This window comes from Suricata suricatta, chromosome 11 (genome assembly GCF_006229205.1).
Source record: "Suricata suricatta isolate VVHF042 chromosome 11, meerkat_22Aug2017_6uvM2_HiC, whole genome shotgun sequence".
Taxonomy (NCBI): Eukaryota; Metazoa; Chordata; class Mammalia; order Carnivora; family Herpestidae; genus Suricata; species Suricata suricatta.
The window spans coordinates 12,467,785-12,539,873 of record NC_043710.1 but is presented as its reverse complement, the minus strand read 5'-3'; the positions used below and the strand labels follow the sequence as shown (position 1 = coordinate 12,539,873).

Sequence of the window (72,089 nt, the reverse complement as noted above, 5' to 3'; positions counted from 1 at the left end):
TCTTTCTACACAACTCAGCCCTACCCTTGGAGTTACCCTCCCATTTTCCAACAACCAGCACTTGGCAACTCCACAGCCACCTCCTAAAGGAAAATCGCTTGAGAATCAAAAAATTCAACAAAAGGCATTTGCCTTTCCCCAGTAAGTAACACTTAGCTCCCTTGTCTCCAGTTGCTTCAGAATTGATCGAACCCCCACACACACACAGCATTAAATTCAGCTCCCACACAGGCTATCATAACTTTTATGATCTCACATGACAAAAACCCAAAACGACATAAGTAAAAAAACAACTTTTTTTTAACAGAAGGGTCCAAAAGACCACTTACATGAAGATAGAAGACTGGTTTATATTTCTGCGAGAAAATGGTACCAAAGTTTTGGCTTCCCTCCCCAATCCATTATGACTAATCAGTGTGTGAGGGAGGGAGAGTTCTAGCATCAGATTCAGAGGGGTTGGGTTTGGGTTCTGGCCTTTGCACTCATAGCTCTGTGATCTCAGGCAAGTGGTGACCTACTGAGAGCCTTAGTGCCCTCATAAAACAGATAAAACAGGAGGAAGCGCTACTCCACATGAATGTTGAGTTAACAATAAGCACAGCTAACTGGGCTTTATTATTCCTGTGGTTCTGTTATAAGTAGAAAATGCCTGGTCCCCAAATCATTGCTCTGTGCCTGAGTGTCGTGTAACTGGAACCTCAGTGGTCCAGAGAATTAACTCGCCCAGAGAGGAAGTCCCGCTTCTGTTCCCTTGAGCCTGTTTGTCTAATTTTCATCCAGTTACTCTTCTCTCTTCATTCAAGGACTGAGACAAAGCTATGAGTACTCCCCCCACTGCTTCCTCACCAACCTCTCTGTCATTTCACAGGGGAACTAACTGATATTCCTCAGGCTGCTGCAGACATCATTCTCTGCACTGATCTGTGTTCTCCCATTTGACCCTCACATCCAAGCAAATGGGTCGAAACCCCACAACAGGGAAAGTGGTGAGGCCAGGATTTGAACCTTGTTTCTCTAGTTCTTGATACCAAAGAGATGCCATGATGCTCACTTCCCACCATACTATTTATCCACCATAGGACTTACTTCCCCCTTCACCCACAGGAAATCTGGCATCTGCCCCCACCATTTCTTCATTCACTCTTTCCTTCAGTCAACAATTATGGGGGAAGCATCTACAATGTGCCAGGCCTCCATGAAGCTTACAATTCTAGGGGGTAAGTAGTAATAAATACCAAGGAGGAAAAAAAAAAAATAAAGCAAATAAGATGGGTATGAGGTCCAGGGCAGGAAGACCAGGCTGGCGATTGGAATGTGGAGATTCAAGGGCAGCTAGTTCAGCAGCAGACCCAGAGTGCATGTGACCTGCCAAAGAGGGTGATCGGTAGGAAAGAAACCTAACTAGTAAGTCCCAACTCTGTGCCAAACACAACATGAGTGATGTAAGTTGTCTAATCCATTTTCTACCCATCTTATTTATCTAAAACTATGATATCAATTAAGAAACCAGATTTTTAAATAATTTTATTTTAGCATTATGGATACTCCTCCAAGGAACATATTGCTGTCCCCTTTCACAGATAATGAGGTGAAGATTAGGAAGGCTGCCCAACTGGCTCAAGGTTACCCAGCTGGTAAGTGCCAGAAGCAGGATTCAAATCCAGGAAGGACTTCAAAGCTGAACATCTCTCTTCCAAACTACCTTACAGTAGTCGATAAACAAGGAGGGTAGGTGACTTGAGCAATAGAAATTTAGTTCTCACTGTGCTAGAGGCTAAAAGTCTAAGATCAAGGCACCAAAATGTTTGGTGTCTCCTGAGGCCTCTCTCTATGGCTTGCAGACAGCCACCCTCTCACTGTGTCCTTACATGGCCTTTCCCTGTGTGTCCCTGGAGTCTCACTCTTCTTAGAAGGACAGGGGTCACATTGGATTAGATCTCCATCCCCGTGACCTCACAGGCCCCATCTCTAAATATAGTCACATTGGGGGTTAGGGCTCCAATGTGTGGATTCTAAGGGGACACAATCCAGTTCATAACAGCAGGTGATGGAACTCTACTCTTTGGGGAGAGGAAAGAGTTGACTGAGAAAAGCACAGTCCCTACCCCGTTGCAATGAGAGCACAAGCTCTGGCCAGAGAAAGATCAGGGAGATGGGGCTGGGGCGTGACCTGAGGGCCAGACTGTCACTGAGTCACCAGCATCTGATGCAGATCCTTGTACATGTGTTCACCCAGCAGACTTACACCCTTATTGCCTCACCCTGCAGAGCCACAGTGGGAGAGTCACGAGCAATGTGGCTGTGGGAGAGGGAGTTAGGGAATCATGTCACTCTGTCAGAACCGCTGGGCTCCAGACCCTGGTCTGTCTCTGCCAGCTCACAGCTCTCTTCACTCAGCTGTCTCTTGTCATTCATTACAAATGTGTGTGTGTGTGTGTGTGTGTGTGTGTGTGTGTGTGTGTGTGTGTGAGAGAGAGAGAGAGAGAGAGAGAGAGAGAGAGAGAGAGAGAGAGAGAGAACGAGCACGCTCGAGCTACTGTTATTGTTATTCTAACCAGAGCCTGCAATTCTTTGCACTCAACACTGGTGAATCTGACCCATCATCAACGGGCCCTATTTAATCCCTGTACACCAATATCATCCTTTTCAACTGTGTACATGTGTATTTATGTGTCTGTCTGTCTACCTGAAAGAGTTAAGCAGAAAGAAAGACTAAGATAGAAGAAAAGCAAAAGGAAGAGAAAGGAGAAAAAAATGAAGTATGAATCATGGGATGGGGAGAAGGGGGAAGCACACCCAGGGAATGAAAATCTGGAGAGCCAGGCAGGGATCCATGGCCTGTACTGTCAGACCGCTGATAATGGAGGAATCCAGGAGGCTCTATAGACAAGATGGATTGTCTTGTCTCTGGGCCTGTGGTTACTTGACTCATAGTCTGGGCCAGTTTCCCAACCACCATTCCATGCTCAGCACAACCAGGCTGCACACAGGGGCGGGGAGAGGGTAGAGCCTCTAAGAGCATCTCTGACAATGAGCAGCTTGTAGAATCCACCCAAGAAGCCAAACAATTATTATTATTTTGTATTCATGACAGGTCATGGAAAAGGTTAGCAAGCGTTGCTCCAGACGAGCATTTCCCAAAGGAGGGGGGAAAAGTGTTCTGCTGTCATTTTAGGACGTGCAGTATATTGTATTCCTTTTTGTAAATACACTCACCTCATCTTCCAGTGATGGCAGATGAAAAAAATGTCCTTTTAGTGAAAATCAATCAGAGTTTTCTGTTGTTGTAGCTGAAGGCATCCAACCACATGCACTTGCTGATCCTCTCCAACCTTCTGATGTCCCTAGCAGCCATGTTCCTAAGACTACTGGTAACAGTTAACCCCTTACAGAGAAACTTACAAACTGCAACCCTGTGAGGCAAGGACTATCTTTAATCCCAGTTAAGTAAATAACAGGGTTCAAAGAGGTTGTCTTCTGGTTAAAGTCACTCTGAGATGCAGGCAGTACGTGAGACCTGTTGGTCTGAGATCCTTCTTTACCCACTATCCATCAGAACCTCGAAAATCCAGAAATTTTCCAATCAGCCGGAGGACCCTGGGAACCAAGGGAGAAAAGTCCTTGACCACCCAGAAGGCTTCCACTTGACATATTTACCTTTTCAGAATTTCTTACACTCTTTTAAATTCTACATCACTGCAAAAGTATTAGGAAGAGCTAATAAGCAACAAATCTAGCATAGTACTTTGGATTCTTCAACTACAGTGATAAATCCCAACTAATTTCTACCACCTTTTCCTAAAAGATTGCATCATTTTCCAAACAAAACATTGATTTTTTTTTCAATAGTTCAAAGGCATATGATTTTCCCTTTGGCTAAATTTCGGGAATTGTTAAGGAATTTTTGTACAAGTTACTGGAAGGGAAAGAGAATAGAATGTACAGAGGAAATGATCTGTCATAGGACAGAAGTAATTGGCCTTGAAATGTAACAGAAAACTTTAGAATGCACCTCATGAAGGACCCCTAAGCAGAGGGGCATAAGATATTGAAACCATTAGCAAGAAAGTTCATGAGAAAATCTTTCATAGAATTTAAAAAAAAAGGAGGGAGTCTAGAAATTTTAGTTACAAATTTTCTAGATTTTGTAGGAACAAGACTAGTTGTCCAATCATTTGGTTACAAAGAATACATCTAAACTAATTTAAACAGGAGGAATTTAGGGCACCTGGGTGGCTCAGTCAGTTAGGCTTCTGACTTCAGCTCAGGTCATGATCTCACGGTTTGTGAGTTCTAGCCCCACATCGGACTCTGTGCTGACAGCTCAGAGCCTGGAGCCTGGTTCAGTATCTTCAGTTTCTGTGTCTCCCTCTCTCTCTGCCCCTCCCATGATCATGCTCTGTCTCTCTCAAAAATAAATAAACATTAAAAAATTAAAATAAACAAACAGGAGGGATTTACTGGAAGAACGTAGGAGTGTCCTATAGAAGGCAAGAGCAGGGGCATCAAAAACAAAAAGCCATTCAGAGGCCAAGTCAAGTTCTCCTTTCTCTCTCTCCTTCCCTTGCTTCTCTTTCTCTCTCTCCTTCTTTCCTTCCCTGGTCAATCCATTTGTTTCTAATCCATTCCCTCTACTGTTCGCACCTGGCCCACCATGTTCCAGGCTGGTCCTCTCAGAGTTCAGTCCCACATCACCTGACTGGGCCAAGACCTACAGTAAGCTAAACATTTTTCTCCATGACCCAATTCCAAACTTTCCTGAAGATGGTGTGACTGTACAGCCCAGCCTCTGGATTGGTTTTTCCTAAGTCAGGTGACCACCCCTTGCCCAATCAGCCGTGACTAAAGAAGTGAGAACATGCAACAAAAACATGGCTACAAGAGTCCATCCCCATACGTGTAGGACGGGAGAGCAAGGCAGAAGAACTGCTCTCAAATTAGGCTGTTGGCCTGTCCTCCAAAAGACATTCCCAACACATCTTTAGAGCCTTCCTGCATTTCTCTGTTGGGAGAGTTTAATGATGGCATGATTCTGCCCAACTCACTTCCTTCATTTGTTACCTGGAAATGCAAACGGGCAGGAGAAGAGGATGGGAGGAGGCACCCAGCCCTGCTGCTCAGTTGCAGATACTGGGCCCCAGGGTGGCGTGCCCTCCGACACGGAGTGGGGAGTGGTATCTTACCTTCCGCCTCAACAAGGAGGCGCAGTCTCAGCAGCCTCCGGGCCTCCCCTCAGCTGGTTAGCACTTTCATCCTCAGCTTCGGGCTCAGCCCAAGATTAACCCTTTCCCCCCCCCCCCCCCCATGAATTCCGGGGATGTGAGGTTCTCAAGCGCACCTCGGCAACTGTATACCAGGAGTGGGGAGTGCTCCGCTCAGACCACTGGCCTACATCCTTCACCCACACTGACCAAGGTGAAGCCTTTCTAAAATGAAAAGGGAAGCACTGCAGGATTCACAGCCCACACACCACGACCCTCACTGCACCGCTGTGGTTCCCTAACCTGCAGTATGCTGTTCCTGCCTGAGCAGGTGGGGACACACTATTCCTCCCGCCTAGAGCACGCCTCTCTTTGGCCACAAGCCGCTGAGCCCTGCCTCTGCGGTGGTGTATCAGACCTGAAGGGCGTTGTTTGAGTTCATGTCCACCTCCTCCCATTGAGTTAACTTCTTAAAGGCAGTTACTCGGGCCTTGCTCTGAGGCACATTCCCTGGGCCTCAGGTAATGCCTGTGCATCAGGGAATGTTCAAAGAAAGTGAGAAAAAACACAAGTGAGAGAGGGAAGGTGGGAAAGGCACAAGGAACGGAAAGACCCTGCTGCTCCTTAACAGTGACCCTGACCAGCTCTGCCATGGGATGTGGGGAAATGGAGGCCAGTGGTAACCAGGAAGGGCAAACTTCTTCCATCCGTCATAGCATACAGAGGCCCACCTTGATCCTCAGATTACCCATCTGAGGCTACCAGCTACAACCCCAATTTTACAGAAAGGAAGAACAGGAGCTCAAGAAGGAGAAGGGACTTGTAAGGTCACCAGTCATGCTCAGTGCCCAGAGCCAAGGGGATCTCTTTCTGCCAAGAGAACTCCCTCCTGGTCAGCAGAGATGCCAGGGGCTGGTGGGTTTTGAGGCACCCTGGGCTGGGCAGCCCCCATGGGGGGCCGGAGAGGGGACCTGGAGGAGGTCCCACTTTGAGCAGGCACCCGGGAGCCAGTCCTGCTCACTATCTAGTTCCTACCAAGCACAGATGCCGCGTTGTTCCATTAGGTCCAGCACCCTGACGCCTTCTCAACTTGCTGCCAGCCCCTGCTCTGGCCTACATCTAGGGAGACCGTGAATAAGCCTTCCTTTCTCTCCAGAGCTTGTTGCCTTCAAGGTATTTATAGCCTGTTCCCGGCCCCGCTGAGGCATCCCTTCCCTCCTGTTTAAATTTAGCTCCCTTTGTCCTCTTCCCCTGACTTATCTCCTGATCCTGCCTGGGTCCCCTCTACTGCCTTTGTTCTGCTGTGTTTGTTCCACATCTTTCATCTGCTGAGCCGAAGCCATCTCGCCAAATGGTTGCTCTGAAGCCTTTATGTAACTTTCTCCAGGCTCAGACCTCGCAGCAGGTCCCCTCTCTGCCCACTTTCCACTTTCTCTTATAAAAAAAATAAAAAGCGTCCATCTTTATCTTCCCTCAATCTAGCCTGTTTACAGAAAGGGAAAATGGGCATGACTAATTTGCAAATAGAGCCACAATCCACGGTTTCCCAATCTTGTGTGCCCAAGGCTATTTTGGCTTCTGAAAGGTCCTGGTTTCAATGCCTGTATCTTGAGTCTGTACCCGGAATCATTTTCACTTGTGCACAGAGAGATCGGTCAGTGTCTTGCACATCTTTGTTCTCTTAGGCCCTGAAACCTTCCCTGAGACCATCTTATCTTAGTGCTGGGAAGAGCAGCTGCCATCAAAACCCAGAGGCGGGGAATGCACTGCTTTGCCTCTAATAACATTTAGTAGACTTAATATAGGTTGAGACTAAGTGTCCCAAGTTCAGATGGTACAGGGGTCTCCAATTCCAATGCCTCCAGGAATCAGACAGGCAAAGAAACAAATGAAACGGCCACTGGGTACAGGCAGTAGGAACCTGCAGCTTTCATGCTGTGTCTAAGGAGGTTGCACACCACATCACCCAGATTTTCTCATTTTTCCAGAGAAGTCAAGAATCTGGACTTCTAAATAATGGCAATTATTGACATTTTTCAAAACACTGTATAAGCAGAATAAAAGATGGGCCATATGTCAGCCATAAGCCCTGCTCCTCACCACCTCCCTCGCAAAATGGCCCCTCCAGTTCCACTCAACATTGTTGTGGCTCTCAACACATATGGCCCCATGTCAACCCTTCTGCTATTTGTAAGAGTGGATTCTGAACTAATAACTGCAGAGCTTAGCCTCAATTCAAGCTTCCTGTTTCCTCTCTGTTCTCTCTTTCTGCTTGGCAAACATGATATTCATCTTCAAATGTGTCTTCCGGAAGTTCTTCTGTGGTGCGTCAGTCAGGATGAGCTAGGTTATGCTGCAAAAACAAATAGTGTTACAATCACCATAGCTTAAAATCACAAAGCTTCACTGTTCACCTGTGCTCTGACCCCCCTGTGGGTCTGCCGGGCCGCTGCTTCCAGCCACTCTCAGACTCAGGCTGGAGGAGCGACCACCATCTGAAACATTTCCGTCATCACGACCGAGAAAGAATACGATGAACGATATACTGGCTTTCTTTTCTTCACTGAAGTATAATTGACACACAATGTTATATTAGTTTCAAGTGTAGGTACACGGCTTTTAAATCCATTCCCCAGAAGTAACACTCATATCCTTTCGACTCATTCAATTTCCCAAAGCAATGACAAGGCCATATCCAGCATCACAGAAAGTGAAAGAACATCATTTATCATTTGGCTGGTAGGTGGGAAGATGGAAATATTAATGATCAGCACTTAATGACATCCACATTTGGTGTTTCCACTTTTGGAGAAGTTTCTAAGTGCTACTCAATGATTCCAAGTTAATTCATTTATTGAACAATAATGACTGAGCAAAGTCCTGAGGTTGTTGATTTGAGGACATGAGTAAGAACTTGCCTTACTTGCCTTCAATCAAGTATGACTTATAAAAGAGTATCTATAGATCTATGCCAAAAACTTGGAAACAAGGAACAACAGGAGAAGCATCACAGCCAATTGTAAACAAAATACAGAGTGCAGAAAAGGCAGTAAACATGGAAGATCAAAATGCTACCCAAGCACAACATCCTCATAACTAGTCCTACATTTGGTAATCCCTACTCCTGTCTAGCTGCCAAGCCCAAACTGGATTCAGTTTCTTAGATTGAACTTCAGCTTCTCTCATCATTTGCTAGATGACTTTGGGCAAGATATTGAACCACTGTGTCTGTTTCCTCATCTGTAAAATGGAAGCATTAATAAGACTCAAAGCATTGCCATAAGAGTCAAATCCATTAATAGAAGGATGCATAACAGACATCATGGCAGTGGCAGCTGACATTCATTGCCTTAGTCTGGTTGCCTTCTTGTCTCTTCTTTCTTCAAAACCTTGGTTACAAGACTGCTTTTCATAAACAGTGTGCTTTAGGTATTTATTAAGACTGCTCTTGAGCGGTCCTTGGAGATACAAAAAACACAAGGCAGAGGGAAGAGGTCTCTCTTCCCTGAAGGCAGGTCCCCATGAGCACATCCCATGTCTGCCTTATCACCTGTGAAAGTCTCATAAGTCTCTCTTCATATATCCCCATGCCCTAGTACTCTGTGAAATTCTAGCCAAAGTTGATTTTTCCATGGGACATACCACAGAGTACAAATCCCACTAGACAGACTCCAAAGGAAAAAGGGCTTCTGTCCTATGCTGCCCATGGGAAGGTCCCTTTAGGAGAAAAGCAAAGCACAAAGAAGAAAAAGATTTTGTTTCATTTAATTCAGCATTTTCTGGGTTGAATTCTGACCATGATAACTTTATTTTGCTTGTTCCACACATTAGGAAATTGTGTGCAGAGGCAAGAACTACTTCTTATTCATCCACTATTCCACATAAATGTAGATAATGTGAGGAGCATAATCAGCATGGGGAAAAGGCAATAAGTTGAACTAAATTTGTTACATAATCTCAAAGCGAATATTTCTACCCTGGGCTTCATTTTTTTAAATGAAAGAATTGGGCTAGGGAGCTGATAAGACCTTTTATATCCCCTGTTAGTAGCCAATCTTTCATTATTGAGCCTCATTATTTTATTCAAGATGAAAGCAAGAGCAAAACTGTCAAACTCCCACAGACAGGAAGCTGGCAGGGGAAATGCTCAAAGCTAGCATTTACTGGAGAGTTTTGCGGGGGTCACGGCTCCTCATTGCAACAGAAATAATTCCCATTTTACTTAAAAGACATCGAGGCACAAAGAGACTAAGCTATTGTTTAAACAAGTCTACCCAGCTGACAGAGATGGGATTTGGATCCAGGTCATTTGACTCCAAACTCATCCTCTATAGCATCAGGCGACACTGCCCCCAGGGTCGCAAGAGGTACAGGGGAGTCCATGTACTTCACTCTGTTTCCTGTTAAGAGAGGACAAAAAACTCTAAAGATTTGCTTCATTTCTTCAGAACGACTCAACACATTGGCTAATGTGATATTTGTTTATCCTTAGATTCTGACTTTCTTTTTGGTGTCAACTTTCAGGAAAGAATGCAAGGAAGAGCAAAATTCCATGCATTTCGTTTTATCAATTACCATTTTAATAATTATCTAGAGCATTTCCAGAAAGCACCCTCATATCCATTATCAGATATGGCTTTTTACACTGGCCTCCAGGTTGATTTCACAACTGAGAGAACAGCAGCTCCAAGAGATGGAGAGTTTTGCCTAAGACCCCACCTGAATAAATTGTGTATCCTGGATATTAACTTGGTCTTTGGGTCTCAGTGAAAAGGTCCTCAGGGGCTCTCACCATGATCCAGGGCATTTGGCTGCCAAAGTCAATTCCAGGTCGGGGGCAGGCCAAGTTAGTAAAGCTATAGGTGTGAGCTCGGGAGGACTTGGCATGGAAAGCCTGGGGCTTGTCAGGAAACCCAGCATGAGAACCAGAGGGAAAGGAGTGTCCCTTTCTCTTCCTTAGCGTTGGGAGGAAGGGGACACAAGAGGGGTTAATGTCCCCTTCATGCATCTGCTCTTTTGCTGTTTCCTCTCTAACCACCTCCCAAATCATAGGCCTGGGAACACTTTTGCCCTCACCCACAAACATTCACAGAAAGCATTCAATATCCCAGGCCACCACAGCAGGCGCTAAGGAGACTGAGATGTGATACGCACGAATCACTGGACTCCGGGGAGGTGCCTGATCTCAGGCTCAGGACATACTTGCAGAGGTGGTGTATTTGGTCCGAGTCTGGACGGAGCCCAGGATATGCAGGAGCCCTCTAGAAGGATGGCGTGGGCCGGAATAAAGATTGGGCCAGGAGAATTTCAGGCAGAGGGAACACATGCAGAGATCTGGAATGCTTCCTGATTGAAGCACATGAGCATAGAGGGGAAGTGTCAGGGTCAAAGCCAGAAAGGACAGCCAGATCTTGATGGGCCTTGAGGTCCAGCTGAACACATGTAACTTTATCTTCTGGACTGAGAGAGCCCTCCTTAGGTGCCAGGGCTGGTTTTCACCCATCTTTGTTGTCCTGTTCTGTTCATAAGAAGCCCTCCCAAAGACCCAGAATCCAATTCAGAAATTCTCATTTTAATTAGAAAGGAACGTGAAGACCAAAGAAGGGAGAAACAAGTATCACTCCCCTTGGACAAAAAGGTATCCAGAACTTAAGGTGAACCATGCCATGGAGTCCCTGAGAGGAACAGGTAGAGCTCTCTGACCCTTGCCTAAAGCCCAGGAGGCAAGTAGAGGCAGGTCCCCAGACAGACCCTCTCCTCTCCCCTCCATGTTACTCTTGGGGAAAAGAACGTGAGTGCTCATTTTATAGCTGTGCTTATGAAGGCAGCCACCCCACCTGAAAAGCTGAGAAGATGACAGTGGTGAGCCTCGGGGACAGGACTGACACCCTGAGCAATCATCCCCTGCAGCCTTAAGGAGCACCTTCTCTGAGTGCGATGCACAAACTCGGCACAGGGAGGCAGTGTGGGCCCACGGTCAGCCTCAGCCCAGCCACCTAACAGGAACCAGGGACAAATACAGGAGGGAAACACACCCAAATAACAAAAGTAGGAGGAAAGAGAGGAGTTTCTACAACAAATTTATTGAGGTTTACACTTAATATAAGAGATGTTCCTCTGGGAAGTACCTCTAATCTATGAACCCAGTCCTTTGAATCTTGGAACAGACCCGTGACAAGCACAAATCATAAGAAAGTCCTCAGTCCTGTCTCATGTCCTGGGCCTGGCTCTGACCACCATGGCCACCTGGTCTCTGCCTGCTGTGCCCGTTTCTTCTCCATGCTCTCAGTCACACACAGGGTGCTCAAGCCAGCTTCTCTTCCCCACCCAGGCCCTTGTCTGTGTCTGTCCACCCGTTCCTTCCACCTGGAACAGCCTTTTTCAAAAGACCTCTCTTCTGTTCCATTTCTGATCCAACTCAAATGTCACCAATCCCATGAAGGCTTTCCTGACCCCCCTCATGTCAGAAATCACGTCGTTTCTCTCTCTTACTATCTCTCTCCTTCCCACACTCTCTCCCTTCCTCCCTCTCTCCAGGGCTTCCCAGAGCACTCTCTGCCCCCCTCTGCCACTTGCCATGTCCACCTGGCATGACAGTCATCTGCATGTCTGCACAGAAAGCTGCCTTCATGTGTCCACAGCGTGTACTGAGTATGATCCTTGCTCACGGTAGCTACTCGGTGCATGTTCGAAAAAGGAGGTTAAGTTCTGTCTGAGGAATGGCCAGGGATGTTTGTCAAGTGAGCTTTAGTTTTCTAATCTAGAGAAGCCTTAAGGTAAAGACACAGATGAACTGGGGACTGATTCACTAAATTATGGTGTATCTATACCTCAGAAACCATACAGCTTTTTAAATGAATGAAAAAGTCTGAACATGCTGGTATAGAATGCGACCCAAGATGTTTGCTTAAAAAAGAAAAAATAGACAAAGTACTGAATCATGTACTGGTAACATCTCACTCACTTAGGAGGGGATAAAACGTAATTTTGTAGCTATCCATACAACCGCACATAAATAATCCTGGAAGAATATGTTGGCTGCTTGGCCTATAGTGCCACGTGTAGGGTGGAGAAGCGGTGCCATGGGACAATTCCATGACACATAATACGATAGGAATCCCAGGAGGGAAGGAGAGAAAGGGTCAGAAAAGATATTTGTGGAAATAATGTGCGAAACTCCCCAGTGCCTACCACAAAGGAAAGCACAAAGACACTCACACCTGAACACATCATACTCCAACGACCAAATGCCAAAGACAGAGAAAACCTTGAAAGCAACAGGAGTGATTTCCCTCATCATTTACAAAGGAAAAACAATTTGATTAATGATGGGTTTCCCATCAGGAACAATGGAAGCCAAAAGGTAGCGGAAAGACATATTCAAGATACTAAAAGAAAAAAAAAACCCTGTCGTCAAGCATTCTATAACAAAATACACAGCTTTGAACATCAAAGGGGAAAGAAAGACATACCCAGAAAAATAAAAATCAATAGGACTCATTCTTAGCAGATCCTCATTTTAAGAAACATTAACGGTAGTCCTTGGAGCTGAAAGGAAAGGAAGCCAGAATGCTCATTAGCATCTACTACTACAAATACTACTATTATGAATAATAATAATAATTTTAAAATAGAAAAAGAATGAAAAACTGTAACTATGTGGGCAAGTATAAAAACTAGCATATATCTATTTTTCTCTTTTCTTCTTTTAACTTCTTTATTATTTTTTTATTCTTACTTTTTAATTTTTTAAATATTTATTTATTTTTGAAGAAGAGAGAGACAGAGCATGAGTGGGGAAAGAGCAGAGAGAGGGAGAGACAGAATCCAAAGCAAGCTCCAGGCTCTCCAGGCTGTGAGCTGTTAGCACAGAGCCCACGTGGGGCTCAAATTCACAAACCATGAGATCATGAGCCACCCAGGTGCCCCTTCTTTTAATTTCTTTAAAAGACATAAGATTGTGTAGAACAATATTTGTGACACTGAGATGTTGGATTATACATATGAAATGTCATATACCTGACAATACTAGCATAAAGGAGAAGTATAGAGACTTATATTGGAGAAAATCTTTTACCTTTTACCAAAATTAAGTTTGTATTAATCTTGAATTAACTACTAAGAAAATAACCATTAAAAGATAGTAAAGCAGATTATTGACAACCAGTAAAATTGTAAAAATGCAACCATATGCTAACTGTAAGATGTGTACTTGAAATGCAGGCACATATTGTTTTAGAAGAGAAAGATGAAAAAGAGACACAATGGGAACACTAAACATAACAAAATCTTCTGGGACTATAATAATATCAGATGAGGGGCACCCGTGTGGCTCAGTCAGTTAAGCATCCGACTACGGCTCAGGTTATGATCTCACTGTTTGTGGATTCAAGCCCCACATCAGGCTCCATGCTGACAGTTCAGAGCCTGCAGCCTGCTTCAGGTTCTGTGTCTCCCTCTCTCTCTGCTCCTTCCCTACTTACTCACTGTCTTTCAAAAATAAATAAACATTAAAATTTTTAATAAAAAATATATCAGGTGAAATAGATCAGAGTATTACTGGTTTCCCCACAGACTAAAAAGAGTGTTAAAGGCACTGAGACCTGCCTTCCAATCCTGCTCAGTCTCAGACACTAGGCAAGAAAGTGATAATAAGAGCTACATCATACCAAATACACTACATGAATTATCTCTAACTCTAATTCTAACAAAACCCTATAAGATCAAAATTATTATCCCCTTTTTTCCCACTGTATAACAGCATGATACATAATAGATACACAATTCACTATAATAACAGTAATAATTATTTTTATTCCTATTTGTTCAAAACATTCTTACCATGTATAAAGCACTATCCTAGGCTCTAGGGATACAATGATAACTAATACAAAAATCCCTATTTCATAGAGTTATTTGTAGTGGAATAAGGGAAAAACCAAAGTAAAACATAGTTACAATTATTAATCAGATAGTGATAAGTACAATGCAGAGATTTAAAGTAGAGCAAGATGATAGAATGATTCAATGAGTAATTCAGATTGAGGAAATAATATCTAAGCTAAAAATCAAAATTATAATAAGACACATGAAGATCAGGAAGAATAGTAGTGTGGGTAGAGGCAATAGTGCAAAGATCCTGGGGCAGGAACAAGTTTCGTATGCTGGAGAGAAGGTCACTGTGGCTGGAGATGTGGTGTGGCATTGTAGCATGATATGTGATTGGAGAGACCAAGTGTGCCAGGCTCTGTAAACCAGAATAAGAGACTATGTATTATTCTACGTGATAGGAAATGTTTGAATGGTTTCATGTTAGTGATATAATGTGATGCACATTTTTAAATAACATTGTCTCAGAGAGGAGAATAGAGTGCAGGGAAGCAAGAACAGAGGCAAGGAACTAACTGCAGCAGTCCAAGAAAGAGGAGGGCAGGGTAAGTGAAGGGAAGTGGACACATTTAAACAGATTTTGGAGGTAAGGCTCATTTGGCAATGGGCTGGATTAGGATGGGGGATGGGAAGAAGAGGAATCAAGGATGAGACTCAGGTTTGGAGCTTGACCAACTGGGTGGATGAAGGTGTCATCTACCAAAAAGAGGAAGACAGGAAGAACAGAATCGCTCAGGAGTAATGACAGAGAAGTGGGTAGGTGGGGGATGGAATCAGGGGTCCTGCTTTAGCTATGGTGCATTTGAGACACCTAGCAGGCTTCTTTAACTATTTACTACATCTAGGCAACAATATAATGATGACCAAGACAGAGTCCCATCTTCCAGGGAAGTCACAAACCTAGTAGGGGAGAAGAATACGTAACAATTAAGAGAACTGCAGGCACTTTTTGAAAAAGATAATACTAAAGCATCAGGGAAAGAGAGATAGGACCTACCAGGGCAACAGGGCATGGACATGTGAGGAGGCCCCACAGAGTAATAAATTCTGAATTCAAATTGTAAGCATGGAGTAACTTGAACAAGCAACACTGGAGTGTGGATAGACTGCAGGCAGAGGAAGGAAACTTAAACTTGAGTTTTTCTAGAAGTGAGCCGCGCTCAAGGAAGGTTGAGCAAGCAGGTGCTATTAGGGTTTAGTGTGTTTTAGGGGAGGATGATGGAAGACCCAGGAAGAGTAGGTTTGAATTGAATCAGGAAAGATTTGGAAGGCAGACTGGAGCCATAGTTTTCTCCTGGGGCCTTGAGTGGATGGGGAGATATCGAGACTTTTAAGCAGAAAAGTGACCTGCTTAGAGATATGCATTAAGGTCACACTGGTGACAGTGTTTGAAAAGTGGTGATGATGGATAGGGGAGGAAGAGAGATGGGGATGGGGAGGAAGAAACAAAGCCAGAAACCAGTTCCAAGATTATCCTGTGGTCTAGGTAAGAGTAGGAAAAGCCTTAGGAAAGAGTGGGAAAGCATTAGGAATGAAAATGAAGGGAAGGATGAGACCTGATGGAGTCTGAGAGATAGGGTTTGGTGATTGGTTAGATACCGGAAAAGAAGGCCAAGATAACTGAGATTGAGCAATGAGTGTCTGGAAGAATCACGGTGCCATGAACCAAGATAAGGGACCCATGAGGAGAAACAGGATGAGGGAGAAAATGTGGAGCGAGGCAGATGGTGAGTGGTTTGGATTAGGTTTAGTTGGATATGCCAAGGTGACATTGGTTTCCAAGTAGAAATGATCAGTTGGCAGGCAGACATTTGGGCCTATGCTCAGGAGATGGGTCTAACCTCAAGGTCAAGATTTGGATGTCTTTGGAGACAGTGATAATGGTGTCTGATGCATCAGGAGCTGAGTTTTAAATCTTTTACATAACTATCCCATTTCCTCCCCCATAAAAGCCCCATAAGGTGAGTCCTATTATTATTTCCATTTTACAAATGAGGATGTTAGAAGTTCTGGGGCACCTGGGTGGCTTAGTCAGTTAAAGCGTCCCGGCTTTGGCTCAAGTTATGATCTCATGGTTCTGTGAGTTCGAGCCCCATGTCTGGCTCTGTGCTGACAGCTTGGAGCCTGGAGCCTGCTCTAGATTCCATGTCTCCCTCTCTCTGCCCCTTTCCCACTCATGATCTGACTCTCCCTCTTTGTCACTCAAAAATAAATAAGACATTAAAAATTAAAAAAAAAAAAAAAAGAAGTTCAGGGAAGTTAAGCCCCTTGCTGAAAATCACGACCTGGGTGTTTCTCTGCATGGAAAAATCAGGCGTGCAAAGAGGATCAAGGGTCTTACAGATGCTCCTTATCGACTCTGCTCAAAAGCCCATGGACCTTAGGAATCCCTGAATCTCCTCCCAGCTCACAAATGGCACCAAAGCCCAGAGATGGGGGATGGATTTCCCCAAGGTCAAGATAACCCTCCAGTAGCCTTACTCTTTATACTTGATACAAAGTCTAGACTCTGAGTTCTGCACACTTGGCCTCTCACCTCTCCAGTGTTCCAAGACAAGCACACTCCCACCTCACGGCCTATGTGACTGCTCTTCCTTCTGCCTACAAGGCTCTCTCTCAATGTTCCTGTGGCTTGTCCTTCTTATCGTAGGTCCCAGCTCCCATGCCACCTCCTCACAAACACCTTCTCTGACCAGCCAGCCCAGTACAACCACCTCAGGTCCACTCCCTGTACCCTGACATGATTTGATTTTCTTCATGACAATTAGGGCTATCTAAATGCATCTTATTTATCTGTTTGAATATCAATATTCAGTTTTTACCTCTCAGAATGCACAGCAATCTTTAGTGTTCCCCTAGAACATGGACCGGAATTTAGTGCTGGTGAGAATTTAGCACTTAATGAGTGCTAAGTGAAGGAAGTGAGAGGGAAGGAAGGAAGGAAGGAAGGAAGGAAGGAAGGAAGGAAGGAAGGAAGGAAGGAAGGGAAGAAGGAAGGGAGGGAGGGAGAAAGGAAAGAAAAGGAAGGAAGGAAGCAAGCAAGGAAGCAAGGAAAGAAAAGGAAGAAAGGGAGCAAGGAAAGAAAAGGAAGGAAGGAAGTATTGGAAGAAGAAAGGATGGGAAGAAGAAAGGAAGGATGGAAGGGGGGAGGGAGCAAGGAAAGAAAAGGAAGAAAAGGAAGGAAGGAAGGAAAGAAGGAAGAAGAAGGAAGGACGGAAGGGAAGGAGGGAGCAAGGAAAGAAAAGGAAGGAAGGAAAGAACGAACAAAGGAAGGAAGAGAGGGGAGAAGGAAAGAAGGATTTAAGAAGCGAGGGAACTCTCCCAAGGATAGAGGGGGCAAAACACAATTTATCCAATGCCTTTACTAATGAAGGATCCAACCTGGCCTCCTTGGAGCCCCACCTTCTCCACTGTGATATCTCCACCCCACTGACTAAGGAGAGAGACCTGAACTGGGAAAAGCTAGGGCTGGGCTGGAGAATGAAGAGAAAGAGACCATGCAGGATCCCCTGCAGGCCGGCCATCTGGACCAGAGCTGCATGATTGCAGGTCTCCCTCTGACTGTGTCTCCTCCACCACACTCTGGCTTCTTATCTCTTCCCCCTCCCTTTAATGCATGCCCCATTCCCCATGGGCCACCCTCACCCTGCTCCTTATCTGCTCACCCCCCATCACCGGCTCCCAGAGAGTGTCCCTTTTCCATCTCCCGCATCTCCTTATCGCACTCTTGCCACCCCCCAGCCTACTCATATCTGCTTCCTTTGCCCGCCCCCCGCCCCTTATCAAATGTCTCTTTCTCCATCACTGCCCCCTTATCTTCTCATTCCTTGCCCACATGACTGTTATTTTTTGTCTTCTTGATAGAGGCCTACAGAAAACAGCTCAGAGGTTGCCTTCCAGACTCTCAAGCACAGATAGGCTGAGGGAGGGAGTGGCCAGCCCCTCAGAGTTGGAAAGAAGGCATTTCTGAGCCTTTCCACACAAACCACAACAGGGGCTTTGGAATTGATCCAAGCTGGATTCTTCCTGTGATGCTTAAACTCTTTCTCCACCACATGCTATGAGATGTTGAACAAATGGCTCTGACCTCTCTGAGCTTCCTCTGGACAACTAGACTTAAGAATACTTCTCTCTAAGGATCATGGAGGCCAAGGCTAGTGCATGACAAAGACTGGCCTCCTTTCTGAGGGTGGGTACTCATGCTTCGCCCCTATGAGCATACAGAGGCACCGGCATTGAGGCCTGTAACAGTAACTGCTATATCCCCATGTAAACCCTAGCAGTCCTGCAGGGTAGAGGCTGTTAATGCTGACATCCCCCAGGTGATGGAGCTGAGACCCACAGTCTGAGGTCACAAGGTCTGCCCCCAGCTGGCTAACAGGGGAGCCTCTACCTTTTCCACAGAGTGAATCCACTCTCAAAAACAGGGGAAGAACCTCTCAGCACCCCTAACCTGCAATTGTCTGCCATGATTCTAAAGTCCAAAGCCAAATGGGCCCCACCATGACCTTTCCTTCACCTGGAACATCTGCCGGGCTCCCAGGACAAAAGGTGAAGGCGAGAACAGAGTTTTCTTTAAAAAAATGTGAGGGTCCACCTGTTTCCACTGGGTTCTCAGGAAGTGATGTCAGCAGCCCCACTTGGCCGTTGGTGTTAATCATGTTCTCACACCCAAGAACACATAGTCCCCACCTCCTGAGCCCCACTCTTCCTGACTATAATTAGGGTGTCACTGGGTGTTGCTGTGATAAGTGACAGCAACAGCCCTTCATGTACCTGCTCTGGGAGGCAGTTTGCCCCGTGAGGACAACAGGCTCAAAGATGTGGTGGATGTCACTGCACCAGCCCCATCATGAGGCAGCACTGGGCAGCCTGGAGCTGCTAATCACACTTCTGGGCAATCTGGGCCACTAGAGAGAAAGGGTCCTCAGGGAACACGTACTGCAAACAGCCATCCTACTTTCTGCGTAAGAACACTGATGTCCAGAAAGGGAGAATGGTTTGCCCTGAGTCACACAGCTGGTGTGAGAACCCAGGTGGCCTGACTCACCAGCCCATATTTCCCACTCCACCCCCCACCTACATATAGGATGGTAGTTCTTAACCAGGCCAATCTTGCCTCTCAGGGCACATGTGGCAATGTAGAGACAGTTTTGGCTCTCCTGACTCCAGAGGGGGGCATGTAAGAAGGCAAGGATGCTGCCCCCACTCCGACAGTGCACCCACCACCCTCTGATGCAGAGGGTCCATAGTGCCACCATGGAGAAACCCTGACTTAGAAACACTGCCACTGGGGCCTATGACTGCCAATCATGTCAAATGCCCTTTGACGAGTCTCCATTGGGTCCTTTTTGGCAATTGTTGGATTTGGACACAAAAAGGAGTGTATTAGGAGCCCCAGCTCCTATGTAACCCAGTGACCCTGGAGGAAGAACATTCCTAGCACTTCCTCCTTCTGTGCCTTTGTACAAGCTGTCCTCTGGACCTGGGAGGCTGTCCCTGGCTCTGTCTCCATGTGCCAAATCCCACTCATCCTTGTAGACTAGTCCAATGCCACTGCCTGCAAGAAGACATCCCAGGTTTCTCCTGCTGGGAGTCATCTCTCCAACTCTAAACTTGGCAGCACATCAGCAGTCCCTCTTCTGACACTAAGAGGAGCCCCACTTGTATTAGAGCTAGGAGACAAGATAATTCCATGTCACAACTGTGGGCTCTGGAGGTCAAAGCCCTGAGTCCAAATCCTGGCTCTCCTACTTCCTAGCTGTGTGACTTTGGACAAGTTACTTAACTACTATAGCCTTATATATTAAAAGGGAGAGAGGGTGGTAGCAGTGGCTGCTTATAGGATTATTGAGAATATATCATTAGCTGATCCATGTAAAGCACTTGACACAATCCCTAATACGTGGTTAGCGGGCAATGGAAGTTAGCGATCATAGTTATTATATCAGAATACCCGCCAAGCTTTGTGCGAAGCCCTGTGCATTCATTATCTCAGAGAAGCCACAAACCTGAGTCACAAAGCCAGTGTTCTGCATCTGCAGTTTACAGGTGAAAGCTCTGAGCCCCAGAAATGTCCTTCAACAGGACCTCAGCTATGAAAAGACCAAGCCAGGATGCAAAGGCAAGCCTGTCTGACCCCCTGGAGGTTGTGTTTACTGCACTGGGCCACCCCACCTGTTGTCTGTTGCACTTGGTCATGGAGCATTTTCCTGATGTCCCACACCCACTCGCTCACTTATGCCAGGCCTTGCATTGGTACCTTACTGTAGTTTTCAGACCTCATGACTGGTGATCATGGCTGGATTTCTCTGAGCTGCGTACCTGCATTAACTCATGCACTCTTCCTAGCAACCCTATAAGGTAGATGCTATTGTTGACTTTCTATGCATGAAAGAACTGAGACCCAGAGGAGATGGGTTACTTGCCAAGGTCACCCCTCTACCAAAGCAGAGCTGGGACTTGAATCCTAGTAGTGTGGATCCAGAGCCCACAGCAGGACCACTACAACCTAGCCCTCCCTCCCGTCTCCACACCTTCTACCCAGGCACCCAAGGATCCAGAGAACTTTGGAACTCCTTAAAACAATGTCAGCCCACTGTAGTTAGTCTGCTGATGGGTGGTGAGGAGCTGTGCCCTATCTGTCCATCCACACCTTCGTCAGAAAGGCTGGGAAGGCAAGAAGGTGGGACGAAACCACAGAAACAGAGGCTGGGCAGAGGGGAGGGAAAAGGAAGAACAAATGAAGGAAAAAGAGAGAAGAGAGGCAGGTAAGATGGGCCTGGAATAGAGGACCAAGAAGATAAGAGAAAGGAGGCTGGGAGAACAAGAGAAGAGGAGCAGCCTTGCTGAGCTATTTTTGTGAACTTGAGTGCTGCTGATTTGCATGTTTAGCATCTCTTTGCATATTGAGGTCAGAAGGTCCCAGCTCCTTATGTGAAAAGGAGTAGGAATTCATTAGTACAGCCTTCTGGAAGGCTCCACCACACACATACTGTGCCCAGCCTTTCCTTGATGGAGCAAAAAGAATGGAGGAAAGAGAGCTAGTCCACTGTCTTGCAAAGGTGCATGGTGTGCACACCCACACTGCTTCTACTCAATGGAACAAGTGGCTTAACTTCTAGTACCTCAGTTTCCCCACCCGCAAAAGGAAGTGAAATGAGCTGGGGGCTCTGGAAGGAGACTAATCAAATTAAGCAAATCATTCCATTAATGAATTCATTGATAGAGCTCCTACCTCAAAAGAGGACGGAGTCCAAGGCAACAGTAGGAAAACCATTGACCAGCATCTCAGATGCCTTACCCTTTGTACTGAATCTTTGGGTGCAAGGAAGGGACAGAGCGAAGGAGGAATGGAGGAGGGAAGCATGGTGGGAGTGAAGAAGGAAGGGAAGGAGGGAGAGGGGAATGAGAGAAGGAGAAGGGAAAGGAGGCAGAAAAAGAGGAAAGTATCTTTCCAAGTGAACTTATGTACTTGTCACTTGCATTGTCCTCAAGCTGCTTTATGAAGTAGATACTCAAAGAAACCCTATTTGTAGATGAGGAAATTGAAGCTTGACTTGGCTCAGCTACTTTCCCATAGTCAGTATTAGGAACAAAGCTATGGTTTGGCCTGAGAGTCTCTGAGTGCAGAGCTAACACTCCCAAGTGTTGCTCTATACTGACTGGACAGACACACAAGCACAGACAATAAAGGAGAGTCCATGCTACGGGAACAGATATGGCCCACAATGTCTCTCCCCACCTCCTCTCTTCACATCCACTCCATTAACTTGGAGAAGACCACTTAGAGGAGTTACTTAGGGCTTCTTTGTGCCCCCAAACCTTTGGCTTAATCGGAGTTTGGGTTTGTCATGGAAGGAGCTCTGATCCTAATCTTATGTAACCTCTTGTTTCAAGTCACCATCAACTGACTGACTGAGCTCCAGTGTCACTCAGTTCCAATCCTTCAGACAAGATGCTAGGTGTCCAGCCCAACCTGTGGGAGGTCCCTCAGGTAGCCATGCCTGACGTGCCTAGTTGTGGCCTGGAGAAACAAGGACAGGGAGTAAGAACAGGAAGATTAGATGCTACAGATATACCAAGAGGGGGAGGGAGGAGGGGTTGCAGCAGGGAGCTGTGGCTGGCTTCTCCCAGGGCTCACTCTTAAAGACAGTGGTCTCTGCTCAGGCTGGCCCTCACTAAAAGGGAGATTCATTATCTTTACTCAAGCTCAGATGAAAGGGAGACAGAGAAGTTCAACAGAAAGAGTGAGCACCCACATGAGAAGACAGAAAGGCCTTAGAGCTCTTGCCAGAAAATATCTCCTCTCCCTACCTACCTAATGCCTGAAGATCTACCATTAAAGGTGTTTGTGGAATCTTGGACAAGTCATTTGACCTCCTTATGCATGAAAAGCCTCAAGGCCAGCCCTAAACATTTGGCTCTCAGGAGAGGCTAAGAAGGGTTATTATGTGCTGGTGGGCAAGTAACTCAGTGCTGGAGCAGAAAGTGCTGGTTAGCTCCCAGTTTCCATTCTCCCTTCTATAAACAGATGTCTTCTCTGGGCACATGGCCACCCAGCTAAAAACCAAGTTTTCCAATCTTCCTTGCAGCTAGCTGTGGCCAACTGTTTGGATTGAGGCCAATGCCTTGTGAGCAGAAGCCATGATCAGGCCTTCAAAGAAGGATCTTTTGCCTTCTCTCCACTCTTGCTTGCTGGAAAGATCCATGTGATAGTGAAAGCTGAACAGGCTCTCTTAGCAACAAGGTGGGACGTGCATTTTAAAGGTGGCATAGCAACAAAAAAGAAGGTTCCATGTGCACCATGCTGTAAAGCCACTGAATCAGACCAGGGGTGCTGGTGCTCACCTTGTTATGAAGAAGAAACATAAACTTTCTTCTTCAGTATGCCAGCCAATGTCTGTCCTGGCCTCAGTTAAAGATGCCCCTGGTGCCCATTCCCACACCATATGGCAAGCACAGCTCAGTGCCCTTCACAGAGCCAGCAAGGGAGGACCTGGGCCAGGTAGCCTGAGTGCAGCCCAACCCCATCTCAAGCCCTACCCTCACATACCTCTACTAGGAAACTTTATTTTCTGATCCCCAAATGAGGTCCCATAGTCTGACAGAGGCTCTGGAGACCTCTTTGGGGAATAAGAAGGACTCTAAGAGATATAGTCTGGATGATAACATGACAGTAATTACAAGATATTTCAAAGAAATTCAAGAACACTAGAAATCTCTGATGCCCAGTTACACTAAAAAATGCAGGATGTACCAAGTTTAGTTTGGGACAGGCCTGTACTCACAGGCCCACTCCTTCTCTCCTGTCTTTCACCCTACCTCCTCACACTAGGGTAAATGAATCAAAGTAAAAAGTGGCCCCAAGGAAGAGGGTAGGCTGCAGGAACCCCAGCTTAGACTTAGCCCTGAGTTCCCCAATCCATTTGTCAGTGACAGGCTCTCCAACCATCTCCATGCTCCCAGTCAAAGACTAAGTATTTAAAGTCCCAGGGAAGGAGTGTCTATTTGTCTGGAGTCTGGCTTACACCCACCAGTGGCTTTCTTAAGAGTGGGGAAAGAAGTAAGTGGTCCTCCCTGGTTTCCCTAGGAAAAGATGAACACCGACAATCATTTCCCCATCAAAACCCATGCATATAATGATTGAGGGTTCCTCCCTTCACAATAATTTTCAAATACCATGAAAATTTGGGAAATGATCTTGGGGAAAGCAGTGGATGCTGAGTAGCCAAGAAATGGAAAAGCACTTATTAGATCCACTTCATCCATCAAAAAACTAAAAATGAAATTAAATAAAACAAAAGCAGAAGAATAAAACCTCAAGAAAAAGCTTTGGAGCTAAAGGCATTTTTTTTTTCCACAGAGATATTATCAACAGCAGCCTAATTTGATTTTCTGGCAATGCCTGTGATTCAGTAAATGAGAAGGAGTTGACATTGTTAGTTCAAGTCACAGAACATCTTCAGTGTGTGACCTCACTGTGGTCCTCTGGAGGAGAACCTTGAAAGAGGAGCTGGTGGGGCACCTGGGGGACTCAATTGGTTAAGCATCTAATTCTTTTTCAAAAATTTTTTAACTTTTATTTATTTTTTTAGACACGAAGAGAGACAGAGCATAAATGAGGGAGGAGCGGAGAGGGATACACAGAATCCAAAGCAGGCTCCAGGCTCTGAGCTGTCATCACAGAGCCCGATGCAGGGCTCGAACCCATGAACTGTGAGATCATGACCTGACCAAAGTCAGACACTTAACCGACTGAGCCACCCAGGCGCCCCAGTCAAGCATCTAGTTCTTGATTTCAGCTCAGGTTAATGGTCTCACGGTTCATGAGATCAAGCCCCACATCGGGCTCTGCACTCACAGCTCAGAGCCTGCTTGGGATTCTAAACAAACAAACAAACAAACACTGAAAGAAAGAGAGAAGGAAAGAAAGAGAGAAAGAGAGAGGGAGAGAGGGAAGGAGGAAGGAAGGAAGGAAGGAAGCAAGGAAGCAAGGAAGCAAGGAAGGATGGAAGGAAGGGAGCAAGGAAAGAAAAGGAAGGAAGGGAGGGAGGGAGAGATGGAGGGATGGAGGAAGAAAAAAGAAAGAGACAGACAGAGAGAGGAAGGAAGGAAGAAAGGGAAGTGGTGAACATCCAGATATCAGCACCATGCAGGAAAAGGACTGCTAGGGAACAGGACTAGGTACAGTGGGTTGGTTTGGCAAATTTTCCCAGACTTTACCCTCTCTGGCAAGGTTCCATGGTGCCCCCTCTTCCACCTGGACCTAGTAGGATATCTCTAGAAATGCAGTTTATCTTATTACACACCTGAATGCCACTCAGCTGTTCTTGCAGACAGAAGGGACCATGTTTCCCGTCATTACCATCTGGCCACCTGCTATGCTTCTCAGTAATGCCTCCTAAAAATAGCCTTCTCCAACATCCCCTGTGAATTTAGCAGAATAAAAAGAAAAATTAAAGTTAATCTTCTCAGATTGGATTTCCATCAAGGAATAGTTTTGCAATGTGTGATGGAGTGGGAAAGCAGAAGCTCTGGAGATGGATTTGAATTGGAAGAATAAGTGTTATTATTACAGCAAAGATGCATCACTACCATGTGCTGGCCACTGTTCTAATCACTTAATATGAACAATCTCATTTCATCTTCTCAACAAACCTCTGACTTAAGTAATATTATGCTCCCCCATTTCATAGATAAGGAAACTGACATATAAGTAACTTTACCAATGTCACCCAGCAAGGAAACAGCAGTGGCAGTCAGACTCCAGAACCAAGCTTGCAGTCTTCCATCTGTGGAACTGCCTCTGGATGAATGTCAGTGTCTTTCTCATCTCCCAGATCCTGGTTCAGACAGACTCAGGCATGAAGCCACTGGACAGGAGCAGAAGGGAGGGAAGACATAGTTTGAGAGGACAGAGGGGTGGGAAGCCAACAGCCTGGTTGTCTTGAGGACCATCAGATGACATGTAGAACATGAATGGGAGGGGGCAGTTTGGGCAGCCACTGGTCTCGATGGAGAGCCATGAGGCAGCAGACATGTCTCTAAATGACACAGCTCCCAGCCTCATGACTCTGGGCTCTGACAAGGGCCAGGCAGGAAGCAAGTTCTCAGGGATTCAAAGACTCTCACCCCAGCATAGACAGGGGATGGTCATAGATGATAGATAGATGATAGATAGATAGATAGATAGATAGATAGATAGATAGATAGATAGATAGATAGATAGATGATAGGAGAAAGAAAGATAGAAGATAGAAAGATAGACAGATGATAGAAAGGTAGATAGATAATAGAAAGATAAATACATAGAAGATAGAAAGATATATAGATAGATAATAGAAAGATAGATAGATAGGGGCGCCTGGGTGGCTCAGTTGGGTAAGCCTGGGTGGCTCAGTTGGGTAAGCATCCGGCTTCAGCTCAGGTCATGATGTCACGGTTTGTGGGTTCGAGCCCCACGTCAGGCTTTGTGCTGACAGCTCAGAGCCTGGAGCCTACTTCTGATTCTGTGTCTCCTTCTCTCTCTGATTCTCTCCTGCTCATGCTATCTCTCTCTCTCTCTCTAAAATTAAAAAAAAAAAATTAAAAAAAGAAAAAAGATAGATAATAGATAGTTGATCCATACATACATATATACATACAGTATACATACACATTGGAGAAGCATACTGTATCAGACTCTTAGCCACAGAGGCAGAGCCATCTGTGAGGAAGTGGGCACATGGATGACATAGGCTGGAACAGTACCAGCAGGTACCAGACCTCTGACAAAGGGTAAGCTGGCACAGCTGATATACCTGCCCCGGTCAGTGTGACCTCTGACACTGGTCTGGGCAGAGCCTCCTGAAGGAGCATGGGAGGACTCCACCCAAGGAGGGCTTAGCTAGAGTGGGATTCCACCTTCCTGCCCCTTCCCATGTCTGTGCTCCAGTCACCCCTCTGGCCTGCAGATCATCGCTGCGGTCACCATTCGCATGTATGGAGCACTTACTTTGGTCATGGTTCAAATGCCTCACCTCTGCTTTTCCATCAAACTATCTCATTCAGCATATGCAGCAGTATGGCATTTCAGGCTCTCAGGTTGCAGGTAACGACCCCGACACCGTGCTCCACTGTGTCTCTCCTTACCACGGTGTCCAAAGGGCACATATTTCAGAAAACGGTGGTAAAAAAAAAAACGGCCCAACTTCTTTCAGCCTTTAAGAAAATGAGAGATAAACTTTTATTGGGTTAAGCCACTGAGGACAGAATATTAACTTAGAATTGCCACTTTGTCTGACGAATACACTACTCACGACCTCATGGGTTTGTTGTGAGAATTGAGTTTATGCACATGAAGGGTTTGTAATATTTCCTGAAGTGTAGTCAGCACTCCATAAATGCAGCTGGTGTTAATATCATTCTTTGATGACAGAATACTGATATTGGTCCCCAGCGGGCTTGAGGTCTTATGGATGTTGGCATTTATTAGCCCAGCATGAACATCCACTCAGTTCCTGTTCATGACAGCTGGGGCTGAAGATGCTTTATGTTTGCAAAGGGTTTTATTGATTTCTTTAAGAAGTTTACAATAACCTCAGACTCAGGATCGGAAAGGTCCATAAGAGTCACCTTGCCCATCCCTCGCCTGGGGCTTGACTGTCCACTCCAACTTTTGTCCTGAGGTTTCCTTCAGTCTCATCTAAAACACCCACAGAGCTTATCCAAGAGCTCTTGCTGCTAGAAAGTTTCTTCCTTGGGGCGCTCAGTCGGTTGAGCATCCAACTCTTGATTTCAGCTCAGGTCATGATCTCAGAGTTGTGGGGTCAAACCCTATATCGGGCTCTGTGTTGAGCATGGAGTCTGCTTAAGATTTTCTCTCTTTCTCCCTCTGCCTCTCTCTTTCTCTCTCTCTCTCTCTCTCTCTCTCTCTCCCTCTCCCTCTCCCTCTCAAGAAAATACATAAATAAAAGAAGCCTCTTCCTTATGTTTGCCTATCTCCAGGAGCCCCACCCTGACAAGTACACCTTCCCAGTTAATCCAGTGGCCCAGTGACCATTCATTCCATTCATTCAGCAAACAGTTACTGAGATCCTACTTTGTGCCTGGCCTCACTGCTTCCTGTGGCCTCAAGTGAGTTACTCACCCTCTCTGAGCTTCCAATGCCTCATCTGTAAAACAAGAGTACTAACAGCACTTGGTTCGCTGAGTTGTTGTGAAGATGAGATAAGGTACTGTGTACGGGCACACATGCACAGTGAGTGCCCAGTAAGGATCACTTTTCATTGTCACTTCTGTGGCTACAGCACATTAGGAAAAACAAGAGGCAGATGAATATTTACAAGTCTGGGGAGGCCTTGCAGAAGACAAGGGTGACCTGTCATAGAAACACTTACTGGATCTGAACTGGGTCCTATCACTCCACAGGAAGAGAAACTGGCTGTCAGCAGACCGTCAGAAGGCCTAAAAAGCCAAGCCAAGAAAAGCCACAGTAGAGAGCTTAGTGGGTCCCCCATTGAAAAGCCCCAGCTACACCATAGGAGAGCTGTTCCTGGAGATAGCGGCAGAACAGGGCTGGGAGCAACCAAACCAGGAGAAGCTCAGGGTTCAGTGCAGGGCTGACCAGGGTCAGGATGGGATGGTGTCCATGACCTGCTGCTGTGCTGCATAGAGGAGTCCCAGCAGCTTAAGGGAACTGGGCAAGAGTGACACCACAGACAGAAAAGAGAAGAGGCTGAATGGCTTGTAATGTAGAGCTCCCTGAAGGGGACAGAAGCATGGCCAGGGACAAAGGACAACCAAAGACACAATCCAAGCCCCCTCCCCAGTGTCTGCTGCTTGTGAAGAGCTCCTGCTTCTGAGCCTCTGCTCTTCTCCTGCAAAAGGAGAAAGCTGGGGGAGGGGGTGTTGGGGACAGAAGGAGGGACTGACAGCCCGCCCTCACCAGCTCGCCACGAAGGCCCATCCCCACGCTGGAGTCAGACCAGCCAAATGGAGCACACACAGTGGGAGGCGATTGGCCCGCTCCCACCCAGAGCCCTTCCAGAGCCTGGTTTGTGGTTTTACACAGTCTCACTGCATCTTGTTTTGGAGGAGAGCCTGGGAGCAAGGCCTTCTTTCCTCCCCATGCCTGCTGCTTGCCTGCTGGTTCACTGATCACTCTTCCCATTTCCTGGCGGCTGCTAGGATGTGACCCAGGAGGGCAGGCAGCCCTACCGTGGGTGTGGGTAGAGGCGGCTCCCCGCTGAGTCACAGAGGAGGTCCCCCACCCCCCTTAACTACTAATAAAATGGAAAGCACCGCCACTTCCTGGGAGAAGGCAAAGAATCCTGCTAAATCCCTTTTATTATTTTTTTAATAGTTTATTGCCAAGTTGGTTTCCATATAACACCCAGTGCTTTTTCCCACAAGTGCCCCCTCCATGACCATCACCCCCACCTCCCCTAATCCCTCCCTCTTCAGCCCTTAGTTTGTTCTCAGTATTCAAGAGTCTCTCATGCTTTGCCTCCCTCCCTCTCCTTAACTCTTTTTTCCCCCTTCCCATTCCCATGGTCCTCTTTTAGGTTTCTCCAGTTAGACCTATGAGTGCAAACATATGGTATCTATTCTTCTCTGCCTGACTTGTTTCGCTTAGCATGACTTCCTCTAGGTCCATCCACTTTGCTACAAATGGGCAGATTTCATTCTTTCTCATTGCCATGTAGCAGAATACTACATGGCAATGAGAAATATATATATATATACCACTTGGAAATGTCAACTGGTACAGCCGCTCTGGAAAACAGTGTGGAGTTTCCTCAAAAAAACTATCAACAGAATTTCCCAATGCAATAGCACTGCTGGGGATCTACACAAGGGATACAGAAATGCTGATGCATAGGAGCACATGTACCCCAATGTTCATAGCAACACTGTTAACAATAGCCAAATCATGGAAAGAGCCTAAATGTCCATCAACGGATGAATGGATAAATCCCATTTAAAACAAGAGTTGCTGGGGCGTTTTTTTTTGTTTGTTTGTTTGTTTTTGGTTTTTTTTGTGGGGTTTTTTTTTTTTCTGTTTGGGGAAACAAAGTGGAAGCACCTTGTCCTCACCAGCAGCAAAGGCCCTGACTGGGTCAGGAAGGAAGTTGAAGAAAGGGTTTAATGGAGAGAGTCTACCCTTTGAGCCACATCGAGTATAAGCTGGCACTGCTTTCCAGTTGATGTTTGTCTCCAGCTTTCAGGCACCAGGCCAGGCCCCAATCAGCCAATTACAGTGACGGACACTGACAGTCTGCATCAGGTAATCAGCGGGGGTCACGGCCTCCACCGACAGAGTCCTGGGAAAAGCCACAACTTGAGTTTGAGTCTGACTCCATTATGTATATTTTGTGTGACTTTCAGTGAGTCATATCACATCTGTGAGTCTCAGTTTCCTCATCTGCAAAGTGGAGCCAATAATAATAACCTGATAGGATTCCAGGAAGATTAAATGAGATGAACACATATAAAAAGCTTCCCACAGGGCCAAGCCCATTGTAAGCACTCTGAAAGAGTGGCTGTAAAAACCTCCAGCTATCACGTACATGAGGCTGATGGCAGAAAGCTTATGTCTTCAGAAGGGAAGCAAAAATAATATAAAAACAGAGAGGGGGACAAAACATGAGACTCTTAAATATAGAGAACAAACAGGCTTGCTGGAGGGGTTGTGGGAGGGGGACGGGCTAAACAGGTAAGGGACACTAAGGAAGACACGTGTTGGGGTGAACACTGGGTGTTATACATAGGGGATGAATCTCTGGATTCTACTACTGAAATCATTGTTGCATTATATGCTAACAAATCTGGATGTAAATTAAAAATTAATTAATTAATTTTAAAATAAAAAGAAAGGAGGCTTGTGCTTCCGAAAGGAAACAAGGGTCCCAGGTGGGTGTCACTCTCTGGAGCATGACTCAGCTCCTACCATTGTAAAGACTACCCCTTGGGAAGATGACAAAGACCCAGTTTTATCTCTCTCCATGCTACTAGTTTCTTGTATTTAAGACTCCTCCCACAGTTCACTTGCTTATTTCCTGCATCACAACAGTAGCAAAGGCTGGTGAAGACCCCCAAGCAGATAGACTGTGAAGTGGTGGTCTGGCAGATGCCCTTGCTTCCTGAGGGAGCAGAGGATGTGGAGAGTAAAACACCTTGGGGGGCGAGGGGGAAGGGTGTATGTGTGTGTGCTCCCGCGTGAGTGAGTAAAGGCCCAGTGGAGAAAGCTCGCAGCATCTCAGCTGACATTTGCAAACAGAGTTATATTGAGAGGTGTCACCTTCTCCAGCAAGGTCAAAAGACTCATGCCTGCTAACCTGGAGAGGTGGGAATTGCAGGCTGCAAACAAAATCACCCTGCCACTTGGAGCCCTGCCAACTGCTACAATCAGGGTAAAAATAATTAGAAAAGTAAGTCAGGTGTGAATCAGATGCTCTGGCGCTGAGTGGAGTATGGAATGCTATGTCGACCTCCCCTTCTTCCTAAGGCCCCTCTTGCCTCGGCTTCTAGGACACAGTTTATGCCCAGTGTTTGTCCAGTTGCCAGCCATCCCTGTCCCCTTCTCTGACTTCTCATCCCTTTCCCATGCCCTGGGGCTTGGCCCTTGGCATTCTGCTCCTTCCTGCTAATATTGTATTCCCCAGAGGGTTCATCCTTTCTAGGATTCATCTCCTCCCACCCCAATCTCACTGCCACTAAGCACCAAACTGGAGCTCCTCCCACCCCAACCAGTGGCTCATGGGCACTCCTGAATAAGCCATTCTTCATCCACTGGGGTATTCCATCTACAGACACTTAACAAATACCTGTGACATGTCAGGCATTAGGCTAGGTTCTAGGGATATATAAGTGAAACCCACACCTGATTGGACAGTCTATTGCAAGCAAAGAAAATTTAAGAGAAGTTTTTAGAAATTAGAAATTGTGAATATAAAGAATATAACATGACCTCCCATGGACAAAATTGAGGGACAAGGGAGGGAGAAAAAAACCTCCTTTTTATAAAGTAAAAATCATTCTGAGCCTATGGTAGGGAAGCTAACACCCAATGGAGAGCAGGAGCTGTGTACAGAGTGGGGAGAGATCCTTCTAGAAAGATGGAAAAGCAGGAGAAAGGCTCTTATCCATTTCTTTACCAAATAATTTGACTTGTGTGGGAGAACATGAAATGGAGGGTCTCCAATTTAAGGATTATCAAAAAGAAGTTAAAAGCAGACAGATATCAGCTTTCATAAAAGATATGCCTCAGCCAGGCATCCAAATAATTACCTAAATTGTCCGAACCCTGACATTTATCACTAGCCTTTCCCTTGGAGATATGTTAGTAGGAAAATAATAAGAAGAAAGTTATTTTGTAATTACGCAGCATGAGTTATGACTCTGAGAGGCTATTTCCAGGGGTGCTTTAGTGTAATTTAGTTCAGCATTATCGGAGTTTAATTTAAGATGACGTTATCAGTGCAGAGAAACTCTGGAACAAGAGTCAGAAGAACGAGATTTTCATCCTGGTATTCCTAGCCATCTGTCTGTGGATCATAACCCTGTTAAGCTTCTGTTGCCTTCTCTATGATATGAGAATAACAATCCCTGCCTTCCCTACTTCTCAGAAGAGTTGGAAGAATTAAATAAGGCAATGGATGTAAAATGCTTCGCAAACTATAAAGCACTTTTCATGGGAGGATCACTCTTCATGCCTTTTCTTGAGGTTGAAGGACCCATTTTCATTGCCATTGGCCAAAGAAAGCCAAACTCAAATTTGTCTGGAGAAGAAAGAACTTACTGGCTACAATAATGAAAAATCTGAGGTTAACTAGCTTTAGGTACAGTCTGATCCAAGGGCTCAAAGAATACCATCTGCCCCCAGACCTCTCTCCATCTCTCAGCTCATCTCTTCTCCATGCTGACTTTCTTCTTAGGGTCTTCGTGGTGGCTGACAATTGCTCTAGATCTATACTTTGCCAGGCTTAAATCCAGCAGGAGAAAGAGAATGTCTGTCACTCAACAACCCAAGGGAGGTCTTGAGCCCAATTCTCATGGGGTTATGTGACCATCCTGCACTGACCACTATGTCCAAGGGATGAGAAGTCTTGATGAGCCATGTCTGAGTCACATGCCCAACCCCCAAGAAAGGAGCACATGGACCTGAGTGGAGGTGAGATGGATTCCTGGAGAAACTGAGGAAGGATGAATGACAGATGGCCAGTGAAAAAGTAGGAACTCACTCCTCCACCACATCCTAGATCCTTCCACTGGAAACGCCTGGCCAGTCTTCAGTATGTCAGGACCAGCAATAACTGAAGACCAATGAGATTAGGCTGGGACATGGAAATCAACTCTGCTTAAGACAAAGTCCTTCAGAAACTCATAGTGCCATGCCTTTTCTCAAGCCTCCAAAGCACAATCTGTTAAGTGTCTTGTCTTTCCTTTCAGACCCAGCCTGCTTCTTTCCATCCAGGCCAACTTCCACCAGGTCGTGAATCTGGCCTATGAGGACCTGTATTATGAACTTCACCACTTCTACCAGTCTTGATTCCATCCAATAGTCAGCAATTCTACACCTTTTGTGTCTTGGCTTCTCTCCTGCTCCATAGCCCCGTTTCCCCCAAGTTTCAGGGCATGTAAGTGATACAATGGAATACAAAGATGTAATAACTACTTGGGGGTATTTAGGGAGATGGGAGGGTGTGTGACAGGGGCAAGGGGGTGATGGGAAAATCTCTACAGAGAATAAGCAAAAGGAGTCTTAAGTAATGATTAAGAATTTGCTAGAACCAGAGTGAGAGAAGATCATTCCAGGCATGAATCTTTGGATCCAAAACTATTTTTGATCTCTCTTTACAAAAAAAGAAAACTCTTTTTCTCAACCCAGAAGTTGTAAACCAGTGGCCTGCAGACAGATCGGGCTGACAGATGTGTTATATTTGGCCCACACAGCATTTTGTAGAATTTAAAGTAGTTGCCAACATTTAAAAATGGTGAGATTTTACATAAGGATCTGGGTTTTTGGCTGCTCTCGAAAAATTCAGGAGTTCTGGCAGCCCTGGACCTGACTCCCCACTGGGGCAACAACTGACTAAGTTGGGTAGTAGCTGCCCTCTTGAGAGAGGGCAGGGACCACACAGCCTGCTGGCCTCCTTGTTCTACGTCATCTGCCTGGCCTCTGTTGGTATATGAGTCTGTGCCTTTGTCTCTACCCAAAAAAGTAGCCATTTACTCTTCAGACCATTTCCTATTATTAGTAGTATAGTATGGTATAGTATAGTACAGTATAGTATAGTATAGTATAGTATATCCTATCCTATTTAAAAACCTAATCTGTTTTCATTACTCCCTTCCTTAAAAATCTCAAATGATTCTCCAAACACCAAAGTCTAAATACACAGTACAGACTGGTGGGTTGATGTAGGGGGAGTTGACCCCAGTGCAAGGAGAAGTTTGACCTCAACCACCCTCCTCTACCTTATCAACCAACTTCCAAGTCCTAAAACCCTCTATTCTGAATTGTCATTTCCTAACTCCTTCCTTTCCCATGACTGCATGTTCTTATGACATACTGTCCCTCCAGCTGCTCTCTTTCGGTCAGACATCCCTCGGCCTTCAGTGTTCCATCAAGGGGCATCTCCTGTCTAACTAGAGACCACCTGACTCTTCCCTCCCTCCTCGGGGTCCCTGCAGCGGCACTGTGTCCCTGCCTTGGTGTCAACACCTGCCATGTTTCTCTCTAATTATCTGTTTACATGGCTGCCTCCTCCACATCCAGCCAGTCTGAGATCCTTGAAAGCAGAAACCGTGACTGATTCATCTTTGTATATTCAGTGCCTTTCTGTTTACCTTGGCAGATATCAGATACTCAATAAATTCTTGTTACATGAATGAAAAAAGGAACAAACACATGGGGAACAAACTGGCAGGTGTTCATGGAATGTCACACCTCAGCAATTGTACTGAAAGGATTCTTTTTCACAGAAACATTTCTGTCTACTCTAGCCACAAGGCTGTGCTCCCTTCTCTGAATCTTTGTGGAAACTGTACTTTATGATAGATCCTAGCTGAGTGATTAGAGGAAGCTAGAAGGAAGGTCATATATCCCTTGGGTATTGACAGATAATTACGGAGACATAAAACACCTTACTGCAGGGCTGTGGCCTTCCCAGCCCCTGGCAGGCAGGTGCAGGCACCAAAGCCCTAGAAGCTGTGGCTGAGGCCCCAGCACCAACTCGTCAGGCACAGAGTGGCTCCAACACTGACACACCAGAGAGAAATACGGAATTAAGTTCTTACTTTTTCACTCAGCTCCGGTCATGTCTGACTTACTTGCTGTTCCTTGAACATACAAAGCAGCGTCCTGCCTGAGGGCCTTTGCACTTTCTAGAAATTTCTTCAGTGTATTCCCAGGGCCCACCCCCTTACTTTATTTAGGTATAAGATCCTTTTTTTTTTAAAGGAATGAGCACAGGCAAGGGAGGAGCAGAGGGAGAGGGAGAGAGAGAATCTCAAGCAGGCTCCAACCAAGTGCAGAACCCAAGGAGGTGTTTGAACTCACAAACAGTGAGATCATAACCTGAGTCGAAATCAAGAGTCAGACACTTAATCAGCTGAGCCACCCAGACGTCCCCTAGGCATTAGATCACATTAACCTTATTAGAAAAGGCTTCCCTGATCACCAAAATAAGACGATAAATACGTCACCTACTCCCTGACACTCCTAATCCTTCTTTACAGAAGAATGGTAAGAACCAGGGCATCAGGGCCCAGAGACAGTCAAGGCCTGATGTCACCAAGACTCCCTCCTCTTCATCTCTTTTGTTGGTTTTCTCTGCTTGTCTCCATTTTTTTCCTACCCAGAAAGGCTTTCTCTACATGAAGGGGTAGTCGTGATTCACATCCTTCAAGCTCATGACAAAAAGGAGAAGGGATCCTTCCCCCTCATCATGGTGAGAATAATCTCAGAGAAATAATCCGATTGGCCTAGTTTGGGTCCCATGCCTATCCCTAAACCATTTCCACAGTGAGAGGATGTGTTCTTTTTTTTTTTTTTAACATTTATTTATTTCTGAGAGACAGAGCATGAGAGAAGGAGGGGCAGAGAGAGACACACACAGAATCTGAAGCAGGCTCCCAGCTGTAAGCGGTCAGCTCAGAGCCCAATGTGGGACTTGAACCCACGGACCACAATATCATGACCTGAGCTGAAGTTCGGTGCTTAACCAAATGAGCCACCCAGGTGCCCCAGAGAGGATATGTTCTTATTGGTCAGGTCTGACAGGGTCTTTTTGGTTTGTCAACCTATCACTGTGACCAGAGAAAGAAATGCTCACCTGCCCAGGCCTGGGTCACCTACAGACTAGGAACCAAGGCCAGAGCAAGCTCCATCTGAGCCAAATGGTTAAGAATGGGTGAGTGGGAAATCAAGGTGCAGCTGCTTCCCAAGACAGAAAAGATGGGCGGACACTGGGCAGACAGGTGCATCGGACATGCAGTAATGGCTTCCCAGTTCCCAGAGCACCTCTTTTGCTGTTTTCCCCCACTGAATCCTCACACTAGCTCTGTGTGGTTGCCCAGGCATTGTTATCCGCAGGAAAATATTCAAAATATTGAACAACCAGCACAACATGGGCCCTGGTCAAGCAGAAGGAAGCTGTCTTAGGCATTTGGGGCTGTGATAACTAGATACCATAGTCTGGATGATTCTGAACAATAGAAAAATTTCCCCACAGTCTGGAGGCTGCGAGTCCGAGATCAGGAGACCAGCACAGTCAGCTTCTGGTGAGAAGCCGCTTCTGGGTTGCAGACGGCTGGCTTCTCACTGTATCCTCACGTTGCAGAAACCGAGCTAGCTAGTTCTCTCACCTCCTCTTATGTGGGCATGAATCCCGTGATGAGGGCTCCACCCTCCTGGTTCAATGACCTCCCAAGGCCCTAGCCCTAAATACCGTCACATTGGAAGTTAGGGTTTCAACACATGGATTCTGAGGGGGGCACAGACATGCCATCCATAACAGGACTCCAGCTATGCACCATGGGGAGGGCCACCCTGCTGAACAGCACTGGAACCACAGCCTGATTGCCCTCATTTTCTGGTGAAGATACTGAAGCCAAAAGAGATGTTTAGGCTGGGCCCAGTCACATGGTAAGTTGGTGGCCAAGAACTCCAGATGCCCGCCACCAACTCTAGGCCTCTTTCCACAGTCCTAATCTACTTCTCTGTCCTCAACCATTTGGGAGGTGAAGTGAGGCAAGATTGGGGGAACCAGAGAAGAGTCGCTATTCGGATCCCAGCCGCTTGGAGGAGGAAGCCAGCACTCTGTAGCAAATGGGGCGGGCTGCTTACCAGGTGCCACAAAACCCTGGAAAGCAGCGCCTGCCAGACAGCAGGGATCGGGAGCAGCCAATGGGATGGGAATGTGCCGCCAGACGGCAGACGCCAGGAGGGCTGCAGCTATTCTGGGGTACAGGCAATGGCTGCTCCATCACCCCAGCCCTGCCTCCTAGTCCCCCAGAGCCTGACTGATGTAGGGTCTGAGACCCGAGGCTTCTGGGCCAAGCAGTCAGGCCAAAGGGAGGCAGCCCCTTGCAGAGAAGAGCATGAGTAAATACTGCCTCAAGTCGTGATAAATGCCTAGTCATTGTCCTTATTCGAAATCACCCCATCTGCTCAGAATCATCTGCGCCAAAGGATCCTGTTGGTTCACCACCCTCTGGGAGTCTCCCAGGTATAATCTGAAATAGCCCTCCTCACTGGAAGGGCTGAGAGAGATGGAAGAAGGAGGCAGCCCACTCCAGGTTGGAAGGTAGCAGTTTGAATAAGCGAAAGGCCCCTACATACAGGGCTCATCCTGGGCAGCAGCAAGATGGATGGGTCCCTACACCCACCCAGCAGCTCTTAAAAGTTTATATAAAGAGGCTTTAACCAGGTCCTGTCATGTTTACTGTGCAGGTGTTTTCAACACCACATCACTACGTCAAGGCTGTGTCCTGGGAGAAGACTCTGGGAACAGAAAACACAAGTGGAAACTGTATTCCAAGGACAGGGGAGGGGTAAGAAGCCTCCGCATCCCTGAGTCCAGCTCATGGGTCCATTTGGCAGTCACATCTTTTTAATGACATTCCCCAGAGCCCTTATGTTATTAGATGCAGAAACGGAGGCACAGGGAGGGACTATGGCTTGCCCTAAGGACCCACAGCAAATCTGAAGGAGGGTAGGCATTGCTTGGTTTCTCATTTCAGAACCACTTCACCTGGACTGCCTAAGACTGGGAGGTGGTCCGATTCCCATTCTTAGGGTCATCGTCCTTCCACTTCATGGGGCCAGTTGAGCTTAACCTTCACACCCCCCATTCCTCCAGCAGGGACCAGGCCATAGATGCAGGCGTGAATTCCTGCCACTGCCCCTCTCCCTGCCCTCATGTGCTGCAGTGAGGACCACACTGTGCAAGCCTGAGCCCTGCTCCACCTTCCAGATTCAGAGTCTGAGTTAACCCAGAGCAGCTCTCCTGGCCAAAGGCACCACCCAGGCACAGACACCTTGGCCCCAAATGTCTCTCCTGGAGAGAGAAAACTGAAACATGGGTGAAAAATAAATTCCTTCTTTTCTGCTTCTGATAGGACCCAACCTTTACAGCCTGACTGGACAACAAAGAGAGCTTCATGCTCATCCCTGGGATGGACCTCAGGGACACTGTTGCTGCACATCCTCTCCCAGTATCCATCTGCTCAAGCCCCTGCCTCCTCCGGGCACTGTGCCTGGAGCACACCCTGGAGAGAGAAGGTGCACCAGGAAAGGCAGTTCCCTTCACAGCCAATCACCAAAACATGAGTCTCTGCTCCACTTTGCAGATACTACAGGAATGTTCTATTTTTAACCCTGTGTGGTAAAAAGGAAAATTCTGATCCTCATTTCACAGAGGGGGAGTACTGAGGTTCAGAAAGAGGTGTAGGGCTTTGGAAGGAGATTTATCATGTAGAAGGCCTTCCCCTGCCCCCGACAGGCTGTGGGAACCCGTGTAAAGCATCTGAAACTCAGTGCCTGGCACAAAGTAGGTGGTCTATGCATTGTCATTCCCAGGAGCCGAAAGCCCAAAAATAATGGAACTACGACTCTGGCCAAAGCCTCTGGCTCTCATCCAGAGCCCCGGGAGAGAGTGCCAGGGTGAGGACAAGAAATCAGCAGTGATGGCCCCACTGACATGGGCAGGAATAAATCACTCCAGTTGTGGCAGCTTCTCTGTGCCTAAAACAAGAGACAATAGGTGCACCGTTATCCACGGGGACAGGGGAGACAGAGTGAAAGGGTGTGGATCACAAGAGTGGGCATGACCTCATTGCAGTTCCAGGGTATTTCTAGGTAAACCTTTGCTCACCAGGACCTACCAAGATTCATCCTATAAGTAGGAATTACTTTCCTGGGAAAAGGAAGCCCCCAGCTTTTCTGAGTCCCTGGCCTCCCATCTCCTCCTCCTTCAACACTACCACCCTCCTTTTCCAGCAAGTCCCAAGGCAGAATCTGGGCTCCCTCCCACCATCCTCTTCCCAGAATCCTAAGGATGCCTGGCAAAGGTGACCACCCCTAATGAACAGGTCAGATCAGTGATTCCAAGTTGGATGCTGATCATTGGAGCTGCTCTGTGGTCTGGCTGTGGAATCCAGGGCCGGCTGAAAGCATCTGGAAAACATCAGAGTCACGAAGGGAAAACATGTCAGAAGGACTCAGCCCCAGCAGCCACCCACAAGAGAAGGAAGATGCAGGGAACCAGACAGGAAAGGCTCATGCTTTTCAAAATCAATGAACTTATATTAACCGTATTTTTTGACATTGTTCTACATAGCTCGAGAAGAGAGATGGGGAAATTACCAAGAAAGTGGAGCATTTTCTGTCTCTCAGTCATGAGCCGAGTAATGTCATTAAGTCCTCCATCAAATAAGCTGTAAACAACTGGATATTTTTATCAGTCATTACCGCAATATTATTTTTATAAACTACGTACATCTTATTGCCCCCTGGATTCATATTCAGAGGACTTGGGAGAAATAATATTTTCCTTGTTGTTGCCTCCTGGTTCATTAAAAGCTATATTTCATAGAATGAACAAAGTTATCTCACCTGAGAGATGCGAGGCTGTAAAAATTACCTAAGGGGTGAAATCACACCACAAAATGTTAACAACAAATAGCTTGTAGAAGCACACACACACACACACACACACACACACACACACACACACAAGTAACACAATGATCTAATGAAAGTGATAGCTGCAATTAAAAAAAAAAAAAGAAACCAATGAGCTTCAAAAGAACACCTGATAAGGTAAAAGAAGGAGGCCAGAACACATGCAGGCAGAGAATGCATGGCTTTCTCAGGGAGGTGCCCCCACGCACACACCCCGTGTTAGCACAGAGCCCTGCTTTTCCCTACCTGCACCACCCTACATTCTCCCTTCAACCAACTTTGTATCTTTATAATCATTTAAGATCTTTTCTCCCCATGTCCCTCTCCCCAGGAAGAGACCCTGCCTGTTTTCTTGACTGCTCTATTACTAGTGCTTAGCATGGTACCTGGTGCATAGTAGGGGCTCAATAAATATTTGAATGGCCAACGCACAAGAAGATCACTCTTAGGTAGAACCATAGGTTTGTGGCCAGCTGTGTCCACAGTCCCTTCATCACAGGCTGTGTGGATGGAGGCCAAAGTGGTCAGTCTTCCTTCAGATCCATCAAACATAGGTCGCAGCTCTTATTTGTTTTGAAATCTCAGGCAAATTTCTAACCTCTGCCCCTATGTCCTGATTTTTTTTTCTTCATGGCAGTTACCATCACCTGGAGTATATGTGTTTATGTGTGTGGTCATCTCTGTCTCCTCCAAACAGAAAATGAGCACCAGGAGAGGTGGTACTTGGTTTTGCTCACTGCTGAGCAGGGGTACAGTCAAAACGTGTAATCAGCAGCCATCACGGACACCAATCCAAATAGATATTGGTCCCATTTGCCCTCCAGGTGCACACTGTGTCTACATCAGAGCTGGCTATCATCTGGTTCGTAGGACAGGGCCTGGAATATAGTAGGTGATCAGTAAATAGGTGTTAGATAAGTGGGTGGATTTCAGTCACCCTTTCTGTAAAATGGGACATTATAGCTACTTAGCATCTATTGGTTCCTTTCTGGCCCTGTGCTGGTCAACTCTGGTCAGCTAAGGAAGCAGTAAGACCCTTTGTTCTGTCCCCAGCCTCCCTCCCACCACCCCAAATATAGCCATACAGCCACTCTCCATAGGCCCCACAGCGACAATGTCTGCTGTTTCTACCTCCGGCTCTCCTGGGAACTGACTGTAAGTTTCCATCTGTTATTTCACCCCTTCCTATCCCCTTCTCCCTCTTCTCTCAGACTCCAGAGCCTCTCTTACCATTAGCACCAGCAGTAAAGAGTAGTGTCCCTAGGCAGACATCGAGCCAGCATCGGCCTGTTTTGCCCAGAGAGGTTTAATGTGCTTTCAGCAAAGAGGGCCCGGCCACAGGTACAGCCAACCCGATGCTTCAGCGTGAACTCACTCATTCACGCTGCAAACACTTGTGATGTTTTCATGCTTGTTATGTACCAGACACCAGAGGAAAACAGTAAACAAAGTACCATATGTGCCCAAAAGGTGCTCACAGCCCAGCAAGCAAGAAAAACAGATAAGCATGTACTTACACTGAGAACTTCCAAGAGAAGGAAGTTGAAACCAACAGAGAACTGCCATTCCCAACAAACTCCAGCTTGTTTTCTTATTTTAGTAAAATTAACTTTGCAAGAGAAACATCCCTGGTAAACACCTAGCACCCCGGGTCCATGTCAGCAGGAACAATTCCGGACCTTGCAGCTGCCTGGGTCTTGCAGGACAGGGGCAGCAACTCCAAGAATGATTTGGACAACAGAATACTGGGCACCAAAAGCAGCTACCTCCCCTCACCTCTTATTCCCCATCAGTCCTGTCCTCCTCTCCAAGTTTCCCTGTCCCTAAGGCAGGGAGATGGACGTGAGGGGCAGAGAGTGGGAGCCAACTGCATTACCTATGAACCACATTGCAGATGAATGCACCTCATCTTGATGCATGCAATTATGAGATTTTACTCTTTATGCCTCCAGAGCATCTGGATGCATCTTCTCAACCCCTCTCCACACTTGCACAGGCAGGCACACACCCCCATGCACACAGGCATGCACATCCAAGCCGCAGGCACACACGTGCACACATGCAGACATGCACATACCCCTCTGAGCTGTCAGGGAACAATGCAGGATGTCAACATTCTACTCCATTCGGAGGATGTGGAGGGTCACCAAGGTAAGGACAGGAAGTAGCCATCAAAAGAGCTCAAGGACCAATCTCCCAGGGGTCCAGGAACCAAGGAACAGAAAAAAAGTACACACTTGGTCACAAGTAAAAAGGAGGGGCTGGGATTATTGCCCACAACAGTTGCCATGAGTGGAGGTGTGATGCCACACTCACCTCCACCAACATCTTCCTTAAATAATAACAATAATAGTAATTAGGGTTTGTTCAGAGTTCATGGTATACCAGGTACAATGACCTGTTTTATGTGGGTCATCTAATTCTTCCAATAACCCTGAGTCAGATATTATTATTGCTGTCATTGCTGTTGTCCCACAGCCCTTGCCATGACCACTGTGTTACACAGGCTCTCAGGTCGAATCAAGAAATTTTTAAAGACCGAAAAAGGTATTCAATCCACTTTTACATAATTAAACTAATAATAATGGTAATGACTATTCATAGAGCTTCTAGTAAGAATGGAGAACTATGCCGATTCTACCTCTTTTAAGCCTCCTGGCAGCCTTGTGAGGTACATACTGAAATCACACCCATTTTAGAGATGAGAAAACTGAGCACAGTGAGGATAAGTGCCACAGCTAATGATTGGTGCAGTACGAGTTAGGAGTTAGCAATCAAACTATGGGCTAGGCATTGCTCTGCTTTATTCAGTTAACATGACTCTGCACCCTTCCTGGGCAGCAACAGTACCCCTCCGGGTGCCACAATTAACAAGGCTCTCCTTGGCATTTCCTGCATATTAATATGATGTTTTCTTAGCACCCTCTATGGCTGGCCATTTGTATCATTCCCTTCTTTTCCCTTATCATAAATATTCCTGCTCTGAATATTTTTGCATGAACTAATTTCTTACTAATTACTAAGTCAAAGGTGCAAGCAATTTGCTAAGTGTGTCTGAGCCAGTTGCTGGCATCGGCAGTAAATGTGCACATTTCTGATTCCTCCAAACCCAGCACGTGGAATCTCACAGATGTTTTTACTGTTACTGGGTTAGCATATTATCACAAAATAGATTTTATTGCTCTGTGTTTACTGTCTAGAGAAACCATGCATTTTTCCACATGACATAACAAATTACCACAGGCTGAGAACCACACTCACATATTAGTTTATGGCCCTCTATAGTCCTGGCAGAGCGCAGCTGCGCTGCCTGCCCAGCATATTTCGAGAGGCTGAAATCAACTCATTGGCCAGCTGTCTTGTCATCTGGATCTCCAAGCCATCCTCTAAATTCACTGGCAGAACCACGTCCTTGCAGATTCTTTGCTGGCTGTTGGCCAGGGGTCAGACTCAGCAACTAGAGGGCTCTTGGGCCCTTTCCACCTGCCCCCTTCCCATTCTAAGAGCTGGCAAGGGACAATATCCCTCTTAAGGGTTCACCTGATCAGGTAACACCAACCTGGGTAATCTTCCTTTTGATTAACACAAAGTCAACTGACTATGGGGATAATCATGGGGGCAATATCTCATCATATTCACAAAATTGGCGGAAACTCAAGCAGAAGGGAGTAAACGAGATGTGACCAGGGAATGGGGCTCTTGAGGGTCATTTCAGTGACCTGTTGCTATAACAAATTACCACAAATTTAGCGGCTTAAAACAATTATATTACCTTACCATTTTGGACGTCACAAGCCTAGGATGGGGTGCCCAGTTTATATTCCTTCGGAGCGTCTAGGAGAGAATCTTGCTTTTTCAGCTACTAGAGGCTGTCTGCATTCCTTGACTTTTGACCCCTTCTTCCATCCGCAGGGAGCATCTTCAACCCTTGCCTCCCCCATCAGACCTCCTTCTCTGGCTTTCCTACCTCCCTTTCCCTTTGAAGGGTCTTTGTTGTTACATTAGACCCACCTGGTTGATCTAGGATAATGTCATCCCAAGATCCTTAATCTAATCACATCAACAAAGTCTTTTTTGCCTTATAAGGTGACATAATCACAGGTTTCAGGGGTTTAGAATAAAAACATCTTTGAGGGTCATTATTCAACCTACCACAAGGGCCATTGTAGGACCTTGCTTACCAAGGCATTTTGGGTTTTCTTCTGTTTTAGTTTTTATTGAGGTATAATTAACAACTACAATACTTTATTTTCTGTATTTGCATCACAGAAATATAGTATTCTATCAATTTTAAAATGATACCCATAACATTTATTAACATATTTTGTTTAGATTATTTCAAATCACTTATGTCTAAAATCTGTTTTTTCATTGAGTTTCTTTCCTTTCTCTCTCATTTTGTTTCATCATTTTTTTTGCCCAAGGAAACCTTGTTGTCTTTCAATGTTTTGTGTTTGCCAGAAGCCATCTTGTTGCAAATGACATTCTCTGTTTCCTTGACACACAGAAAGACATCTTCTCTCCACAGCTGGGATAAATGTGCTATTCTGTTTTCTCCCTGATTTGCATTTTGTTATTGTTTGTTTCTCTCTTTAATTCTTTGGGCCATTTGGAACTTCTTCAATGTAGAAAAATGAAGTATGGCTTTAATGTCTCAGTAACATTTCTTACTCAAAAATGACTTTCAACACTGTGGCTTTGTTTCTCATTTTTCAATTCTCTATTCGGATAATGAGAATGTCTATTTATTTATTTTTAGAGAGGAAACAAGCCTGGGAGGGGCAGAGAGGTGGGTGGAGAGAGAGATCCCAAGCAGGCTCAGTGCTGTCAGCACAGAGCCAGATGCAGGGCTCAACCCCCTGAACTGTGAGATCTTGGCTGAAACCAAGAGTCAGACACTTAACCAACTGAGCCACCCACACGCCCCAGTTTGCAACATACATTTTAATCTTTTAGTTAGGAAAGTCCACCACTTCTACTGCTCAGCATTCCCTGTCATCATCATCATCTTCATTAACATCATCTGTGCATTCTTGTTCATTTTCCCCTGATGGCTTCTACCACCAGTTCACCATATTCTGCTAAATACTTCACTGAATTATTATACTTCAAAACGCAAAGTCATCTTTCCTATTTTAAGCTTTCCCAGTAACTAGAGAGATTAACTTTCCATTTCTTTCTGTATCTTCACTCTCTTGAGGCTTCATAATTGTCCCTGAACAAATTTCTCATGTGGTAGATTACATTTATTCTCATGTATTTAAAGGTTTTCTGTCATTATCTCAACTCATTTGCCATATATGTCAAGAAATCATAATTAGAAAAATGATTTTTCAACTCATTTGTATCTACAAGTCTAAGATTAATTTCTGTGTATTTTCCTAGTAGAGTAAATCCTTGACATTCATGATTGAACAGTCACGGTTTCAATAACTTGCAAGAGGCCAGGAAAGGCCATGGTATGTAATAATTTATCATTTTGCTGGGGCTCAAAATTGAATCACTCCCTCTGTAAGGCTGATAAGCAAGAGAAAGTCACTCTGTGAAAGGAAGTAGCCAGGTACTCTGGGTAAGAGAAGTGCTGGACATGATACATCCTTCCCCCTTCCCCAGTCCTTTCCCTTGGTGAGTCACCATGAACATTTGCACAATAAAAGCCCTGAGAAATCTGGCAATAAATAAATTTGTTTCATTATGTTTAACTCAATTTATTTGAGAACAAACCTTTTCGTCATGGCGCAGAGTATACCATGAGACACCTGTTTGGGAAACGATGCTTTAATCCTTAACATAGAATGATTCTGGGTAAAAGATCATTGAAAAGATTTCTGTTCTCATTTAATCTGACTTTTCTTTTTTACAGAAGACATTATATGCACGTCAGTGGGGGTTTCTTACCCTGCTCCAGAATATATTCAAATCACATGCAAGTGTGGTATTTTCCTTCCTTCATTTCCCACTTTTGTGCAATTTGTTTTCCCTTCTGCCTAACCATTTCAGCAATTTTATACTCTGCCATGTGTTTTATTTGTTCATTTAACAAACACATCTGTAGTGTTCACGCTGTCTCCTCCAAGAACTTTAGTAATAACGACTCCTTTACCATAAAACAACCCCATGAGTTAGACACCATGACTGTTATTATCCCAATGCTACAGGCCAGAAAACTGTAGTTTCAAATGGTGACAGGGCATTCTTGTGTAGTTATTTTTTAAGGAAATTGTCACAAGTACTTTCCTTTACTCATATTATTGGTCTTATTGTAAATAAAATTCATATTGTGTAAAGGAAGAAACCTCCATTCTTTGTTGTTTGTTTTTTACTGTGCTGTTAGCCAACACTAAACATTGAAATGTTCTGATTGGGGTGCCTGGGTGGCTCAGTCAGTTGAGCATCTGACTTCAGCTCAGGTCATGATCTCAGAGTTAGTGGGTTTGAAGAGCCTGCTTTGGATTCTGTGTCTTCCTCTCTCTCTCTTCAACCTCCCTCATTTGTGTGCTCACGTGCTCTCTTTCTCTCTCAAAAATAAACATATGTTTGCACTCATAGGTCTAGCAGGAAAACAAGAGAGACCTAATGGAGAACCAGGGGGAGTGGAGAAGGGAGAGAGAGTGGGGGAGAGAGAGGGATGCAAAACTTGAGAGACTATTGAATGCTGAAAATGAACTGAGAGTTGAAGGGGAAGGGGGAGGGGGAAAAGAGGTGGTGGTGATGGTGGAGGGCACTTAAGGGGAAGAGCACTGGGTGTTATATGGAAAACAATTTGACAATAAAATATTATGAAAAAATAAATAAATAAATAAACAAAGGTTAAAAAAATTTTAAGGGTCACCTGGGTGGCTCAGTCAGTTGAGTATCTGACTTCAGCTCAGGTCATGATCTCACGGTTCATGGGTTCGAGCCCGGTGTCGGGCTCTGTGCTGACAGCTTGGAGCCTGGACCCTACTTCAGATTCTGTGTCTCCCTCTCTCTGCCCCTCCCTCACTTGTGCTCTCTCTCCCTTCTCTCTCTCTCTCTCTCAAAAATAAATAAATAAACAGTTAAGAAAAAAAAAGAAATGTTCTGATTACCTTTCTTCGTCTCTATTGAAATAATTACATTTTCTATCATTTTTCATTTAATGTTAATGCTAACTTTGCCTTACTGAGGCAATGCCAACATTGCCCATACTCCTTGTTTATAATGGATTACTTGTTTCAATGTGTTGATCTGTTTTGTGCATTAAGATTAACATTTTATTTCTAAGCTCATAAATGAGTTAAGAACTCTTCCCTTCTTTAAGCGAGGGGGAGATACAAATCATATTTACCTCAGCCAATTCAATATATAAATATTAATGAAGTAGCTACCTTGCTACTCTGTACCGTAGAACATAAAAGATTCAAAATGAGAAGAATATGAGGAAAATGCTTAGCAGCAGGACTCGTAAGACCATAAAAGGGAAAGAATCATCATATTAGAGAAGATTCAGAAGACTATATACATGCCTAGAATCTCTAGCACTTAACACATGTTTTCTGTTCCTCAATTTTGATCTCCCCCAAAGACTTAAGATATTACTTAAATAGAAGAGATCCCAGATCAACTGAGTGAACACACAGGACTAAGATGACCTCTGTCATGGCAAAGTCTTCACCCATCTTACCAGCAGCCATATGTCCACCATGTACCCAAGCACCAGGCACCCTGTCAGCGCTCAATAAATAATTATTAAAAAGAGGAAATGAGCCAGCTCTTTGACCATATGAACTTGTCCAATAATTTTTTCAAATGCAGGTCAGCTAGAGATTTTTTCAATGAGATGTTGCAGTCTTCACCCTCTTGTGAGGTCAGTCCGTGGGGAGAGGGACAGGGAACTTGGAGAGATGGAAACAGGAGGGCAGAGTTTTTGGGACCTGGAGAAAAAGGTCAAGACCATGAGGTTTTCTGGCAGTTTCCACACTCCTAGAAACAGAGCTGAGTGTATCTGCAGCCCCAGGTACTCCACCTGACCTGTTACTTTGCCCTTTGCAACTCAAAATTCTCTGAGCTTGTGGGGTCAGGAATTAGAGACAATTAAGGAACACAGAAAGGTCTCACTTTCTATAATTGCTCCTGATAAGCCCTGAGCCAGTCCAGCTACCTGATACCTGGTGACCAATATATATATTCAGACCCAGGGAGACAGATGCTACATATGTACTGAACAGATATATCCCATCAAGTGAGCAAACTTGTCACATGCACTTCTCTTCTTTCCTTCCATCCTTCTTCATGTCTTCACTGCCTTCCCCAGTTTCACCCCCCTCTCCTCAAGAAGTTCCTTTCTTCATTCCAGCCCCTCTCTATTTTCCCTTCTGGGCCTGATGCCCAATGCCCATAAACACCCACTCCTCTATCTCAGGTTCCAGACCCTTGATTTGCCCCCATCCCAGCCTCTCCCAGAAGGCCCTTTTGCCCTCTCCCCTCCCTGTCCCTCTGCCTTCGCCCCTGCCCTGCCCCTCCCCCTATGTCTCCCTTGCCCTAGGGCTGGGACCGGCAGGTGGCTGTGGATTCTGCTGCTGCTTCATTCTCTTCTCTCTCTTCTTGGTGGGGTCCATAGCCAGCTCTCCTGTTGCTCAGAGATGTGGAGGCAGTTGCTAAGAGACAGTGAAACGTCAGTACCTGGCCCTCGAGGAAAAAAGGGAGCGAAAAAGGGAGAGAGGAGGGGGAGAGAGGAAAGGAAGGCGGAGGGAGGGGAAGACCTGGCGGAAGCCACATACCCCAGCAGCCTCAGCACCAGCTGAGTTTCGGGAAGAAGCATTCAGAGGATTCTGTGAACTTTCTTCTAAGCATCCTCTGATTCCCCGTTTGAGTAAAAGAAGGGGACCGGCCAGGCACCGGGAGCACAGGACAGGAAACCACAGAGGATGCTGCCCCAGGATCCAGGAGCCATGGAAAACGAGAAGCCGGGGGAGGGGAAGTGCCGGGGAGGCAGTCTGTTCTGAAGCAGCAAGCGGGATTCCAGGATGAGGGAGGGAGACCCATGTCTGCTGCAGATTGATGGCTGTGTCCTTGCAACAGAGTAAGTGAGCTCCTGAGGGCCTGTGGGAATATTAGGGAGATCTTGGGGTTCAGAAAAATGGGTCTGGATAAAGAACCTGGGTGATTTCCCAGTGGGCGGGATTGAGGCTGGAAGTGCTGGGAAGGGAGGCATTGCCAGAACGAGGGGGTGAGGGAGGACAAGTGAGGACAGCCAGGGGCCATGGAGGATGCGGGGGCCACAGGGGATGCGGTGGACGGCAGGGCTGAGACACCGGCGTGTCATTGCTCTGTCTCTCTGCCTGACCAAATGTGGGCGTGGGCTCACGCTAGGGGACAGGGAGCAGAGTGGGGTACTTGTAGAAAGGGAGCTGGGACTAGGGATGTGCATGAGGGTGGAAGATGGGGGGGCAGACTAGAAAAAGGGTTCTGCAGTGCGTGTACAGAAGCCAGTTGGACAGAAAACTGGGAGGTGTGAGCACAGGGCAGGGCAAAATGTGGGGAGATCAAAAGAGAACTGTGTGTGTGTGTGTGTCTGTGTGTGTGTGTGTGTGAACGTGAATGAGAGAGAGAGAGAGAGAGAGAGAGAGAGAGAGAGAGAGAGAGAGAAAGGAGCGAGGAGATAAAGGAGGGAGAGGGTGAGAGAGGGAGAGGGGAGTGCTAACCCTGTCTGAAAGGGGTATGCAAACAGCCAGGCCAGCTTGCCCAGGGGTGGGGTGTTTGGTGCTGAAGGGCTAAGAGGAGAAGCAAATGCATCTCACTCAGGACAGAACTCTAGGAGGGCAGGCAATCACAATGTGAGGGTGGGGTCTGAGCCCACTGCTGCCCACACCTGACACACAGCATGCAGAGAACTCTGTGGCTGGTGACAGAGGAGAAGGGGGGCAGGGAACCTAGGAGGGACAGCAGGGAGGGGAGGGCACTGGAAATCTCCGCCTGAGTGCTTTCCTTGTTGACAGAGGGAATTCTGCCCCCGCCTGCTGAACACAGAGCTGGGCTGGGAGAGACGCGCTGGCTGGCAAGAAGTCACCAAGGCAGTCCTAGCTGACCCCCCTCTTGCACCTCCAGGACACATGGCTCTTTCCAGCCTTGGCAGCCGACAGTGGGTGTCACTCGGGGTCCTCCCCAACCTGGGGAAAGAAGAGCCTCCTTGGGGTTTCAGTAAATGCTGAGGCTGAGGACTCGAGCTTTCAGGAGGCAGCCAATGGAGACCCACTCTGCCCCAGGTTCCCTTCCCAGAACACCCACCCCAGGACCCCCTTGGACTCGAGCCCCCTGGGCCACCAGAAAAAATGGCTTCTGAGACCTCAAATGCTGGAGACCCACATGCAGCCCTGGCCTCCTAATCGGTCCCAGACTTGGGACAGGGCTCAGGGTTTTTAGACGTGCCAGGACCTTCAACAGGCATTTTTGTGCCCTTCACCCCCTCCACCACCTGTCCAACGTGATACAGAGAGGAAGCACCCAGTGGTCATGGGTGAGAGGAACCTAGATCTACAGGGACCTTTCCAGGACCCGCTAGCAGCTGGTCCAGCCCCATCTTCAGTTCCTTCTTCTCTCAAGTTTTGATCAAATTTCCAGACTCTGTGGGACTCGGCTGGATTTGTTGCCCTCAGGGTTCCAAAGGGGACACCCTGTGGATCCCACCTAGGGAGCGCTCTGGTGCTTAGAGGCTCCAGAGAAAGGCTTGAGCCATGATATTACATGCCCAGAAACCCCACCTTCCAGGGCTCTGGCCCTGATGTAGCTGTCTTTCCGAGCCACTGACTCTTGACTCATGGACACAGCCCCAGCCCCAGTGGGCTCCCTTCAGCCCTGCAGTTGTCAGCTGCCCAAGATGGGTGACACCTGGTCCCAGCTGCCCTGGCCTGGCCCCCCCCACCCAGCTGTGCTGCTGGTCTCCCTCCTCTTGGCATCTGGAGTGATGCGCTCGGATGCCGGCACTAGCTGCCCAGTCCTCTGTACGTGCCATAACCAGGTGGTGGATTGCAGCAGCCAACGGCTGTTCTCCGTGCCCCCAGACCTGCCGATGGACACTCGCAACCTCAGCCTGGCCCACAACCGCATCACGGCCGTGCCCCCGGGCTACCTCACATGCTACATGGAGCTCCGGGTGTTGGATCTGCGTAACAACTCCTTGGTGGAGCTGCCCCCGGGCCTCTTCCTCCACGCCAAGCGCTTGGCACACCTGGATCTGAGCTACAACAACCTCAGCCATGTGCCTGCCGACATGTTCCAAGAAGCCCACGGCCTGGTACACATCGACCTGAGCCACAACCCGTGGCTGCGCAGGGTGCACCCCCAGGCCTTCCAGGGCCTGGTACACCTCCGAGACCTGGACCTCAGCTACGGGGGCCTGGCCTTCCTCAGCCTCGAGGCCCTCGAGGGCCTGCCGGGGCTGGTGACCCTGCAGATTGGCGGCAACCCCTGGGTGTGCGGCTGCACCATGGAGCCCCTGCTGAAGTGGTTGCGGAACCGGATCCAGCGCTGTACTGCAGGTCAGTCGGGAGGGCAGGACTGGGCAGCCACAGACACGGAGGGTTTTGCTTTGCTGCAAGCAAAGGCTCCAAGGAACAGGGAGGGACTAAGAGCTCTTAGCACCCAGTGTGGGCCCTGGTCTGTGCTGGCCTCTGTGTACACCCGCCCTGTTCCTCCACAGTTATTATCCATTAAGTCCTTGCTGTGCTCGCTGGGTGCCGGAGACCCATTCGCTAATGAAACACCCGCCGCCCTTGCTTCTTCGGCACTTAGGACCTACTGAGGCAGACAGATAGTAAAGGAGAGTAGCTAATAATAGCATGTGCTGAAGCTTTCTCCATGAGCCAAGAACTTGACACACATGATCTACCCCCACTTTTGTTACTCCCATTTTGCAGGTGAAGAAATTGAGATCTGTAACAATGAAAAGGCGTGCTCAGGACCACTCATTTAGAGAGTAGCGCGATCTTCGATAAAACCTAAGTTTATTTGACTTCTAAGCCCTATTCTACTCTACCAGGCTGTTTTTTAAAGTATTCAAAGTGCTGGGAAAACTCAAAGAAATAGAAACGGGCAAACACTATTTCAGTACTTACTTCTGCCAGGACTTACTATTATGCTTTGTCCTAAACATATTTTATACTTAGCTCATTTCATCCTCATGAGAACCATGAGGAGATTCCAATGCACACTGTTCTATAGAGAAGGAAACCAAGGGGCAGAGAGGTTCAGTAATTTGCCCAAAGCCACACAGCTGCTAAGTATTGGACTCAGCATTCAAACTCTGGCAGTCTGACCGCCTTCTGGCTATACCCTGAAGAATCAGGTCCAAAGCTAAGAGGAGGAGTCGGGGACTGAGTTCTGGACTGGCCAAAGGGCTTTAGCAGAGCTCTGCAAGGTTTGGGCATGGGGTGAAGACTGAGAAGAGAAATGGATATAGCAAGTTAACCAATCAATCCCTATTTGGTGTGCACTGGGAACCAACAGAGCTTGAATCACAGAGGTTTGATGGGCCCTGGTCTCACCTGGAGGCAGGCAGTGCTCAGCTGCGGCCCCAGTCACCAGCTCTCTTGTGTGGCAGCACTGAGTCTTGGCACCAGCCCCCTGCAGTAGAATGGCAGGAAATAGCTGGGGGCACCATCTCAGGGGCTTTCCCAGAACCTGGCTCAGCATGTGCTCCAAAGGAGTGTTGCTGAATGAAGTAGGAGGGAGAGGAAGACTGAGTGGGGAGCCCAGGACCAAAATAGTTTGGGGGAGGGGTGTGGGTCACGATTCCACTGTTTCTACACAGTTGTGGGAGGAAGTTCTCTGGGACCAAAATAGCTGGGGACAGAGATGGGGCAATGCTAGGGGGCATGAAGGGGAGGCAGCCTGGAACCATCTCCCCACCTGCTCACCCCTTGCAGGCTGCAAGCCGTCACCTCTCTCCTGTGTACTAAGGACAGAAAGGACACCCTGGAGCACAGCTTCCACCACACTCAAGGGCTCTTCCTATGATCACAGAGGCCCTTCAGAAGATGCACAGCTTCCCGGGGAGCAGGAGAGGGGTCCAAGATCCCATCCAGGCAGCCTCATGACAAGGTAGATGAAGGACCCAAGCCCCAGAGAGGGAAAGTAACCATCAGTTGGCCACAGCTAGAAACCTAGGTTCCCTACTCTCCACAGAATAAGCTCTTCACCACATCACATCCTCCAGGATGTTTCCTCTTGGGCACAAAGAACTTGCCAGCATGGGAAGGACCAGGAATCATCTTCCCTTTGTCTTCTTTTTCTGCTTGCTCCTACTATTATCCATGGTTTTTGGACAAATCCCAACAGAGAGGGACAGAAGGGTGCCTTTGGGATATACTCAACCTCAAAACTGGCCACTTGGATTATCAGAGGGCTTTGCCAGCCCTCAGGGTCCCAGCCTGAACTTCCCTGAGGTCCTGCCAGCGGCCCTCAGAGCCTCCTCTGCTGGGCCCATACCAATTGCCTGCAGTTTCCCCACATTCCCTGACTTCACTTTGTCTTGCCACCACCCCAGTCAAGCACACAATAGACTTTGGAGTTTTGCATCTTCCAGTTCTGAGAAGAGAGCCCTTGATTTTCAACTCCAGGTGCCACCTTGTCCTGAGCAGGGTCTGGAGTGTTGTGCATATAGCCAACAGGGAACCCCCACCTGGACTGCAGACTGCATCTTCTCCCCCAAACCAACTCTTCATTTCTAAGGAGAATGATGTTCATCCATTTCTCAAAAAGGTCAATCCAAATCCATCATTTTATTCTTTGCTTTCAAAAACTACAGGATGAGTAAATAACATTTATGTACCACTTTATTTAGAAAAGTTCTGCATATTGACTCTCTTAAACAATTTAGGATGAATTCTTCCCTTCATACAGAGGGAGAACACGAGAGCCAGAAAGGAGAAAAAAAGACTTGCCCAAGGTGGAAGCTTGATTAATGCCTATACAACTGAGCAAAGGAATGGCTGCCTGCTGGAAAGCTGGTGCCTGGCACTGCAGGGCAGAACTACCACCTGCACACCACTCTTCCCCCCAAGGCAGAGTAAACTGAAACCATTGACAACCACCATATGTTTGTACAAGTGACCCTGGGTGGGTGAGGTAAGACCATCAGTGATGAAGAGAAAAGTAATCCCACTGAAGGAGAAGCCTCTCCTACAGAAGACTATTGCAGAATATGACCCTCACTGACCAGTCCAGGAAGACCAGCCTAGGATAGTAACAAAAGTACATGTTTACATAGTGCTTAGTATCCACCAAGAATATATTATTTATATATGTTAACTCACTGAGTCCTCACTACATTCCTATGTTATGGATACTATCAATATCATCATTTTACAGATGAAGAAAGAAAGACACAGAGGGGCTAAGCAGCTCACTCACAATCACACAACTAGTGTGGGGTAGAGAGGGGATTTGAACCTGGACCAGTATCTCCAGAGCCCATACTCATAGCCCTATATGCTATATCCCTGGAAAAGCCACATGAGACAGTAGAAAGACCCAATGCTTTCAAGTTGGACAGAATCATTCATCCACACATTCACATAACAAAGTTTCATTGAACACTTACATGGACAGGACACTGTTCAATGACTAGGGACACCATGGGAAAAACTTGTATTTAAGGGGGAGAAGACAGATAATAAAGAAACAGTGAGATATGATAAGTACATTGGAGAGAAATTAAGCAGAGTAGGGAAGTAGAGAATGCCCCAGAGTAGGGAAATAGAGAGGTGGTGTGGAGTTACTATGTTATATAGAATCATAAAGAAAAGACTCATTAGTAAGATGATATTTGAGCAAAATCCCAAAGGAATGGGGGACTGAACTGTGCCAAGATTCAGAAGAGAAGCACTCTCACACAGGACAAATGCAAAGGCACACACTCTCAACACTGAAAAGGGATGTGCTCGGGGTGATGGAAGAATGATCAAAAAGTGTGTGGGGGGGTGGAGTAGAGTGAACAAGAAGCAGAGGGAAAAAAGAGTCCTTGTAGCCCACAGTGAAGACCTTGGCTTTCATTCCATGGGAAGGTAAAAAGTCAGGGGAGGGTTTCAAGCCCAGAGTACATGACAGGACTTCAGGTGAGAAAGATACTCAGCCAATTGCATTGAGATGGTTTAAAGACAGAAGCCCAGAAACTGGTTAGGAAGCTACTGTAGGAGATGAAAATGTCATAAGAAAGCCCCAGACCTACCATCAGTGGACGTGAGACAAATTACTAAACTCTCTGAGCAGCAATCTCCACAACTATAAAAATAGGTATAAAATATTTGATTCAAGGGTTGTTGAGGAGAGTAAAGAAGGCAAGTAGAAATGTTTGACACATAGAAACTCAATAAAAGACTCAAATTCTCTTGGGAGGGGTGGGCAACTCTCCATTCCATTTACTCTCCTCTGTCCCCTCATCTTTCCTTGGTTCTGTGTTGCAGATTCTCAACTGGCTGAGTGTCGAGGGCCTCCTGAAGTCGAGGGTGCCCCACTCTTCTCCCTCACTGAGGAGAGCTTCAAGGCCTGCCACCTGACCCTGACCCTGGACGATTACCTCTTTATCGCATTTGTGGGCTTCGTGGTCTCCATTGCCTCCGTGGTCACCAACTTCCTTCTGGGCATCACAGCCAACTGCTGCCACCGTTGGAGCAAAGCCAGTGAAGAGGAAGAGATTTGATGTAGGTGCCTGGCATCTCTCCATGCTGCTGGCCACCACTGCTGCTGCCACTGGACACTGCTCAGTCTTGCTCCATGGTGATCTGGCCATTTCATGACCCAAGTAAGGTCAGGAAACTACCTTTGTGTGAGCTTCAACTGTGGGCCAGACACTGTGCCAGAACTGGAAATGTTAGATGACTCTAGCCTAGTCCCTGTCCCCTAGGCTCTTACCTCTAATAGAAGAGAGAGATTCAAAAACTATTCCCTTTAAGGCAATTTGTTGGCACTCTGAGCACATAGTTGTGAAAGCTCAGAGGAGCGGTCATCAATTGTGCCTAGAAACATCTGCAAGAATTACAAGGATGGAGGCAATTTGTGAACAGATTCATCAAAAAATGTCTGCTTTGTCAAGTAGACAAGGAACGATGTACATGAGCAAATAACAGAGGCCAAAATATTTATGGTGTGTTGAGAACAGTGACCAATATATAGAGTATAGAGCAGATGTGGCACAGGACCAAAACTTCCCTCTGACACCCAATCCTTCAGCTCCTGGAGTTTCCCAACACTGCCTCCAGAAAGAGAGTATACCCCCATGCTATCCCCCTAAGCCTCCTGCCAGGAGCTACCAGGTGAGACCACCTCTTATTGACTGCCTCCCAAATCATGTCCACCAAATGCAGCCTGCCAGTGAGGTCTCAGGTACCAAGCTGAGGGTGGACACTTTCAGTGTCCTTTCTCCTACCTTGTCTCCTGCCTCTCACTTGAGCTTTGGATTCAGAAGAGGGAAGCAGGAGGTCCAGCAATGGGGTAGCAAGAGTCTTGGCACCCTGGAACTCCTAATTATGTGACTATTCTTGCCACGGTGCTCACACCAAAGGATCTCATCAAGAAAGTGCACTGTAGCATGAGAGTAGCCAGGACTGAAGAGATAGAAGGCCACCACAATTATGGCCATAAGAGGATTTGCTCTTTCTTCCAAGCAGTTCACTCATTTAAGCATCAGGGTATGAGAGCTCTTAATTACCAAGCACTTGCCAGTGTCAGGCACTGTGATAAGCTCTCTCCACAGACAATTTATTTTAACGCATATACAACAATCTTTTGAGGTAAGCATAGTTGTTCCTGTTGTACAGATGAGGAAATAAAGGTTCAGAGACAGTTCAAAGTCACATGTTGCTTAACAAGCAAAATAAAGCCTCTGTTCTTTCTTGCCTATCCAAGCTGGGGAACATCACAGTTCCCTCTGAAATTATATAAGTTTGAATTCAAGTAGTGCTGATTAATAAGTGCTCCCAACAAGGGCCAGGCACTCTTCTGGTCACTTTTAAATTTATTGACTTATTTATTTCAATTCTTACAGCAACACTGCCTGGTGGTTTTTATTACTCCCATTTTACAGATGAAGGGAGATGAGTATCTTATCCAAGGTTATCTGGGTAAACTCTAGGAGGAAGGTGATAGGCAGCTCTATTCAGGGAAACAGTGTCTAATCAGTCTGTCAAAAATCAAGTAACTTGATATGTGAAGCACTATTATCATCATTGTTGCCGTCATCTCCATCTTTGCCATCAACTTCATCAGCTTCTTCCCTGCATTTGTTCAGCACTGGACAGCTCCTAAAATGCTGTAGCATCATTCTTGACTTTTCACAACCCTATGTGGGAGGCAAACAAAACATATACTCCTATCTCACAGACTGGAAACTAGAGACTCAAGAGCAGATGTGACTTGGAAAAGCAGTAAATCTGGACTCAACTCTAACCGGGTTCTCTCTCCAGCTTTCCCAGGTGCTTGGGAAAGAGAATACCTGGGATGGCTGGGCAGGAGGGCCCTTGGATTCAACAGTCATGAACGTTCAGTGTATCAGCTAAATAAAAGGCAGTAAAACCCAGCTTCTGCACAGATTTAGATGTGCTCACAGCAGGCAAATCACAGCCTCTGAAACATAGGAGCAGCACAAATAGCACCTGAATAGGAGACATCTGCTTTGCAATGTTCAAATAACACATTAGAATTGGTGGCTGCGGTGGAAATCATGCAAAAAAGAAGTTCTTTGGGAAACAAGAGAGGAAGCTGTGCTAACTCCTCCTACTCAAACCCTGCTGTGTTGTGTTGCAAGAGACCAATGGGTGCAGGAGACATGGGGTGAGAACCTCAGCAGAATATGGGAAGACGTTAAAGAACAGTCCAACATGTTGGTAAGGCTGGCCAGGATGAAGACTAAAACAGGGGCTTTCTCCCTTGCCCCCAGCTCCAACAATTTTGCATCATACCATCTTCTTAGGAAAGGAATAAAGAAAAATAACATATCATCTTCCAAGAAGTCTTCCCTTACTCATTCTTCCCTAAGCTAGTCAACCAAAAGAGCACCCAGAAACTTTTCCGGACCTGGGGTACTTGAACCTTGTGTCCCTTGTATCTCACTTAAAACATCTGAGCAAGAGCCCTGCTCCTATGACATCTGTAGCAGAACTGCGCCTGCTCTCTTCTTCCACTATTCCCAGGCACAGATGGACTGGGGCTGCTCTTCACCAGTCAAGCTAACAGTCTAATGTATTTGGGGTGAAACTTTTAGAAATAATAGACCTGACACATATAGTTAAGCCTCCCATGAAGGGACACCATATACATCTATTATAATCTCCTAGAGACTCTTATCTGCTGAAATGTAGTTAATATATTTTAAGATATGTACCTTTTTTGCATAGAAGTAGAACCAAACAAGATGTCAAATGCCCCTTGAATTCAAATGTCCTTTCTAATGAGATGATTTAGTCTCCGTTAATGGCACACCTTTCTGAGTAGGATACAGGGTTTTAAAGAACAGATTCTAGCTACTAGATGGTCCCCAGCTGACTAAAGCACAATGACAAAACTCACCTCCTGCCAAGGAATTCCATTTCTCCCACCACCATCTTGTGCAGGCTATCACAAGCAAGCTTTTAGAAGCACACTTACCTGAAAGTAATCTAACTGCTCTAGTTGGAAATGTTCACACAACCCTTATGACCAAGAAACCATGGTGGAATCCCTACAAGTCTTGAATACATTTTTTCCAGATTAGTTAACATGTAAATGTTGGGGTATCTTTGAATCCATGTGTCTGTTTATGAGGTTCCATATATGTTGGGTATCTACTGATATGGGGTCAACTTCTCCAGAACTTGAGTTCAGTTCCCTGGCATTACTTGACCATCTGTTTATTGAATCACTTGATACACTAATATGGAATCCCACTGGGGCTGGGTTAGGTAGAGCTGCTTAGAAAAGTATAAAAAGAGAAAAATATGTGGCTGGGGCAGCCCAGCAACAGCCTCACTGCTTCCCTCTGTTCTCTATCCCTCAGACATTTGTCCTTATCACAGATGTTTCCTTCATGCTGGGCTTGAGGATATCAAAGCTTAGTTAACCAACAGGGCTGTGACAGTCAAAGTCTGGACCAAGAAAATTTTTTTTTAGAAAAGACCCTAAGTCTGCACCACACCACTCTGGACCAGCTGCTTCTGGTCACCCTCATATGATCCCTCATCTGTTTCTCCATTCCTTTAGGGATTACCAGGGAATCCTGTAGAAATAGGTCCCCAGAGTTGCTATAGAGTCTGCTAGCTCTTTTCAAGGAAAATGGTATATGGCATTTGAACAAACCAAGAGAGGCATTTCCCTTCAACCATCAGGAAAGACCTACAACCTCCATTTTCCTTGTAGATGTCTTTGTTGCTACTGCTCTAACATCCTTTTCAGCTCTAGAAGAGTATTAGGAGACATCTTTGCTCATTCCTCAGAAGAAAATTTTCCGAAAACTAGAGAAACTTGTCTGCTCTACCCACCTCAGAAGGAGGCAAAAGGGAAGTGAAGGAGGCAAGTTGCAAGGCCCTGTGTAAATCACCGCCATATTTGCCACGGCATTGGATAGAGAGCTCTGGATCCACTGAGCTTTCAGTTTTTCTAAGCACTGTCCTGTGGAATGCTGATGTCTGGGGGTGGGAGGGTTAGGGAGGGCAGGGAAGGGGAAGATGCCATCCTTTGTATGGAGATGATTTTATAACCATGCACTTTTGTAACTGTGAAGAATTTTTCATAAATGCACATTAATAATAAAGAGTGTATAGTTTAACAAATTTTCTAAGGAGTTGTGAAGAGGAGGGAGAGGGAGGGAGGCAGGGAAAGAAAAAGAGAGAAAGAGGAACTAGGCGGAATCAAGAGAATGTGTGCCAAAATATACACACAAAAGGTCTATGGGGAGGGAGTAGATGGGAATAATTAGGAGATGTGCCAACCATGAAGGGGCATGTGTGGGAGTAGAAGGAACATCACAGAAGCATATTTCTACCAGGCAAAAAAGAATACGCGTGTGTCTGTATGCACACACCCCTATGTGTAGGCATATTTTGGTGCCTGAAATTACACAAAGAAGAGAGCATATGTCTTATACATGTTGGTGTTTGCAGCTTGGGTCAACTATAAAACATGCCAAGGCAAGTGGGTGTGCCTACCTAATTAGCATCACTTAGGAGCATGTGCCAGGGAGATGGCCCACGCCAGTTGTGTGGCCATAAAGACCCTCGCTCAGGCATACAGGTAAACCAGGCATTTAAATGCATGGTGTAGGGGTTGAATGATGACACTACTGGTATAAGTTCAGTCTCTGTTCTCATAGGCTAATAGAGAAGGGAGAGGATTCTCAACCTCTTGGATCTTGCAAATGCTACCTATACACCATTGGAAATGAGATGGTTGGATAGTGTACCCTGGGAAAAGGGACAGAAAAGAGGAGTAAAGTGTACTTGTATAAGTACAATGGGAGCCATTTTTTACTTAATACACTAAAGAGGAAGTGACTCTGAACAGGAAGTTGATCCAAGCAGGAAGTAGATCTGAGCAGGAAGTGGATCCAAGCAGGAAATGGCTCTAAACAGGAAGTGGTTCCTTCCACCAATAGGGATTTCCATCTTGCTGTATGCCCTCCACCCCAACTGCCATAGGGTATGGACAAATACTGCATTCAGAGAGTAAAGCCACTAACAGGAGCACAGATACTGACTCAGAACACTTAGAGAATCAAAGAACATGCCCATCCATAAGCAATGTTTTCCAAAGTAGATTGGAGAAATGCAAAACCTTTCTCTTAAAATTAAGTACTTAGTAGAGACTCTACAAGTACAGAATTGAGCATAAGAGTCATGAAATAAGCAGATATCTCACAGAAGTCAAGACCTTGCATATTTTCTTCAGTGCTGTCCCTAGTGCCAAACATATACCTAGCAATTAATGATGTCAACAATAATGATAAAATACATTTATTGAGTATGCACTATGTGTCAGATGCTGCGTTGATCACTACACATGAATTGATTCACTTACTTCTCACAAGCCAAGATAGGTACTATTATTATACCTATTTACAGAGAAAGAAACTGAGGCTCCGACATGCTAATACATGTCTAAGATCACACAGCTAGTAAGTAGTAGATCTGGGTTTAAGCACTCAGTAATACCTGGGGACTAACTGACTTTAGGGGACAAAAACACCGTAAGACATAGAGAAAATCCGGTCTCAATCAGAAGTAAGCTCTAGCCAAAGAGGTCCTCTACAATTATCTGGTGAAAGAAAATTGGAGGGTAATAGGTAACACCAAAACATATATTCTTTTTTTCATTGCATATATCTTTGATTACTGCGTTAGTCAATACTAATTGTGATAAGGGGTGATCCCAAAACCTCAACAGAAGGAAGGTTTGTTTTCTGGATTATTTAATTTAAGTAAGCCTTATTTCTTGCTCATATCACATCCTGATGCATATCAAAGGTTCTGCCCCACATTGGTTATTCCTTCCTTCTAGTGGTTCCAGCATCCCCAAGGCCACAGAACCCCCACTGTATTTTCTCCAATGGGGTGGATCTCAAGGAAATTTTTGGGGTGCTTAAGCTGGAAGTATTGTACATAATTCCAGCCATATTTCACTGGCCTGAACTCAGTCCCATGGCTCCCGTTAACTTAAAAGTAATACACTAGTAGGTACCAAGAATCAAAGGAAACAGGGTTAGGTACCCCCCCCCAGTCTCTAATACCATCTTCTCTTCCTGTCACCTAAAATGCCTATCATTCTGTCTTCTTCCCACACATATATTACCCTGTTGCCACATCCAGCTCAAAGCTCAGGATCAGCAGTGGTGCAGCAATGGTGGTCTGGTGTCCATGAACTAAAAAGGAAAGTTACCTCCCATCTACTTACACCTACCCAATATACAATGGTGGCCCAGGAACACCTTAATGGCAAACTAAAGTTTTTGTTTGGAAAGTGGGAAACAAAACGCTCATCAGTCACGTTCCATAGCAATTCTGAAATCCTGGTGGGAGAGCATGATGAAGGCCTCAGATCAACTAGCTTTCTTAGTCGCTGGTTCTGCTTTATGCTAAGAACTCCTTTGTCAGTCATTCTCTGTAGCTTCTGACTCTTGTCCCTAGGAGAATCTCCCTTTTCCATTATCTGCCATGGCCATATCTAAAGCAGGTACTGGGGAGCATGCCCTCTTTGGGGCTTGCCCATCTTCTTCAACCAGCCTACCTTTGATTTAGGTCTCAATGGTCAAAAATGGTCAAATTTTTGAATCTTGTTCATAGTTTCTTAGCAATTTACCTCTTACATTGGTATGCTTTTATTCTACTTGCTTCACTAAGTTCCAGGTTTCAATACACAAAAAGTTCTTTCCAAAAAGGTGTTTTCAAGCCCATCATGACTCCTTGCTTTCTCTTCCTGTTCCGTTCTCTTTTAATGGCAACCTTGCAATTATCTGAAACAATAGATAATAAAAGCATTCATGTTCCTAATTGTTTCTCCTTGGCCAATTTACTTAAACTGAAAATTTTTAGTGGGCCTTGTTACTCAAAGCCTTTTTCAATTTTATCTCTTATCACATAGGTCTAGAAACAGTCAGTTTTTCCAACTTAATCTCTTATCTTTTAAGTCTAGAAATAGTTAGCTTTTCCAATTTTTTAATGCCCCAAATATTTTATTCTTTCTCTTCATTTTCATTTCAACTTACAAACTATTCTAAAGTTACTTAAAACCTACCTTGAAGCACACAGACAATAATACAACATGAACTCATAACAGGAATGAGTCTCCCCATTGAAATGGTCACTGGGACGAAAAATAAGGAAACTGCAAAAATACACAACAAAGTTAAAGAGCTGGCCTATGGATTCAGAGTTCAGAATTTCTAACAGAAGTCTGCTGCAAGACAGGTTCGCCATTGGAAGGATAACATGGAGTGGTGGAAAAGAGTTACTGCCCATGGATGGTGGTTAAGAGGCTATCTTCTTTGTGTTACTGGCCATTACCCCTAGCCCACTCACCATAGTGGTTAAAAAACCGCTATGAGGGGCACCTGGGTGGCTCAGTTGGCCAAGTATCCAACTCAATTTTGGCTCAGGTCATGATCTCACAGCTTGTGAGTGTGAGCCCCACATCAGGCTCCATGCTGACAATGTGGAAGCTCCTTGGGATTATCTCTCTCTCTCTCTCTCTCTCTCTCTCTCTCTCTCTCTCTCTCTCTCTCTCTCTCTCTCTCCCCCTGCCCTCTCTATTTCTGCCCCTTCCCTGCTTGTGTTCTCTCTTTCTTTCTCAAAATAAATAATCTTGTTAAAACATAAAATAATAAGCCACAATATGAAAGTGTTGTGAAAAAAGGAATATTATCCAATGTGTTCCCCCCCTCTGCTTTACACTTATCTAACAGAATCATTTGGGAACACACAGTATGGAGTTCTATAAAATACGTAATAATGTGACTGATGTCTACAAAACGGAGGGTTCTTTCCTTCTTAAAAAAAAATTACTTATTTCAATTCAACTTAGTTAGCACATAGCGTAGTATTGGTTTCAGGAATAGAACCCAGTGATTCATCTTTTACATATAACACCTTGTGCTCAACCCAACATGTACCCTCCTTAATGCCCACCACCCCCTAACCCATCCCCCCACCCACCTGCCCTCCAGCAACCCTCACTTTGTTCTCTGTATTCAAGAGTCTCTTATGCTTTTCCTTCCTCTGTGTTTTCCTTCACTTCCCCTATGTTCATATGTTGCATTTCTTAAATTCCACATATGAGTGAAATCATATGATATTTGTCTTTTCCTGACTGACTCATTTCACTTAGCATAATACAGTCTAGTTCCATCCACACTGTTGCAAATGTCAAGATTTCATTCTTTTTTATCACTGAGTAGTATTCCATTGTATACATATACCACATATTCTTTATCCATTCATCCATTGTGAACATTTGGGCTCTTTCCATAATTTGACTATCGTTGATAGTACTGCTGTAAACATTGAGGTGCATGGGCCCCTTTGAGGCAGCATTTTTTATCCTTTGGATCAATACCTAGTAGTACAATTGCTGGCTGATAGAGTAGTTTTATTTTTAGTTTTTTGAGGAACCTTCATACTGTTTTCCAGAGTGGCTGCACCAGTTTGCATTCCCACCAGCAGTGCAAAAGAGATCCTCTTTCTCTGCATCCGCACCAACATCTGTTGTTTCCTGAGTTGTTAATTTTAGCTATTCTGACAGGTGTGAGGTGGTATCTAATTGTGGTTTTGATTTCTTTTTCTCCGATGATCAGTGATGTTGAGCATCTTTTCAAGTGTCTGTTAGCCATCTATATGTCTTCTTTGGAAAAAATACATGTCTTCTGTCCATTTCTTCACTGGACTATTTGTTTTTTGGGTGTTGAGTTTGATAAATTCTTTATAGATTTTGGATTCTAACCATTTATCAGATGTGTCATTTGAAAATATCTTCTCATAAGTTCTATTCCTATAGCTGAGCCAGTATTCAAAAGAGTTCCTTGTATATGTAAATGAAAAGCCCAAGCTATGAAAGTAGTTGATATAGGACTCTTAGCTGGTCAAGAGAGTCCCATATAAAAGAGCAGTTTAGCCCTTCATTCATTCAAAAATATTGATCACACACCTCTATATGCTACACACATGTTTCATGTGCTGGGTATATGGTAATGCACATGATAAAGTTCCTGCCTACTCTTTATATGGGGGTGGGGGTTGGGGGAGGAAGTCCAAGAGTAAACAAAATAAATAAATAAATAATTCCAGATAGTGAAAAGTGCTGCAAAGAGAATAAAGCAGGAAGAGAGCTGGGAGATGAGATTGAAAAGGTAGGTCCAGATCAAATAAGTCCTCATGGACCCTGGTCAGACTTCATATTTAATGTAAACACCATTGTGAACACTAGAGGGTTTTAAGCAAGGGAATAACATGCTCTGATTACATTTTCAAAGGCCATTCTGGATGTTATGTGGGTAAAGTTCAACAGTTGGGAAAGAACGTAAGCTAGGAACTAGGGAGAGGCCTCCTAAGTGGGCTTGGTTCTAAACGATACCAGTGTTGGTGATAGACAAGGAAACAAGCTAAGGATAGACCTTAGAGGCAGAGCCAGTGAGACTTGATGATGTATTGGATATGGGGAGAGAGAACAAAAGAGGAATCAAGAATAATACCTCATTTTTTTTTTACTTCAGCCATAGTCAGTAAGTCAGAAAACCCTGATGAGTAAGTTGGAAGGAGGAGGGAGGAAGCAGATATACAAACAGATTCATAATGTCAGGAAACAGCCCAAAACTAAGAGCTCAGAGACAGGGTTAAAAAAAAAAAATCTGAACATGCAGCATTGGTTTAAATACTCTAACACTCCCAAGGTCCCGGTGGATGTTAAACAGAGCAATGGAGCTTCAAGGACTGAGTTCAAGCCTAAATAACCAGCAGCATTTTCAGAGTACAGATAGATTTGCATCTGCAGTGATGTGTTAGAGGCAAAGCCTCAGCCGAGAGTGATTTCCTAGAAGGAAAATATAAGACTCCCTCAGCTACAGACAAAGAAGCAAATCCAGAAAACAAATTATATTTGAGATGGGCCCAGATATGTTTGAAATGGGAATATTGCATAGAATCATATAAGTAAAAATGGGAACAAACAGCTTGTACTTGTCTTAGCCAAGGAATGAAATGGTGATGAACTAGACTTCTCAGGATGATGCTAGTACGGTGAACATTCATAACCACATAATGCTGACTTTTGTGCGTTTACTTTGTACCACAAATGCACCAAGCACATTACCTGCAATGTCACTTTGGTGCCTCACTGGGAGAGAGCTGCTACTGACAAATGGAGAGCAAAATAAAGAGCACAGACTAGGGAGCCACACTGCCTAAGTTCCAATCCCAGTGCTGCCACTTGGTAGCCATGTGACCTTGGGCAGGTAACATCATCTCTTTGTGTCTGAATTTCTCTGTTCATTTGAAGGGACAATGGTAGCCACATAGGGTCTCTGGAAGGGTTAAATGAGTTCATGTATGTAAAAGGCTTAGAGCAATGCCTGGCACAGAGTGATATTCGATTTGTGAGAGTGACTACTGCTAACTTCCCTTTTTTACAGAGAAAGAACTAGAAGCTGAGAGATGTCCAGGTAATGTGCCTAAATCACACAGCTGAAGTGTGACAAAGTCAAAGGGTTAATCCATATCTGCCCTCCCAATCGAGTGTGCTAAACCACTGTCATATGCCAGATAGGTCACAGTGGCCGGCTGTGACAATGAGTCTCCAAACGTGGAACTCAGTGAGTCGTGCCTCCAGTATTCACACCCTTGAGTAGTCCATTCCCATGCTGTATCTGGGCTGGCTCTGTGATTCAGTTTAACCAAGGGAAGGTAGCAGAAGATAGCAGATTCCAGACCTAATCCTTAAAAGGACCTGACAGTTTCTGCTTGTGTGCTCTTGGGAGTCCTGAGCTTCCATGGATTAAGTCTGATCCATGGAGACAGAGGGAAAATCCACATGGAGAGAAAAGAGACTCAGGCATTCCTGTGTGCCAGCTGAGCCCAGCTTTCTAGCCAATCCCTCCAGGCACCAGACATTTTAGTAAATCTGTCTTGAACATTTTAGCTCCAGACACCCTCTGAGCACAGCCCCAAACAGAAACAGCAAAAGAACTGTCCTGCTAAACTTCAGGGGTGACCACTGTTGAATTGATTAAACAAGAGGTGAATTAATTAGACAGAGATGGCTTTAATTCCTTAGTTGCTTAGAAGAGCAAACCAAAACCTAAAACCTCTAATGACTAAAGGTTAAACAGTGTAAACCTAAGGACAACCAATCGTAAATAGCCAGCTACTCTTTCCCAAATTAGGCGACCACTGAAGCTATAATCACTCAAATGACTCTTTTGCTTTGCTTCTGAGCCTTCTCCTAGCCCCTTCCAATTTGGCACTGCCCTATTCAAATTGACTTTTGCTCAAATAACCTCTTAAAATGTCTGATATGTCACAGTTGCTTTTTTAACACAAGTAGTTTATCATTTTAAGCCTCTTTGTGTAGGGCTATTTGTCACAAGTCATCCGCAACTGAAACACTGCCCTATGAGGAAAAGATCTACAGAGGACAAAACTGTGTCAGCAACATGAGCCTGAAACCCAGAGTGGCCATTCCACCCTAAAAGCAAACTATATAGCGGGTAGCGGCCCATGCTTCCGGAACAAACCACCCAAGTTCAACAGCACCCGCGTGCTTTGCCACTTACCAGCTGAATAAGTTACTCAAGATTACACTGACTCATTCTGTTCTCGGTATAATGGGGATGCCACCTGTCCCATAGCACTGTAGTCATGATTTAATGATCTAATCCCTATTCATGAGCTTAGAATCATGCCTGGCACCTTGTAAGAAATTGACAAAAGATTAGCCACTGCCATTTTTCAATATTAAAAATATTATAATTATTCTAGAAGTGATTAATTTGGCCAGTGCAAGGAACACATGAAATCTTCAGTCTTAGTTTCCAACCTCTCCAAGAATAACGTCACTGGAAACTTGTATCACTTTCCTTGGCTTTAGGCAATGCTAGTGCACCGTATTGTAATGATCTATTAACAGAGTTTGACAAGGCCAAAGGAAATTAGTAAAGAGAAGAGTACAACCCATCTCATACTAGTCTGGAAGCATATTGACATCCCAAGCTACTACTGTAAAATCATGGATTTTCATGGATTTTCAGAATGTATCATGGCAGTGTGTTTTTCCCCTAAGGAAAAATCATCTACAGCTCAGATGCAAAGTATTATGTGTCTCCTTCCGTGCAAAAATTTTAGAGCCTCATTCCACTCCAGAGTAACGGAAGAATATTGAGCTCCCAGAAGTAATACAGCAGCCAAAGGAGGCACAGATGCAGGCCCTGAGCCTGTGAATTACAGTGAGAACCAGCTGCGTGCATAGTCACTATTATGATGAACAGATAAGGGAGGTGCAATGTCTGCCTTACAAATAAAGGTAGTTTCTAATTGAGTACCTTAAGCAAATGCTAAATCATGAATAAGGCCATGGGGTGCCTGGGTGGCTCAGTTGGTTGGGTGACCAACTTCAGCTCAGGTCATGATCCCACAGTGGTCCATGGGTTTGAGGCTCAGATTAGGCTCTGTGCTGACAGCTCAGAGCCTGGAGCCTACTTCAGATTCTGTGTCTCCCTCTTTCTCTCTCTGCCTCTCCCCCACTTGCACTCTCTCTATCAAAACTAAACATAAAAAAATAATAAAGCCCCTAAGATAAGAACTAGACACTCCAATAGAGATCAGATCTCAAGAGATCTTCACTTTGGTGAAGTGGAGCCAAGCACTGATATTTGAGCCTATTACATATCCTGTATTGCTTCAATGAAGACGTTCCACCAATTTGAAATCACTCCTTGTTCCAGTACAATGTTCCCCTTCTGTCATCTGTGATCTATGGACTTCTGGAGTGCAGGCACCCTATCTCATTATTAGACTCTTGGGATCCTACTCTCCAGAGCTGGTAAAATGAAGGATCCAGCCCACTCTCTGAATTCCTCCTTGAAGAATTTATTTATTTCTGTCTGAAAGTGCTAGGAGTTACTCAAGGAGGCTGGTAATTATAGAAGGCAGCTGCAGTGAATAAGCAGCAACCCCAGGCTGGAATTCAACAAACACTCTCTGAGGCCCTGGTGTGGGCAGGGCGATGAAAGTACATGCAAGAGTAACACGAAGACCAAAGAGACCAAGATCCCTACTTCACCGTTTATCCACAGAGCCTAGCACAGAGGGTACAGCAGCCTTTCAACAAATGTTTGTAAAACCAAATTAATCTTGCTACTAGCTCACAAGTCCATTTCCCTCTCAAGACTTCAGATGCTACCTCTTGTTTAAAAAATTAAAAATAAATAAATAAAAGTGGGTTAGAGGAGCACTTCTCAATCTTCAGCGTGCATGACAGTTCCCTGGAGATCTTGGTAAAAGGCAGATCCTACAGCAGTAGGCTTGGAAGGGCCTGGAAATTGCATTTCTAACAAGTGTCTGGCATCACTGGTCTACAGACCACACTTTGAATGATGAGGAGTCAGGTGATGTCTCAGGGAAATATTCTGGACACAACTGAGAGTCCTCTGACTCTGCGTGTGTTAAGTATGGAAAACACTAGTGATCCTAAGTGTAGAAGGAAGAGGAAGAGAGGCAATGGGGGATGGGAGTGGAGCCTGGGGTGGATCCAGGAGGTTAGTAGAGGCTTCTCCCCAGGGCCTGCAGGAAAAGCCCGCTCTTTTGTCACAATACACAAAGCTTTTGGTGCCTGTAAAAGGAATCAGCGATAATTTTGCTGGCTCGGAAGGCACTGTCTCTTAATGATTCTTCCTGTTTTTCTCAGCCCGATCCAAGAGAATGAGAAAACAGACCTAGTGAAGGTCAGCCGAGGTCAGAGAGGTCCCCCAGAAAGGCGCTGCTTTCAGCCCACACCTGAGGGAGAGGAGGCATCAGGGGCCCACCTCCAGCCTTGTCTGGTTCTACCCTGATGAATCCAGCTCAACACAGAGTAACAGGGTAACAAGGGACCCAGGATGGGCAGGCAGGGGAGCTCTGCATCAAGTCAACTGCATTCAAGTCCACAGTCATTACAACTGCTGTGTGTACCAATGTGCTAGATTTCCCAGATGATGCCAAGATACAACAAGGTCAAGGCCCACTAGGAGCTTACAGTCTAACAGAAAAGGGATGATACACTCACAAGACAGATTGCAATGCAGAATGCAATTGGAATGTACACAAGAGACTCACAAGTAGTACAGACATTTAGAGCAATGAGAGATCAAATTCCCTGAAAGGCCCCTTCATGAAGAAGGGAATATCTGAAAGATGGGTACCCACTCATCAAGTAAAGATGAAAATGAGGATATTCTGGATAGGGAAAAGTCAGAGAGAAGGCACAGAGAGGAAAGAAAGTACATGCTCAGCATGGAATCCTGTGTGACTGGAGCTTGCAGAAGAACAGCCTGGTGGGGGTCACTGGGATGCCAAGCAAGGACTTTCATCTTTAGTGTCTTTCCCATGATAGGGTCTGATAGAGGTCCCATATGCACACACACACTTTCCTGGATTGCCTTTAGAATCATACCTGCAAAAATGGCACCAAGGTCATTCATGGCAACTTTACAACTTTTTACTGAACTCCTGATATGTATGAAGCACTATCCGAGGCACTGGAAACACAAGAGAGGGCTAAGACAAGTTCCCAAAAGCCAAACAATAAGAAATATAGCATGTACAAAGAACATGGGACCTGAAATCAGAGAAGTCTTGGGTGCAAGTCCTAGCTGTGCTCTGTGAATGAAAAACATCACATCCGTGTTTTCCACCTCCCTGGGAGGGGGTGGGAGGTGGAGCTAATTATACCTACTGCACTGCATTGTTGTAGAAATTAACCTATGGAGAAAGAACTTCATACTGTGTGGAGTACACTGAAGACATTCATTACTTGTTTGCTCTGTATTCAGCCATAAAGAAAGGAGACTGGAATAACTCATCTCCAGCATCCCTTTCAGCTCTAATATTCTGTTTCAGCAGTTCTAAAACCCTGTGGCACCATGCCCACTGACCAGGGACCTGGCAAACCCTACCAAGTGAGGTTCTGCCCCTCCCTGGGTGAGAAGCCTCCCCAGGGTGGCCTGACATGAGGCCAGTGGATCAGGCAGCCATTAATCAGGCTGCTGCACTCACTGGACGTGGCGCCGGCAGGCCAGGCAGCGTTCTGGCTGCTGAGCTGTCCCTATTGCCTTCCTCACCGCTCCACCGACCCGTTGCCATGGCAGTGAACCCCAAGAGACAACTAGGAGTGGCCAGAATCAAAGAGGAAGGTTCTGTTCTTCTGAATCAGTCTGACTCCATGTTGGTTGATTTCAGGGTCCCAGAGTAACAAATAAGAACAGTGTAAGCTGAGGGGCACCTGGGGGACTCAGCCGGTTAAGAATCCAACTTCAGCTCGGGTCATGATCTCACAGTCCATAGGTTCAAGCCCCATGTCAGGCTCTGACAGCTAAGAATGTGGAGCCTGCTTCAGATTCTGTGTCTTCCTCTCTCTCTCTCTGTCCCTCCCCCACTCAAGCTCTGTCTCTCTCTATCAAAAATAAATAAACAAAAAAAAATTTTTTGTTTAAAAAGAACAATGTAAGCTGAGTGCTTTTTCAATGCTAGACACTATGTTAAGTGCTTTTCATCAGCTACCTCATTTCTTACCACAGCACCATGAAATAAGTATCCTTACCCCCACATGGCAAAACAGGAAACTGAGGTTCAGAGAGATGAGTACCGATGTCACACAGGTGGTCCTAGCAAAACCAGGACACAATTGTGTCCCCCACTCTCCCTCCAGCATGATATGATTCCATAGGCTCCATGCTTTTCACATGCCACCGCTTTCCTAGCCACCTGAGCCTCTGCAAAAGCTGGTGCCCTTGTCCCCACTGCCTGAATGTTCCTGAGCGCTCGAGGGAGCAGCTGCAAGAACCAGGGCTGAGTCCTTCTAGAGCCCCAAGGATTCCTCAGGGACCAAGCCAGGACTCACTGACAACAAACGATTCAGCAGCCAAAAAATAAAGTTCTGGAATTTCTTAATGCAGTCCCAATTTCAAACAGTCAGCCTGTTTTTCTTCCCCCCAAAAAAAGAAAATTCCAACATTTTTGCTTCCACATTAACTCATCTTCCAAATGATCTCTTACATCTGGAAGCCCCACAATGTTTGATAACATCTGTCAGACCCTGTCACAACACTCCATTCTAAAGAGCCAGGTCCCTGTATTTAGGCACAAGGTGGCAACCTTGCAGTTAGTTCTGGCTTTAGCTGCAGGGCTCTGGCCAGAGAAGGGCCATCTCCAAAGCACCCAAGGAAATTAACCCTCTCCCTAAACTCAGATGGTAGGAAACTCACTGAGAGAACAGCTTGGGTTTCCTTCTCCACCACCAGCATGGCTGTTGAACCTATTGAGTCCAAACACTGGGAACCCAGGACATGGGAAAATCCAGCTGGCTTCATGGCCCCAGACATCTGGATTCCCTAGTCCCGCTGAGAGTGGAGCCAGCAAGCGCAAGGAGGCTTGGGAAAGCATTTGGACGGACTTCTGCCAAGTTATCTTTCTCCTGAACAAACACATGTCCCTCTATCTAGAGGTCAACAAAGCCATGTTTATATATGCATAGACCTTTTGTTGATTAATTCATTAACTCCCTGGGTGGCCTTTGGCCCCTAAAGACCTCACCCCCTGGGGCCTCAGTTTCCTTATCTATAAAATGTAAGAATTAAATGAGGTGATTCCTAAAGCTTCTTCCTGCTC

The 72,089-nt window shown here is 45.7% G+C and overlaps 1 protein-coding gene across 1 annotated transcript; it reads left to right on the top strand.

The window, feature by feature from the left end:
• The first annotated feature begins 48,525 nt into the window (after window positions 1–48,525).
• LRRC55 (leucine rich repeat containing 55) lies at window positions 48,526–59,522 on the top strand. Its single transcript, XM_029957048.1, has 3 exons — window positions 48,526–48,805; window positions 49,722–51,260; window positions 55,185–59,522. The coding sequence occupies exons 2-3, from the start codon at window positions 50,540–50,542 to the stop codon at window positions 55,418–55,420; spliced, it is 957 nt and encodes a 318-aa protein (XP_029812908.1). The 5' UTR covers window positions 48,526–48,805; window positions 49,722–50,539; the 3' UTR covers window positions 55,421–59,522.
• Window positions 59,523–72,089: the final 12,567 nt, after the last annotated feature.

Coding starts and splice junctions, on each gene's coding strand:
- LRRC55 (XM_029957048.1), top strand. CDS start 50,540: ATGGACACAGCCCCAGCCCCAGTGGGCTCCCTTCAGCCCTGCAGTTGT. Junction 51,261..55,184: donor GATCCAGCGCTGTACTGCAG/GTCAGTCGGGAG, acceptor TCTGTGTTGCAG/ATTCTCAACTGGCTGAGTGT.